The following is a 72,089-nucleotide window of genomic DNA, read 5'->3' as shown; positions in this document are numbered from 1 at the left end:
ATGCAGCAGAATCAAGCGACAGAGCAAGCCACCAAAGCAAACGCTCGTGACCGGATCAAAGACGACACAGAGTTGGTGTGCTTCAAATGTGGGATCAAAGGCCACCGTGCAAAATCATGTCGACAAAAGACATGGTGTAGTCGGTGCAAAATGGACACGCACAAAGACACCACTTGCAGACACAAGGAAAAACCGGACGGAGCGAGAAAAATTGCTGAAGATGGAGATCCTGACTTCGCATTCAAGGTGAGAGATGAACAGCCCGACACCAGGCGGCAGGATACACACAGCATCCGGGAACGAGGTCCGATGGTGGACACGGGAGCGACATCTCATATCATCACTGACGAGACCAAATTCAAAAGCTTCCAGGAGACGTTGAAACCAGAGAACCACAGCGTCGAGTTGGCAGATGGTACCCGGTGCAGTGGAGTCGCACTCAAAAGAGGAGATGCGGAGTGCTACCTGATTGACAATGGATGACATGATAGCTGATATCATGACAAAACCTGTAACAAGTTAAAATTGAAGAAGTTTGACAGTGTTATTTTTGGAATTTGAAATTTAAAAGTTCATTTGGTTGTTAAAAAGGCCATCAACATGAGAACAAGTGGGGGTGTTGAGAGAAATGGTGGAGGAAATGTTTTGTATTCATAAATGTGTCCTCAGTTGATGTGGAAATAATGTTCATATTGCTTGTTATTATTGACATATTATCTTTTCGCCACAAGATGGCAGGATGGGACTTAATTGTCTAAAGAGATAAATTTATTACTTCTTTATTCTTTCTGTAATGGAGTGGCCAGCACAGTCAACAGATCCCAAACCCATTGAGCTGTTGTGGGAGCAGGTTGACCGTATGGTACGCAACAAGTGCCCATCAAGCAAATCCAACTTGTGGGAGGTGCTTCTGGATGTGTGGAGTGAAGTTTCTCCAACAAATTAACAGCTAGGATGCCATAGGTCTGCAAAGCTGTAGCTTGTTGCTAAGCGAGCATTCTTTGATGAAAGCAAAGTTAGAAGGAGAAAATGAAAAAATAAATAAATAAAAATCCTTATTTCTAACCTTGTCATTGTCTTGACTATATTTTCTATTCATTTTGAAACTCATTTGAAAAATAAAAGTGTGACTTTTGAAGGAAAACACAAAATTGTCTGGGTGACCCCAAACTTTTGAACGGTAGTGTAAATGCTACAAATGTTTTAACATTTGACCCATGAAACAAATGTTGTTTTGGACCATGATGTCGTCACATGTGTTCTGGATAATAAAGAGCTCATTATATTCTTGGATGTACAACTGACTTCATTCAAACTCCACCTCACTGAGATCCATGGGCGTCACCAGACATTTTAGACTGGAGCACGTGCCCCATTATTGATCTGCAGTGCCTCAGTATGAAAGTTCTAAAGTGCGTACAACAGGAGAAAAAAAGTCTTAAATAGGATTATTATGTGAATTAGAATCATATTTTACGATTTGACTATGTACAACAATTTAGCAAAGCGCAGATGACGAGAAATTAGTCTTTTAATCTGCCTGTTAGCCACGCCTACCATTATAGAGCTCTAGCGTCCCCAAGAGAAGGATGACGTCGGCAAGAGAATGGTTTTTATCTGTTTTACTATTTCGCCCATTGAGGGGGAATTATTCAGAATGAGGAAAATACAACGAAGAGAGCCGCAAAATGTCATTGTTTCAGTCTCTCTACTCCAATATTTTTACAGCATATTTATCCAAGTATTTTTCCCCAATAGCTAAGTAAATGGCATGGTCATGATAAATAACAGTCTTGTGCTAAATGGAATATGAAATAATAAATATACATTTATTCAGTACGACATGGCAAAATTACTCCATAATGGTACAAACTGTCGACTTCACCTTTACTCTCGCACCTTCCAAATGATATTTTATGCCACCGTAGTAAGTCGGGCTTTTGTCATTTCCCTGCCCCGGCTTCGGAGAATGTAAACAAACCAAGAGGCGTGACAGCTAGCCGACATGCTAACATTGTTTCAGTCTCTCTACTCCAATATTTTTACAGGATATTCTTTTTATCCAAGTATTTTTCCCCAATAGCTAAGTAAATGGCATGGTCATGACAAATAACAGTCTTATGCTAAATGGAATATGAAATAATAAAAATGCCTTTATTCAAGATGACATGGCAAAATTACTCCATAATGGTCAAAATTGTCGACTTCACCTTTACTGTTGCACCTCCCGAATGATATTTTATGCCACCTAAATCGGGATTATGTCATTTCCCTTCGCCGGCTTCGGAGAACGTAAACAAACCAAGAGGCGTGACAGCTAGCCGACATGCTAACCCGAACCGAGTGATGTTTCAAAGTCTTTGAAGCGAAAAATCACACATAACCAGCCCGGAACATTTCACATGACGACTGGGTTGTCGATTGTCTTCGCCGATCGGCAAACCGCCCGGCTGAGAGAAATTTACAACTCGTTCCCCTGCTACTACTGACAGGAGAGCTCGCCGAGGAAGCAGCTGGACAATGACCGCCTAACAAACCGGCAGCGTGTAGCTTCCAAATGGTCAACACGAATATGGCAAAATAATGCTTTACTACACGGCGAAGTCGTAAACAACTAGATACTTATTGGAGGAGGGCGGCTGCAGTTGTTGAGCAGCTAACGGGCAGCTAATGTGTATGAGGAGAGCTTTTTACATGATCAAACGTAAGTAGTCCTTTATCTAAAGAAAGTTTGTAGTTTTAACTTTGTAATCGCCGCATTCGCAGCTATTTCTAACACAAAGTTGCAATTTCTGATCGGTCGGAAAATTTGACAGAACACCGGGCACATGAAGAGGGCTATAACCCGAGCATAGTGCTCTCCCGGCGGGGGGGATGTGCGACAAGCCGCACAAGGAGCATGTCAGCCACAAAATGCAAGCCACCTACATATTAAAATGATCCCAGTATTTGACATAATACAAAAGACAATGTTTACTCACTTCCTCGCAAGTCCCATGGTCCCACAGTAGTAGGGCTTGTTGTGGCCAATATCCACCGGTGAATTGGAACCTTTTGAAACCCTGAAAAAGCGCACATGCCTCTCCCTCATACAGCAAGATTTCTCTGCAGCCGTTTGGCTGGTGTGACGCAAAAAATAAACGTATTAATCCGCAAAATCAGCTGAACCCTTAGTCCTTCTCATACAACAGTACGGCTGTATAGTGAAGAGGACTCCTTCCTCCATTCGCGTCACAGCGCCCTCTTTCTCAACTCGAGATTGTTGACGGAAGTCACTCATTTTAATGGTGCGGGATTAAAAAAAAACTAAATAAATATAGTGCTCACTTCCACACACATCCAAGCGGTCCATTTCATTCAGGAGCATATAATACCGCGTTTATTTTGAAATAAACATGCTTTTTTGTGTCACAGGCACTTTAAGTCTACAAAGCATAATCAACACAATGTGTCTATTTAATATAGTCATTTTACTCTATTCACTCCACATGCACAATTTGCACATGGCTCCTTAATATGGTAATTTATGAATGTAACTTTGGCTGTGATGACACTTCCACGAAGCACCTTCAGTAGATATGCGCCGTTCATGTGTGTCGGGAGATCTGAGTTGGAAAATCGTTCTGATATTCTATTATCAAGTTGTAATGTGCTATTCTAACACTCCAATGATACATCACAAGTTGAGTGACAGTTTGGCGCTTTTTATAGACACTCAGTAATAGAGGGCCATGGTGGGTCCTGATCTTTGATCCAACTGATCCAGCACAGACAGTTTAACCAGTGAGGTTTCTGCTGGAGCAAGAAGCATCTTACTGTGATCAACTGATTGCGCTTGCAAGACACCAGATTGGTGAAAAGGTTTCCTCTTGATGGGTTGGAACAGAAAACTGAACTCACCTCTGTGGAAATGTTTGCCCCAAACCCCCGCCACATGTAATAGAGATTCATTTTTCGATTACTCCAACAACACATGAATGCAGACTCAATATTTCGGTGCAGGCCCGGATCTAGGTTTACCCACCAGAGTGGGCACTAAGAAATCTTGAAGGTGCACCCACAATGCAGGCATTTTTTTACCCTCTGCATTTCTCCGGGCTTGGGACCGGCGCAAGTAGGACACTGGCTTGTGTCCTGCTGAGGCTGCATTAATTTTTGTTTTTTTTTTGTTTTGTTTTTTTTTTCATTCATCTATCTACTTATTTTCGCAGTCGGCGTGATGTCACAATGACGTCATCTCGCATAGCAACGTGTTGCCATTTTGAGATGGGGGCACGCACAGGTAAACATCCGTAGACAAACATTGTCTAAAATTCATATATTTCAGCTGTGTTTTGTGTCTTTTTTTCATAAAAACGTCTTAAACGTGACTTATCACGACGAGTCACTGCCGACAGACGCGAGGAAGCGATACAACTTAAAATTAGCATGTATTGGCCTGCAAATCTGCCCATACAAAGTCGAAGCTGATAGCTGGATAAACAATCCAAAGGAATTGCCTGCAGTGGAGTTCGGAAACATCTACAACTACCTCATAAAGTTGACCTTTATCAATTACGTGGAATATGTACTGTGTGGAACAAAGAAAACTGGAAGTATATACGGAGTGATTATTTCTGCCGTAACCGGTAATTTGCCTCCAAGCGTTATTTAGCCGTGAACACGTCACGGGAAAATAACCAATTCCCACCAGGCAATTAATTATTATTATTAATTATTATTAAATTAGTTTTTGTTGATTTCTTAAGGTGTCTCCATTATTTTGTCCAATCCGTGTATGTAATGCACTTATATAAACACATAAGCAACCGCTTTTTAAATTACAAATTTGACGACTTTTCAAAGATCCGCTGGATCTTATCTATTAATTTTCTCGATTGATTGCTTTCAGCCATTTGCTTGTCCTATTCTTCTCAAGAGGAAGAATGAAGAACTTCAAATGCGGCTCCGAACTCTTCCTTGTGTTACAACCCGCAACACGCCAACAACATTCCGACAGACAAAAGTTCAACGCGTTTGCACTGCAATGCATGACATAGCAACTGCTTGTGACTTGTGTTTGCCCCCATTTCAATATGGCGACGCTTTGTTGTGGCTGGTGACGTCATTAATGCCCGGATGTCCGACTGCGAGAATGTGTCTGGAGGAGAGAGAGGAAGCGCCCGGATAACAAACAAGGTTGGAAAAACAGCTTGTTTTGGTGATTGCTTGTTCGGCATGGTTGCGGCCAACAGTAACCGTTAATCCTGCAATAAAAAAGTAGGTGAGACAAACTCTCCGTGCGTTCTCTATATCCAGTGCGACTCTACAATAGCTATTCCCGACATTTTGACTGGGTGGGCACGACTCACGTCTGAGTGGGCCGTGCCCACCCCGCCCCCCCATACATCCCGTTTCGGAGCGTGTACCAGTCATGCAGTCGACTGTTCAAATGACATCTTCTGACCTGCTTTACAGGTAAGTGCCCAAAAAAAAAAACTGCCTATCCTTGTTGTTTGTTTTTACCTCTGTTGATGTTTGTTTGGTCGCCTATTCCAATGAATTGTGAATATAAATGGTTCAACTTTATTCTTTAAAGGGTATTATAATACTAAGGAGCTTTGAGATATCAATAGAACTGTTATGTGGCAAGATAACAAATATTAATAAAGTTAACAAAAAAATAAATCAGATTCATGAGCAATTATCGAAAATAGATCGAAAATTACGAACATTTCCGAAAGTATTCCGGAAACAGCCGAATGGGGCGGAGACGTCACAACAAGGAAACAAAAGGTCGAGGCAGGTGCCGTCGTTGTTTATCGACAAGAGAGTTGCTTTCATGTTTTATCAAAAAATTGCTAAAATGGTTCAAACCTGTCATGCTATGTGGTGTACAAATAGCCATTTGACGCAATGTAGTACCCATGAGTTCCCGAACGCGAGAAAAAGAGCTGGACTACGCAGGCAATGAGTAAAGTTCGTCCGTGTTAAGAGGGCTAATTTTGCAGACCCAGCCTTCGGCACGGTATTGTGTGGTGCGCATTTTACACCTGAAAGCTATTCGAGCTATGGACAAATGAAATCAGGTTTTGCTAAGAAATTGCTGCTGAAAGCAGATGCGGTGCCCACCATACACGCGCAGCCACCTAAATGTCCCGAGATATCAAGAAAGAGGACGATGACTGGCTCTGATGAGACCACCCCACCACCCCAGGCTAACCAAACGAGCAGAGCAGCCAAGCTCGAAATGGCCAGAGTGAGTACTCTTTTATAATAAAAAACATATCACGCATTGAATATAGGACTGGACAGATGTATAAATTATCGCTCGTAAAATATATAGAACGAATCCTCTAATCCCATTCATATTTGTGTCTGCTGGCAGAGCGAAAACCTATGATAGCACAATATATGATAATTATTTTATTTTGCGGTCACGGTGTATCAGCTTCACAAAAAGAAATGCAAAACAAACCATTCGGTGTTTCCCACACGATCTGTTGGCAATGTTTCATCAGTGTGATTCCTCCCCTCAATGATCCTTCCATTAGGCTGCATTGGCATTCGTTTGGGGTCAAAATGATAACCCAAAACACCAAAGAAAGGTTCAAAACTCTCCTCGTCACGATTAGAAGTACGTTCGTTACGTCGGATTCGTCGCTACAACTAGAAACAAAATTGTCCGCCATCATCGCCGCCATTCAAAATTGTCCGCCATCATCATTCAGTACTACGCACTGAGCCGGTTGTTTCCTTGTTGTGACGTCACGCACACAATATGCTAGATTTCCGGGATCTCGGGCGCCGGTCGTTGTAGCTTGACAATCGATCCAAATTTATATCATTTTCTTGGTGTTGCGATGTGTGTAGTTACACGAAGTGGCATGATATGAATCCAAAAGGCATGCGTTTATGGATAAATGATGGAATATTAGTATTTCCGTGTTGTCATACCCTTTAAGTATCAGGCAATTAACTGTGGTAAACTACTTTGGTTGCGAATTAAAGTAGCATATTTGCTCCCGCCTTCTAGCTGACTAGCTATGAATACAATGGCCATTAAATGTGATTTCAGTGAGATGCTCTCACTCATGAGCTTTGCCTTCTACACGTTCTGGAGCGGCCAAGTTAAAGTCCAGACTTGAACCCAATTGAGATGTTATGTCATGACCTAAAGACAGCGATTCATGCCAGACATCCCAGGAATCTGACTGAACTACAGCAGTTTTGTAGAGAAGAATGGGTCAAGATTAGTCCTGATCAATGTGCCAGACTGATCTGCAGCTACAGGAAACGTCTGGTTGAAGTTATTGCTGCCAAAAGGCGGGCCACAAAATTTTAAATGTGATGGTTCACTTACTTATTTTTCCCCCCTTGTTACGTCCCAAGGACGGCTCGCGAAGGGCGTAACATAAAACAAGCCACACAAGTTTACAAGTGGACAAAAATTTATTCACAATAATCAAACTCGCAATGAATATATATGCGGAAGAAGCGCGGCCTCAGGGTAAGCCCAGGCCAAAACAACAAACAAAAGGAACTACACTTAAACCCCACCTGCTGGCTAAACCCTGATCGTAAAAAGGAAATAAAGAAAAGACAGTCACTAGCCTAGCTTCCTACTCTAAACAAAGCAGGAGAAAACGGGTGGAAGAGAAATGGCAGCTTACCCTTACTGCTTCAGTGCTCTTATTTACAGTGGTGAACAAAAACGATCCAATAACGAATAAATACAAAAGACCTCACCGAAAAAGCAGGAGTGTATCAAACTAGCGATCAAACGCACACGAGAGTGAATGGCCAGCAATCAGCTAGCGAGGAGGACCACGACACGAATGGTGTCAAATGCGACCTCCCAGAGCGTTGACAGCGGCAGGTTTATGAAGCTTGGCGCCTTTTCGTCGTGGCCAATCTGCAGCGGCGACATCGTCGGTCTGCCTGGCGTTGATCAGCTTACGTCACAGTGGGGAGGTGACAATCAGCTGACTGCAGTCTTCTCAAAACAAAACAACAGTTAAACGGCCACGTCATTGTTTGCATACTATCCTCATTAAAATATGAAAACCTATAAATGTTTGGGTGGTTTTAGTTAAATCAGACACTGTTTTTTCATCAGTTTGATTTTGACAAAGATCAGATGACATTTGATGGTGATTTTACGCAGAAATGTGAGAAATTTCAAAAGGTTCAAATACATTTTCATATCACTGTAGGTAACCCACCTAGGCAACATAAACCACTTTTAGGTCATAACCTACCAGTTGAGAAACACTGATTGCGTAACAGTTACAGTGATATATCCCCAATTATGTCCAGGCAAAGTAGAGCAGCAGAGTGCAGGAAGAGGTGAAGGAGATATGGAAGTTGATGAGCATGATGTCTGAAGAATAAAGAATGTCTTTTTATTTTGTATTTTTTACAGAAACGTGTATTTTGGTTTGATTATATCTAGTTTATAGCACTATTTCTGACGTTTTATGATAGATCAGTGCTAAAAAAAAAAAAAAAATCTCACTCACCAGTGCCCCGCTGTGCCACAGTATTTTATTAGGTCTACTGACGCCCCTGCTGAGATCATTCCTTTTTTTCCCTATAGCGTAAATCATCAACCGTGAAGGCAAATACATGACTTATAAAAAGTATAAATAGAACTAAAAGAACCAAACTGTAATCAAGTGTATTGTTTATCGCTGGCGGCTGTGTTGGATGTTTGACGTGGTCACATTCTGCCGTGTTGCCAGGCAACAATTTTGGGTCAGCGTGCTTCACCACACAATGAAAAGGAAAAGGCCAAATGATGCCAGGGACTTTTAAAGCATTAAATATTTCTATTCCTTAAGTCACTGACAACAATAGACGTCTAATCTATTTGGAATTTGAAGAGTGACAAAGACCGTAGGCTTTTTCAGCCATTGTTTGATCGCCGCCAACCCTCCCGTTCCAAATGGATTGGACGTCCATCGCTGTCAACGGCAGCCGGTGAGTTAACCTATATAGTAATGTAGTCGTGAGTAGATTGAAGCCACGATGTCGTCATCTCCTCCCTTGCTGTTGGATGGCAAAAAAAACAGTTGAAAAGTTGGCGCGTGGCCTCGAGACTTTGCGTCCACGCAAATATTACATAAAACCCTCACGCGCTATCCGTTTCCTAGGCAACTAAATTCTTTTTTTTATTTATTTTTTTTGACATTTCTCGCTTCTGACAGCTCGGCTCGACCGCTTTCCTCTGCCGACGGCCGCCTTCTGCTTTTTGGTGGAGGATGACAAACAAGATGGAGGAAACAGGGGTTTATAAAGTGGCTTCAATAGTGGTCCAAGTCCACACATTCATAAAATATAGTCATATTTCATGAACCATGCATAACCGTAACTGATACTAACCTAAATTCAGAAAAAAAGGTGTCATGCATTTGTGGTCCAAGTCCAAACATCTCTCAAATTCAGCACGAATCAAGATTAAAGGTCAATAATAGTATTCGCTTGTATTAGCAGTTAACAATCCAGTAAGTGTAGGGCAGAACTACTACACATACTGCAACATAAATAACAATCACCTATACAGGTAGTCCCCAGGTTACGACGTACATGACTTACGTGATTTCGACGCGTGTCTCATCAGCTGTTTTTTCTCCAGCCGTTTTTTTTTTTTTTTTTTTTTTAATTTGTTTTAAAGTTGCGTAACTGTGTCTCGTCCGCCACCTTTCAGCATTGATGGTAAGTAGGCCTGAAATATATTATTTGTCATTTAATTTGGTTATTTATTAGTTGTAATGAATCCAAATGGTTGATCTCTACAGTTATTGTATGAATATCTGGTATCTCATTATACTACAGTATACAGTGGTATGAAAAAGTATCTGAACCTTTTGGAATTTCTCACATTTCTGCATAAACTCACCATCAAATGTGATCTGATTTTTGTCAAAATCACACAGATGTAAAAACAGTGTCTGCTTTAACCCTTTAACACCTAGCGTGTCGGCAGCGACGCGTTTACGCATATCATCTTTGAAGCTTCGTCACGCTGTAATTACGTCACCCACGGGCCGCTGGTTGGTCTCATTTGAAAGTTGATGTCCACACCAGTTTTTATTTGAAGTCAATCGACCATGAAAAACGGGAGATAATGTCATTTGAATTTTATATTTTTATTGCACTTATAAATATGCATTAAAACGCTGCATGGACCATGTATCTATCTCCATATTTCCATCATTTCTTGTCCTTTTTCAAAACCGAAAGCAGCACAAAAGACTACATATCCCAAGAGCCGTTGTGATGTCAAGAAGGACGAACCGAATGTGATCATTTTTAATAAATTTCCAAGCGAGGCGCCAACTAATGAAAGGGAGGCGTGCGGAGCAAGCAACGGCCGGTTGGTTTAAGCGAGCGACTTTGAAACGTGCAGAATGAATCTAAAACTACATTTAGCGCAAGCTAATGCATTATTTCTTTAACTCAAGGAAGAAGATGAGCCGTATTTGTCGTTGTTTTCTTTGGATGAGTCGCCGTCTCGGCGAGTAGAAGTGACAGCAGAGCGCAAACGGCAAAAGAGTAGGGTGTGTGACGCGGCTCCGTGACCTGTTCAAGAAGAAGCTTTATTGAGTGCGCAAAAAGCTTTATTGGGTCACATGCCTGAAAAATTTGAATTGAACTGAACTGCTTGTCAATATTTTTTAAAATACTTATTTTCAATGTTTTTTTTTTTTTTTTTCTTCATTATAATCTTTTCAATTTTATGTAGATGTGTTTTTGAGAAGCTTGATTGCATGTACGTATATACTTTTGATAAGAGGATTGGTGCAACACCAAACTCCACAAAGAGATATCCTCCAAACCCTTTGTGTGTTAGATAAGATATATAATCTTTTTTCTCACTATTTTGCACTGTATATAACCTGTTTTGACCATAGTATGCGTAAAGGCCAAAAACGCCTATGACCATACCTGCTGTTTGTGTTGAATTGTCAAACATAAAACTATTCAATCTTATTTTTTGCTATTGAATGTTAACCTAATAAGTTGAATAAATATTATCAAGCTTCAAAACGGTTGGTCGAGCATGTTTGGTTGTCAATGGGACATCAACATTACAAATTTTGAAAAAAGATTTTGGGATTTTTTTGGTCTTTTTGGCTCCAAAATGTGGATTATAATTGGTCAGTGAAGAAAACAACAGTTTGGACATGAAGTTCGAGGTGTCCTGAAAAAAGGGACCCAACTTGGCCATTGTAAACATTTTTTTCTTTGAAATATAAAGGCAACATCAAATGCATGCAAATTCGGCCAAAATAGGCTTAGGTGTTAAAGGGTTAACTAAAACCACCCAAACATTTATAGGTTTTCATATTTTAATGAGGATAGCATGAAAAAAATGACAGAAGAGGGAAAAATAAGTACGTCAACCTAATGCCTAAGGAGACTTAAAGTGCGTACGACAGGAGATAAATAGTCTTAAATAGCATTATGATGTAAATTACAATCATATTTTGAAACGATTCGACTATATACAACAATTTTGTAATGCGCAGATGACGAGAAATTAGTCTTTTAATCTGCCTGTTAACCACGCCTACCATTATAGGGCTCTAGCGTCCCCAAGAGGAGGATGACGTCGACAGGAGAATGGTTTCATCTGTTTTACTATTCAGCTCATTGAGGGGGAATTATTCAGAACGAGGAAAATGCGACGAAGAGAGCCACAAAATGTCATTGTTTCAGTCTCTCTACTCCAATATTTTTACAGGATATTATTTTTATCCAAGTATTTTTCCCCAATAGCTAAGTAAATGGTATGGTCATGACAAATACCAGTCTTGTGCTAAATGGAATATGAAATAATAAAAATACATTTATTCAGTACGACATGGCAAACTGTCGATTTCACCTTTACTCTCGCACCTTCCGAACGATATTTTATGCCACCGTAGTTAGTTGGGCTTTTGTCATTTCCCTGCCCCGGCTTCGGAGAATGTAAACAAACCAAGAGGCGTGACAGCTAGCCGGCATGCTAACCCAAACCGAGTAATATTTCAACGTCTTCGAAGCGAAAAATCACACAAAACTAGCTTGGATCATTTCACACGGCGGCAGGGTTGTCGATTGTCTTCGCTGATCGGCAACCCACTCGGCGGCAAGCAAGTTAGAGCTCGTCGTTCCACTGCTGAGGGCAGAGGGCTCATTTGCGGGGAAGCAGCTGGACAATGACCGCCGGACAAACTGGCCGACGTCGGAGGGACGCATAGCTGCCACATGGTCAACGCGAATATGGCAAAATAATGCTTTACTACACGGCGAAGACGTAAACAGCGAGTCATAGGAGAACGGCTGCAGTTGTTGTGCAGCTAACGTGGCAGAATGTGTCTGAGCCTAGGAAAGCTTTTCTACATGCCCATCCATGATCAAACGTAAGTAAATAGTCCTTTATTCAAAGAAAGTTTGTAGCGTTTACTTTGTAATCGCTGTATTCGTGGCCCTTTTTAACACAAAGTTGCAATTTCTGATCGGGTGGAAAATTTGACAGAGCACTGGGCACACCAAGAGGGCAATAAGCCGAGTATATTGCTTTCCCGGCATGGGGATATGCGACAAGCCGCCGGTCGTCGGCCGAGTGGACAAGGAGCATGTCAGCCACAACATGCAAGCCACCTCTGTATTAAAATGATCCCAATATTTCACATAATACAAAACACGATGTTTAATCACTTCCTCGAAAGTCCAATGGTCCCACAGTAGTAGGGCTTGTTTTGGCCAATATCCGCCGGTGAAAGGAAACCTTTCGAAACCCCAAAAAGGCTCACACGTGTCTCCCTGGTGCAGCAACATTTTTCTGCAGCGTGATGCAAAAAATAAAAGAATTAATCCGCAAAATCAGCTGAATCCGCAGTCCATCTGTATGCTATAAAGCAATGCTGTATTGTTGAGATGCTAACCCGGGTGACGTCAAATTCGCATTCGTCCTAAACCCGAGAGTGGAGCCGGAAGTCACTCATTTTCATGGCACGGGATTCAAAAATTGAATATATAAAACGATCGCATCCACACACATCCAAGCAGCCCATTTCATTCAGGAACATAAAACACAGCGTGAAATATGAAATTAACATGCTTTTTGAAAACAAGCTATTGAAACCAATTTTCAGCAAACAATTTAAGTCATATGTGTGCCAAATCACTGATGAGTGGTTTAAAGCTGCCCTGCCCGCTATAAAACTCACACCTGGTAAGAATTCTCTTGATGATGTAAAAATATATTTCCCTTTATTCACAATAATCATATGTGGGAGCAGCCACATTGCTTTTCTTCCATATTCGCACAGGCTCCTTTGGTTTCTTACCAGTGTATGTAATGTGATCAGGTTGCTCATTCCAAGCAAATCTGGAGAGGGAGTTAACCTCCCCACTTTAAGGGGAAGAAAAAGGGTAGGCACAGGGAGGAGGCACACACGGCCGGTATGTTCTGTCTTTATGTCTGTCTGAGTCATGTCTGTCTTTAAATGTAATGTTTTAAATGTTTGTTCTTTTGTATTCCTGAATTCTGTGTCATCATCTCCTGTCCGTTATGAGAATTAAAGTACCTGTTAAAAAGGAAATATCAACTGTTTTCCTTCAATGAGAAGTATTGTCTGATGTGCATCATGTCTCGGTCAAAAGAGCTGACTGAAGACCTGCGATCAAGGATTGTTGATTTGTATAAGGCTAGGAAAGGATACAAAACCATCTCTAAAAGTCTGGATGTTCATCAATCGACAGTCAGAGAAGTTAGTCGATTTTTTTCTTTTATCCCAGACAATAGTAGGTGACTTAATTACCTGACATGTTTCGGCAAACATTTCCGCCTTCTTCAGAGGGTCACTGGTGTTTGGTGTGACGTGTCTTTATCAGCTGACAGATGAAAGCGTGACTCACCTGTAAGATTGACCTTTGCTGACCATTCACTCTTCCACCTATTGTCTGGGATAAAAGAAAAAATTCAATGAATCTATAAGTGTAAGCAAATTAAACTCAATACAACTAGTCAGAGAAGTTGTCTACAAATGGAGAGAGTTTGGCACTGTTGCTTCTCTCCCAAGGAGTGGCCGTTCACCAAAGACGCCAAGAGTTCAGTGCAGAATACTCAGAGAGGTAAAAAAGAACCCTAGAGTGTCTGCTAAAGACTTACAGAAATCACTGGCACAGTCCAATTTCTTTGGACACACATCAACTATATGTAAAACTGTGGCCAATAATGTTGTTCAGGGGAGGACCCCACGGAGGAAGCCGCTGCTGTCTAAAAAAAAACATTGTAGCTGGTCTAATGTTCACAAAAAGGCACTTGGACACTCCACAGAAGTTTTGGCAAAAATATTTTGTGGAGTGACGAAACGACAGTTGACTTGTTTGGGAGTAACACACAACGTCATGTGTGTGGGGAAAATGGAACAGCTCACCAACATCAACACCTCATCTCCACCGTGAAGCATGGTGGCGGGAGCATCCTGTTTTGATACCTCAGGTCCTGGACAACTTGCAATCATTAATGGAAGAATTATTTCAAAAATTTCTCGCAATGTTTTGCAGGAAAAACTGAGGCCATCTGTCAGACAGTTGAAGCTAAAAAGAGGATGGATGCTGCAACAAGACAATGATCCAAAACACAGAAGTAAATCAACTTCAGAATGGTTGGAACAAAATGCACGTTCTGAAGTGGCCAAGTCAAAGTCCAGACTTGAACCTAATTGAGATGTTGTGTCATGACCTAAATACAGCGATTCATGCCAGACATCCCAGGAATCTGACTGAACTACAGCAGTTTTGTAGTGCACAACGGGCCAAGATTAGTCCTGATTGATGTGCCAGACTGATCTGCAGCTACAGGAAGTGTCTGGTTGAAGTTACTGCTGCCAAAGGGTGGGCCAGCTAAATTTTAAATGTGATGGTTCACATACTCCTTTCCCCCCTTCTGTCATTGTTTGCATACTATCCTCATTAAAATATGAAAACCTATAAATGTTTGGGTGATTTTAGTTGAGGCAGACAATGTTTTTTCATCAGTGTGATTTTGACAAAGATCAGATCACACGTGATGGTGATTTTATGCAGAAATATGAGATATTCCAAAAGGTTCACTTTTTCATACCACTGAATATCATCATTACCAATGTTGAGATCAAAACTTGCCATCAATGGCATGCCTTTAGTAAAATAGATGAGTGTAGTTGGCCAGAATGCATTTCTTTTTTCATAATTTCATGAATTTATTTTTTATTAAGTCCACTTTCCTTTGTGGCACTCGGACCTGTTTGACGTCACACCAGCACTATTTTCTGTTATTTTCAAGCACTGCTTTTACCTTGGGAATCGGGGGTGAACGCCAGTTAACAGTTCAAGAAGGCAGAGAAACGGTAAACTGCATATATATATTTATGTATGCTAATATTTAGTCAGGAAAAAAATGTAATCCAATATTGTTGCGAGCTCAAACAACAGTATTGTTGTTATTAAGTTAAGTGCCTGTGACAGAAAAAAGCATGTTTATTTCATATTCCACATGGTATTTTATGCTCCTGAATGAAATGGACCGCTTGGATGTGTGTGCAATATATTTATTCAATTTTTTGAATCCCGCGCCATGAAAATGAGTGACTTCCGGCCAGAGTCTGGATTGCGGAAGCAGGCAAATGTGACGTCAGCGGAGTAATCATCTTCACAATACAGTCGTTACTATAGTATGCAGAAGGACTGCGGATTCAGCTGATTTTGCGGATTAATTCGTATATTTCTTGCGTCAAGCCAGCTCAATGTGCTGCAGGCTTTTGTTGCTACGCAAGGGAGAGTGGTGTGAGGCTTTTTGGAATTCCAAAAGATCCTTGTTCACCACGAAGAATGGGCAAAACAAGTCCGACAATCTAGAGACCATTGGACAGATGACGAAGTGAGTAAGCTACGTGTTTTATGTTATGTCAAATACTGGGATCATGGCAAACGTTTTAATAAGGAAGTGGCTTGCATTGTGTGGGTGACAATGCTACCTGTCCACCGAGAAGTACACTCGGCCAACGACCGGCGGCTTGTCGCACACCATGGTCGCTGGCCGATAAAGGCATGCTCGCCTATAGAGCGCTATCCACAGCTAGTGTCAAGATTTCGAGCCCCCTCGGCACTCTTCATGTGCCTGCCTAAAGAGTCTATAGAGTCTACCCACGTACCACGTGTTCGCGTAGGGTTCCGCCCACTTGTCCGTCAAAACATAGTGTTAACCTATTACGGCTACGTACATTTCTCCTATTTACGGCGTGTTTTTCTGCTCCTTAACATTAATAATCAAAATGGTGAAGGCGTGTGTGGCTGTTGGTTGCACTAACAGAGAAGATGGAAGGAGAGACTTGAAATTTTACCGTATTCCGAGGGATCCAAATAGAAGAGCGAAATGGACGGCTGCAATTCGACGTGAAAATTGGACACCAAAAAATCACCACAGACTATGTAGTAGTCATTTTATATCCGGTAAGATGCATTTAATATATATTTAGAGGGTTTTGGCCTGACAACCACAATTAAGATCATTGCTAGGCTAATCGCCGACAACATACGACGTAGTACGACATAGGGAAGTCACAAACATCTTGAATTTGAAACTATCTTCCACCATCGTTATTTTTTGAATAATATTTAGCTGGTACCAAGTTAAAGAAACTGGCCTCGTCTACGGGGCTGACAAATAACCACAATTAAGATCATTGCTAGGCTAATCGCCGACAACATACGACGTAGTACGACATAGTTTCAAATTCAAGATGTTTGTGACTTCCCTTTCTTCCACCATCGTTATTTTTTGAATAATATTTAGCTGGTACCAAGTGAGGGAAACTGGCCTCGTCTACGGGGCTGACAAATAACCACAATTAAGATCATTGCTAGGCTAATCGCCGACAACATACACGTATGTATGTAGTGCGTGCTATCGCTAAACCATATAAACATTAAAAGCCTTAACTCCATTGACAAACGACATGAAATACATTAGACTTGACAGTGGATGTTAGCAATAACAAAAGAATTCGAATTGAAAATTTCGTAACTCACCTTTCCAAGCACAAGATAGATTCCTGCCAAACGAGGACCTGTTTCACCCAACCAGCAACGAAGTATTTATAAGCGTCCAAGCTCTTGAAGTTTTTCGTGAGAATAGGCTGATTTTGTGTGGACAAGATCATTTTAAATATCAGCGTAGCAGATGTCAGGCAGACAGGGCGAAGACAGTGGGTCGAAAAACATCGATTTGGGCATCAAATATGGATCTGGCGACTGTATAGAACGAAGCTTTTCCTCATAACGCCTTTTATGCAACAGATCCAGTGAGTTTGCGGCATCAGAAAGCACCGGGTCTTCCATGAAATGCATTTTAAATTGCGCCATCAATTGAAAACAATGCAAATACAGAGTCAAAATGACGGACAAGTGGGCGGAACCCTACAGCGAACACGTGGTGCGTGGGTAGACTCTATACTCAGCTTGGGCTCTGGCAGTCACGCGCTCCTACGTCGGCTGTTTTGTCCACCGAGAATGCGTCATTTTTGGCGTTCATTCAAGTCTGCATCCTGGGCCACAAGCACTGCCTGCCTACCGGGCACCAACAAGGGAACGACAAGCCAAAAACAAGCCGGGGGCTGGCCGATCGGTGAAGACAATCACCCCTGCCACCATATGTGACCTGAGTCGGGGTAGTTTTGTGTGATTTTGTCGCTTTCAAAAGGTGAGGAAGAGACTTGGAAGAGCCGCTTGGTTCGGGTCAGCACGTCGCCTAGCTCTCACGCCTCCTGTTCTGTTTTTGCTCTTTCCTTCGTCTCCGAAGTCGGGGCAGGTAAATGACAAAAGCCGGACTAACTTTGGTGGCATGAAATACAGTTCGGGAGGTTTAAAAGGTCAGCAGTTTTGACCATTATGCAGTAATTTAGCCCTGCTGTACTGAATAAATGCATTTTTAATATTTCATATTCCATTTAGCACAAGACTGTTATTTGTCATGACCATACACTTTATTTAGCAATCGTGGAAAAATACTTATATACAAAGAATATCCTGTAAAAATATTCAGGGGGATAAAAACGATGTCCCTTTGCTGCTGATGTCGTAATTTCCCCATTCTGAATCTTCCTCCTCCATTGGGTTGAATTCTATATTAGCTGAACTCGTAACTCTGCTGACGTCATCACCCAGATGGCGGCGCCAGAGCACTATAATGACAGGAGTAGCTAAACGGCAGTCTCATTTCTCGTCATCTGCGCTTTGCCATATTGTTGTATATGGTCGAATCATCTAAATATATGATTTTAATTCACATGATGATGCTATTTAAGATTGTTTTTTATTTTAACCGCAATAGTGGTCCAAGTCCCAGACAGTTTTCAAATCAATGAGTAGCTCACAAAAGTTAATCATTCACCTGCATTTTAGTAACAGGCACAGAAATGAAAAAAGCGCAACGCAACAGTGTTGTAACTCCAAACATTATGAGAAATGATAGCGCCGGTCTCCCAGGGCACCTATGTTCTTAAATCTGGCACCTGAGTGACTTTGCCCTCACACATCTCCGAACCAATTTCGCACTCGGCGACAGCGCGTCAATGAGCCGTACGCAGCTGGCGCCGGCAAATGAGTCTTTAATGCTTCCCGTCAGCCGCACTTCAAATGCCTTGAAAGTCAGGCAGGGCGGAGAACCACCTTTGAACCTTTTCTTGTACAAATTATGACATATATATATATATATATATATATATATATATATATATATATATATATACATACATACATACACACACACACATATATATACAGTGCCTTGCAAAAGTATTCGGCCCCCTTGAATCTTGCAACCTTTCGCCACATTTCAGGCTTCAAACATAAAGATATGAAATTTAATTTTTTGGTCAAGAATCAACAACAAGTGGGACACAATTGTGAAGTGGAACAACATTTATTGGATAATTTAAACTTTTTTAACAAATAAAAAACTGAAAAGTGGGGCGTGCAATATTATTCGGCCCCTTTACTTTCAGTGCAGCAAACTCTCTCCAGAAGTTCAGTGAGGATCTCTGAATGATCCAATGTTGTCCTAAATGACCAATGATGATAAATAGAATCCACCTGTGTGTATTCAAGTCTCCGTATAAATGCACCTGCTCTGTGATAGTCTCAGGGTTCTGTTTAAAGTACAGAGAGCATTATGAAAACCAAGGAACACACCAGGCAGGTCCGAGATACTGTTGTGGAGAAGTTTAAAGCCGGATTTGGATACAAAAAGATTTCCCAAGCTTTAAACATCTCAAGGAGCATTGTGCAAGCCATCATATTGAAATGGAAGGAGCATCAGACCACTGCAAATCTACCAAGACCCGGCCGTCCTTCCAAACTTTCTTCTCAAACAAGGAGAAAACTGATCAGAGATGCAGCCAAGAGGCCCATGATCACTCTGGATGAACTGCAGAGATCTACAGCTGAGGTGGGAGAGTCTGTCCATAGGACAACAATCAGTCGTACACTGCAAAAATCTGGCCTTTATTGGAAGAGTGGCAAGAAGAAAGCAATTTCTCAAAGATATCCATAAAAAGTCTCGTTTAAAGTTTGCCACAAGCCACCTGGGAGACACACCAAACATGTGGAAGAAGGTGCTCTGGTCAGATGAAACCAAAATTGAACTTTTTGGCCACAATGCAAAACGATATGTTTGGCGTAAAAGCAACACAGCTCATCACCCTGAACACACCATCCCCACTGTCAAACATGGTAGTGGCAGCATCATGGTTTGGGCCTGCTTTTCTTCAGCAGGGACAGGGAAGATGGTTAAAATTGACGGGAAGATGGATGCAGCCAAATACAGGAACATTCTGGAAGAAAACCTGTTGGTATCTGCACAAGACCTGAGACTGGGACGGAGATTTATCTTCCAACAGGACAATGATCCAAAACATAAAGCCAAATCTACAATGGAATGGTTCAAAAATAAACGTATCCAAGTGTTAGAATGGCCAAGTCAAAGTCCAGACCTGATTCCAATCGAGAATCTGTGGAAAGAGCTGAAGACTGCTGTTCACAAACACTCTCCATCCAACCTCACTGAGCTCGAGCTGTTTAGCAAGGAAGAATGGGCAAGAATGTCAGTCTCTCGATGTGCAAAACTGATAGAAACATACCCCAAGCGACTTGCAGCTGTAATTGGAGCAAAAGGTGGCGCTACAAAGTATTAACGCAAGCGGGCCAAATAATATTGCACGCCCCACTTTTCAGTTTTTTATTTGTTAAAAAAGTTTAAATTATCCAATAAATTTTGTTCCACTTCACGATTGTGTCCCACTTGTTGTTGATTCTCGACAAAAAATTAAAATTTTATATCTTTATGTTTGAAGCCTGAAATGTGGCGAAAGGTTGCAAGGTTCAAGGGGGCCGAATACTTTTGCAAGGCACTGTATATATATATATATATATATATATATATATATATATATATATATGTATATATATATATATATATATATGTATGTATGTGTATATATATATATATATATGTGTGTGTGTATGTATGAGTATATATATATATATATATATATGTGTGTGTGTATGTATATATATATATATATATATATATATATACATATATATATCTATTATATACTTATATATTATATCATTGACTTTTAAGCCGTACAGAGCACTCATTTTATGAATTGGAGCGAATGAACGTTCGCCCCTCTGGTCAAAAGGGATTGGACATCTAGCACCGTCACTGGCACTGAAAGATGAGCATTCACCATAGGCGGAGTTTGAGCGTTAACCGGGAAGGCGGAACTTCGCGCGTTCATCTCTGATGTTAACCCTTTGTACTGACTCCATGTTCCAAAAGAAAAAGACTCGCCGAAAGCAGGTTGACAAAAACAAAAGGCAAAAACAGACGACGGAGGGACAATTCTGGATCCAAAACAAGGCTACATGTTTCCGAGCAGCAAAATCTGTCTTATCTCAGTGTCCAGTGTTTTTTAAGTCCGTGGGCCGGCCGAAGGTGTGACCGGGCGTTGCTTTGGGATCATCCCTCTCTGACTGGTTTCGGGCTGTTTAGGTTCGTGCGTGGATGGGATGTGGTTGCCACAGCGACCGACACTGGTCTCGACGTCACAAGCGCCCACTATCAACTTTGTTATCCAGGCTGGCTCTACTTGTTTTAGGACAAAGAGCGCTTTGTACTTGCAGAACTGATTTGCAAGTTTTGGTGTGTCAATCTTGCTCGTGACGCATATGTTGGGCTTCTATGATAAGATGTCGTTGTGTATCTATGCTGCTTTTCATTAAACTATGGTGTGCTATTTATTTTATATTAGGTGCAGTCCTACAGTAAATATGAGAAATGATACTATTTCCTGGTTAATTATATTACGTGTGTTCGAGTAATGCAAACACTTAGACGGTGCCGACGAGAAATGGTACCATTTTTCCTTTTCCCCCTCAGGAGCCACAATAAGGTGACGAACTTTACTGTGTCAAGGGCACTGAGTGAAGTCTGCCTAAACTATAGTTAGATGAATGTGTTAGACTAATGCAAACAATAATATGGTGTGTGCGAGAACGGTACAATTTCCCTTCACGGGGTAGTTTTGTGTGATTTTTCGTTTTCAAAAGGCGAAAAAGATTGGAACAGCCGATCGGCGGTCATTCTCCAGCTGCTTCCCCGGCAACGAGCGCCCCTGCCCGCAGCAGGGGAATGACGAGCAGAAACTGGCTGGCTGATCGGAGAAGACAATCAACCCTGCTGCCGTGTATGACATAAGTCGGGGTAGTTTTGTGTGATTCGTTTTTGAAAGGCGAGAATAAGACTTGGAAAAGCTGCTTGGTTCTGGTTAGCATGTCGGCTAGCTGTCACACCTCCTGTTTTGTTTACGCACTTTTCTCCGTCTCCGAAGCCTGGGCAGGGAAATGTCAAAAGCCGGACTAATTCCGGTGGCAAAATACCATTCGGGAGAGGAAGAAGTCGGCAGTTTTGACCACAATGCATTAATTTTGCCCTGTCATACTGAATAAATGCAATTTTTAATATTTCATATTCCATTTAGCACAAGACTGTCATGACCACACCATTTATTTCGCAATTAGGGAAAAATACTTAAATAAAAAGAATATCCTGTAAAAATATTGGAGAAGAGTGAGTGAAACAATCAGTTTTGACCATTATGCAGTAATTTAGACCTGTCGTACTGAATAAATTATAAATTAAATATCATTAAAATATATATAGATTAGATATCATTTCTAATATTTCATACTCCATTTAGCACAAGACTGTTATTTGTCATGACCATACAATTTATTTAGCAATCGTGGAAAAATACTTAGATACAAAGAATATCCTGTAAAAATGTTGTTGTAGATCGATTGAAACAATGAAATTTTTCTGCACTCTGAGGCATTTTCCTCGTTCTGAATCTTCCCCCTCAATGGGCTGAATTCTAAATCGGATGAAATCGTTACCCTGCCAAAGTCATCACCCAGCTGGGGACGCTAGAACGCTATAATGACAGGCGGGGCTAAACGGCAGATTAAAAGACTAATTTCTCGTCATCTGCGCTTTGCCAAATTGTTGTATATAGTCGAATCGTCTCAAAATATGATTCTAATTCACCTAAAAATGCTATTTTAGATTATTTATATGCTGTCACAGGCTGTTTATCCATTTCAATTTTATTAACATTGTACCAATGTATTTATAGTTAGTAGAAAATAATGTTAAAAAATACAATAATTATTCATCATTCAAAATACATCACCAAAAGTAGTGAGTAGCTCTATAAAAGGGTTAAAAGTGTCAACTTTTGAATATCTGTCCACTGACCCTGCAAGGGTTAAATGAAGGACGTTGTCACGCTCTTCTCAGCCTCATTGTAGTGACTTGGATTATTCCACAAGGGGAGTCTTTCTTTTCCCCCGGGTCTCCTGACGCCCCATGCTCATTACTATCCCGCCCTCACCTTTTCACCTCGTCGGAAACTGCGAGGTATTCACGGGTCACACGCGCATCTTCATCCTCGCTTCCTCCTTCCGCGTACTCGCCTCCTCCCTGCCTCCCACCCTCTCTCCATCGCTCCTATCTCTCTTCGCATCCTCTCTGGCTCGTTCTTTCGTCGCCGTATGGACGGACGCGGGCGCGCCGTCTCATCTCCCGGACGTAAAAGCAGGAAAATGCCGCGCGTTAAGGAGGGAACGAGGATGGGCGGCGGGCTTCTGTAGCGTCTTCCTCGCCAAGAAGCTTCTGGTCTCCGGGGGACACAACGGACACATCCAGGATGTCTACGTCGTCAAGTGGAGCCGCTGACGGGAGCCAGAGGAACTCTTGTAAGCAAACTTCCATTTTTTCGTGCGTGTGGAGGGACGTTCCTCAAAAGTAATAGAAGAAAGAAGGTGATGATAACCATAGAACAAGAAGCGGAACCTCCCGCTATGGCTACTTAACGCAGTATCAGCGGTACTGTATTGATATCACCCTAAGTAGGGGTGTAAATCAACATTTTTACTCGGAGCAAAAGATTCAATTCATGGGCCTTCGATCGATTGAACACTTTCAAGGACACTGGACAATATAATAGACAGCTATTCAAAGGTTCATATTGAAAGGTAAAATATCACAAAAACGAACGCCCAGATAATAAAGACATATACAATGAAATCTTCCAGATCCTAAACCTGCTTCGAAATTACACGTAGTCCCCGGTTTACGAACAAGTTCCGTTCCTGCCCTGGCAATGTAACCTGGATTTCCGCATAGGTCGGAATGAATGCTTTATATACTTTAAAACATCCTCTAAATAATTTTTAAAAAGTATCCAAAAACATGAGTTATAAGCAGTGTTGTTAATAACGGCGTTACAATATAACGGCGTTACTAACGGCGTTATTTTTTTCAGTAGTGGGTAATCTAATTAATTACTTTTCTCATCTTGGCAACGCCGTTACCGTTACTGAGGACGGAAAGGCATGCGTTACTATGCGTTACTATATTGGTCGAAAAGTCTGAGGGAGACGGACTCACCGAGACGACAGAGCAGAGCAGGAGTAGGGACGAGGCAAGAAAGTTGTGATGCCGAGCAAATGCGATGCTAGGTAGCTCCAATAATACATGTTGTAGCCGATAGCCTACAAACTACGCCCGCATGTTATGGTAGATATGGTAGACATGGTAGATATCACATGTACTGTACATAGATATAACTAGATGCAAAATGACAGACATGGCACTAAATGAGTTAGTAGACAGCCGCCATCTTAAAGCAGTAGACTTTTTAGGACGGCTCTGTTGTAGAGAACCTTCCTAGCGAACCTAAGTAACTTTTTATCTAAAATACTTCTAAATCGGCAAAATCTTGACTTGAATCTATCTTTAAATGATGAAACAGTTTTAAAACTTTCATATGTCGAAAGTAGAGAGAAGGGAACTAATGCAATAATGGGAGCAATTTTAACAACTTTTAACAGTTGATTCAGGGTAAAGGTAAATTAGGGTAAAGAATTGGGCTCGGGCCAATTGTACCAAAAACCTTCACAAAAAACTTCACATAGTGTGGCCAATGTTTTTTTTTTTTTTTTTGAGGAAAAAAAAAAGTAATTATCACCAATTACTTGGCCAAGTAACTAATTACTCTTACATTCAGGTAATTGAGTTACTAACGCAATTACTTTTTGGGAGAAGTAATTTGTAACTATAATTAATTACTTTTTTTCAGTAAGATTAACAACACTGGTTATAAGTCATCGTACTGTCTTTGTCAAGATGTCGGAGCTAAGTCCTAGCTAGACTGTGAGCTAAGCTCCAGAATGACGATGTCAGGCGTCCGAGTGGTTTGCTGACTTTATTCATCTGCTAATGACATCAACACTTGCAGAATTAACTATACCAAAATGAAATTTAATCAGTTATCTTCAATAAGAGCAATTCAAATTTGCGTTTACAAGTAGCTTCTGATACAGCAATAACAAATGATTAGCATGTATCAGTTAGCTTCCACACTTCATCAAAAACAATCACACAAACTCGACCCAAGTATTCGACCACAACTAAAAACACACAATAAAGAGTACAAATGGGTATATACCCTAATGATGCACCGATACCACTATCTATGGTGGGTAGGCGGGGGGTTGGGCAATCCGGGACTAAAATGGTGGTATCGGTATCGGGTTGTACCAACAAATAGGGCGCCGATACTATTCATCGGTACAGTATTATAACCAGTGTTTGGCACGTTACTTAAAAAAAGTAATTACAGTAGTTATAGTTACTCACTACTTCTTCCAAAAAGTAACTGAGTTAGTAACTGAATTACTGAACTGAATTATAGTAAAAGTAACTAGTTACCAGGGAAAGTAACTATTTCCGTTACATTAAAAAGAAGTTATATGTCAAAGAATTTGAAATTTTCTGAGCAGTATTCAAGTCAGTTGACTAGAGAAGAACAGACAGGTAGTTGTGTTATAGAACTTAATAATATTTATTGCACCTCACCAGCAACAGATTTGTCCTACACTTGAAGTGCAACAAAAATAAACAGATTTGAATTGCTTACCACAGATGTCGACAAAAGCTTTGCCCCGGGACATAAATTACATTTTACATGCACGTTCATTCCTTTAATTTCGACCAACTATAAATAGTGTTTATATCTCCACCTCGTAAAGGACAAATTTTCCTCTGAATGCTCTGCCATCATATCCCTCTGCATCTGTTTTGCGTGTGCGCTGTTCCGGAAAACACCGGCTCTGAAGTTTGTTAAAAAAAAAAAAAAAAAAACTTTATTAACAACAAATACACATATACAAACATAGGGCGAGACAATTCACATATAAACAACCGGCTCTGAAGTAGGTGCGCTATTAGGCTCGAGCATTTATGTCACAGAATGGGTGATCACGTGAGATTTGACAACAACGCAGCCATATTGGAAGCAGGTCTGGCTCGCGGGACATTACACTTTAACTCGCCAGTTCGATAAAGAGACAAACTCGTTACTAAGGTGAAGAACAGATATGTGATCAAACTTAAGGATGTGAACAATGTTGACCCTTACGACCAAGCCAATGGACAACAAATGGAGTAAAGATGTCGACGGGCTTCCACAGTTACGCGAAATGGACATTCTGCTGTATTTATTGTTTGGTGAATGTTACTAAACTCCTCAGCGATTCCGAAATTACAAATCGCTACAAAGCTACGAACAGTTTTGCTGCGGATGGGTGCAGAACCTGCACATTATGACCGTATCAAACGGCAACGCCATCGTTCTTGCAAAGGTAGGCTATGTGTGTTTACTATTTTCATTGCCATGAACCTGAACACGCCCCAAGTCTAGGATGACAAATAAACAGAGCAGAGTAAACTCGCAACAGCTGGTAGTTTCTTCAATTTATTCAAAGTAAGTAACGTACCGTTTTAGACCGTCAGTAACGGTAACGGCGCAAAAAATAATTAGTTAGATTACCCCGTGACTGAAAAAAATAATGCCGCTATGTAACCTCGTTATTTATAACAGCGTTATTCCCAACACTGATTATAACACTTTCTCCTGACGCTGATTACCCACTGTGTTGTGTGATCACACGTGATCACTTTGCATGCCAAGCAGCTATCGCTATAGACCTGCTCCAGACCAATGAGTGCTGGCCATTAGCCGCTCTTAACCAATGCTGGGGCAGCTTTTTCATATGTAGAAAAAACACTCTATGAAAGGAAAATGTCGGGGCTCTGGAAATATTTCAGCATAGAACATTGAGTATAGAGAAGTTCCAAAAAATCGATTATTACATGCATCGCGATTCAACACGTGACGATTGATTACGATTCATAAAGGTTAAAAAACGATTATTTTCCCTCATAACTTTATGGCAGCCGCTCGTAGCAGACCCAAATTCAAGACACGTCTGCCGCCCGGGCACCGTTAACGGGCGCATGCACATTATGATGGATGCTGCCAGTTACTGAGAGAGAGATTTACTCCTTTCTAAAAGACACAGGCAGGACAGAAGCACGGCCCTGCGCAAGTTATTTTTTAGAGCAAGAGGGGAAGAGAGATAGTTCGTTGCTCCTTGTCTTTAAGATGTGCAGCAGTAGTTTTAAGGCATTTCAATTAAAAAATGTCCTGAGTGTGTTGCTAAGACCCGTGTGCATCCATAAGAGGTGAGTACATGAACCCTCGTTTACGGTTTCGCCTTTATTGTTGTTGTTTTTTAGATGTTAATAGTCAGAGCGCTAAGCTAATTAGCTAATTCGCTAACATGTATTTCATATGCAGAACGGGTAAAACCATGATTAAGTACACTATGGGTACTATGGGTATGATTTTATGGGTACACCATGGTACTATAACAAGGGTCGTGATGCAGAAATCGCAGACATCAAGGAGTGGTTGAGATGTTCTTTTTCATATATTTACCCTTTTAAACATTTTTTTTTTTTTTCAAATTTTCTTTGTTTGGATTGGATATTTATCATCTAACATATTGGGGAAAATGCGACAGTAACAAAAACATACAATTAATCTATAGTTATGAGGTAGACATCCGTGACTTTTTTACAGACGTCATTTTGTTCATTGTGACGAAATTTGTTTAAAAGTTTAAAATATGCGAGTGAATGAATTTTTAAAGTTGTTTTTTTAAACCAAATATTAGACATCATTTAATGATTCTCAGCTAAATATGAAAGAAATTTTGAATAATAAATATAAATATTTACCTTTGTTTTATGGCTGGGTTAAAACAAAAGCGGTTGCGCGACGCCTGTAAACGGGGGTTCTCAGGGTAAAATGGACAAATTGAAAATAGTTTGGTGGCTTAATGCGCCATGAGTCTGCTATGGCAGCATATAGACATATTGTTCTATCGAACGCAACAGTTGTTTTGGCTTAAAATACAGCAGTGTCTTTTAAAGAGTAGAGCAAGAGCAGAAACTGCTTTTTCAGTCTTGACTGTGTTTTCCGCCATATACTGTATATAATTTCAAACGAAGTGGTATCGGTATGGTATCGGCCAATACTGCACAGCCAGGTATCGGTTGTGGGGCCAAAAAATTGTATTAGTGCAACACTAGTCGCCTGTGGATGCTTCACAAGCAACAAATGTGAGTGCAGGCTGTCACCTGGAAGTAGCAAGACTGTCGACACAAAATGCCAAACTATTGCATTGTCGGTAGATGCAAGAGTGTTGCAAATTAAGATTTAGCGATCTCTACGTTTAAACTTCCAAAAGAGGAAGCACTTCGTCGAGTCCGGGTGAGATTTGTTTCAAACCAGGAGCGATTTTCGAGAAAGTGGACCAGGGGCTGTCGTGTGCTCACGACATTTGAGTAGTGCTTCGAAAAGTGCAATGTGCTTCGGAATCCCTTGTGGTGCCATCCTACAAAATGGACAGGAATCAGGATTCCAATGGGTACTTCAGGTCCTCTGGTTTGGACTTCCAATGTTGAATAGCAGATGGGCTGTGGTGATGCTAGGCTAGCAGGCAGGTATGGTATCCCCATTCAAAATAGTGTTTAAGAAAAATAAGATTTTCCTATTAGAAATCCATGTCAAATGTGCCAAATGTTTGAAGATTCTTTCTAAAACTTGCAACAGTCATTAACTCATTCACTCCCAGCCATTTTTACCGGAGCAAGGCCCGTCGCTGCCGGCCGTTTTAGTGGATTTTGCAAGGCCCACTGAAAATTCTGTTCTATTGCTATATAAGCATGGAACCCACCAAAAGAAAGATTAGACTAAAAAGTTAGTATATCTTTTTCCAATCTTTAGAAATCAGCATTTGAAAATAGCTTAGTTTGAGCAATGTTCCAATTTCTGATGAAAAAACAGAGAAATTGAGCTTTTTGTATAAGCATATATTTCAAACATAACTTTGACTTTAACACAGCTATTTTTCGCTTTTGTGACATTCCAAACATCTGAATAATGTTTTCGTTCTACAAAATAACATAAACAACAAGACAAACAGAGCTTTTGATCGCAAAGCAACTATTTTTTTTTACGCATAACTAAACTATTGAACTGTTGAAATATTTGCTCACATAACAATGGGGAAGGCTCTCGGCTGCTCCCGGCTGAATGAGGTGGCTCCCAGTAATCTGATGAGTCCGGATCAAGATCGGTCTTACGTTTTTCATCATCTTCATTGTTGGATTCAACCTCAGGCTCAGGAGTAACGCAACGTAAGCTCCGCAGAACACGTGTGGCATCACCGTGTCTCATCAAGATAGATTATTTTGAATCCTTCTTTGACTATGATTTCATTTTCTTTTCAAAACACTCGTCCAGTGTCGTTTGCCTTTTTTTCCCCCTGATCCTTCTCCACCTTTTTCTCAAATTCTCACGCGTCTTCACAAGATCCCTCCAACTTCCGTTTCCTGACTATTTTTCTTCACTTTTTCCTAGCCCGAGATGAGTTCTTACAAAAGGCGCTACTGCCCTCCAGTGGCCAGTTTTATTGCTTTAAAATGAGTTTTGAGCATTGTGCATTGCAGTTTAGGTGCAACAGAACCTAGAGATGCCTCTTTAAAAAAAAAAAAAAAAAAAAAACATAAAAGACGTATCAATACGTTTTTGGGACACTGAAAAAATTAAAAATAGAACGTATTTATACGTTTTGGGGAGCAAATGAGTTAAAGTTGGTTGTTCCCGTGATCCGTTGTAAAAATGTTGCTGTATATATTTCAACATCAATATTTGTTTTGTAATTATCATGTACAGGGGTTGGACAAAATAATGGAAAGACCTAACATTTTGGCATCATAATCATACATAATTGTTAAAGAATGGCATAAGGAACATTCTAAGTCCTATATACCCATTTTGGGCATATAGCCATTCATTTTTTTGTCTGAACTGTTCACATTGCTCCTTTTACTACACAGATGGAAAGGCAGTATGGCTAGCAGCATTATCTGTACCTGCATGTGGTTGGCAGAGTCCTGCTGTTTCTTCGAGCAGGGTCTCTGTCTCCTTCTCCCCCTGCTGTGAGTCTGGGTTATCTTCATCATCCCTGGCAGTATTGTTTATGTCAACAATGACGACAACGAAAATATTCTGTCAACGAACAATTTTTTTCATGACCATGACGGGCCAAAAACGTGGTGAATGCCAGTTTTCGGCCGACGAGACGAACGTGCGACATCGTTTCTGTCATATGTTCACAATGCGTGACATTTTCAAATTGTACGTGGAGTACGTCAGCTTGCATCGTGTCACTCATGTGAGATGTGCTGTCCCTCTCCCTCCTCACCGGAGTTTAGGATGTGTCTCAAACTAGGCTGCGCTCCATCTTGCTTGTTTGGAAACACGGTAAGATTTGTTTTCTTATCTTGGCAAGCGAGAATATGCAATGTCATTTTAGCCTTCCAAGGTCTGTGCTGAGTGATCATCAGATGCTAAATATATTCCGAGCGTTAGCATAGGATTCATTTTAGCATTAGCTTCAGAATGGCGAGCGTCCTTTTAAAACACTGGCCAGGAATTTTTTTAAATTTAATTTAATTTTTTTTAACCTGTCCTGTTCAGCTGCTTGACACGGAGAATGTGAATCTGAGTGTCCTATTGGTCTGAACAGTTTTAATCTGTTACATGGGACTATGATATACTGTACTCCCATTGTGATGATTATTAATTGTGTTTTGTTTATTAGGAGAAAGCAGCGAGGAGGAAGGGATTATGGTAGTGTAGTAGTTATTTTTGAACGAATTGTTTGGAGGAACGAGACCGAACTATTCACCCTCTGCACTGATTCCTTCTTAAGGAAGTTGGGACTTCCCAGATAGAAAATTATAACTCAAGCAGACATGAGGCAGATGTACTACAAATTTGGCCAAATTTTGAAAAATGGATACATAATAGTGTTCCCAGTCTTTGAACAATGTGCTAATTTCAGTATGGATTCACTTGCCGGATCAGCAATCAGTTTGGGCCAGAACTGGACCAAAGTAACAGAAACCATGGGCCGAATATGGCATATATGTTACCTAATCTGGCCCAGATTTGTATCAAAACCATTTTCAGTATTAAATTTAAGGTCCATTTTGTTGGATGTATCATACTGTAATGTGTTTATATTGCGAATTAAATTTGTCTATTAAAAGCAATAATGACACTTCTTTTTCATGCATTTATTAATGCTAACATATGCACCTTAACATTACAACATTGTTTTACACAAAATATTTTAATTGGAACAAGCAACTCCAAATTAAAGATGGCCCATTTTTAGACAGTAAACAACATATTGTATTTGTTAAAGAGCATACGACATGAGAAAAAAAGTCTTAAATGGCATTATTATGTGAATTAGAATCATATTTTGAGACGATTCGACTATATACAACAATTTAGCAAAGCGCAGATGACGAGAAATTGGTCTTTTAATCTGCCGGTTAGCCACGCCTACCATTATAGGGCTTTAGCGTCCCCAACAGGTGGATGACGTCAGCGGTAGACTGGGCTCATCGGTTTTACTATTCAGCCCATTGAGGGGGAATTATTCAGAACGAAGAAAATGCGACGAAGAGAGCCGCAAAATGTCATTCTTTCAGTCTCTCTACTCCAATATTTTTACAGGATATTCTTTTTATCCAAGTATTTTTCCCCAATAGCTATATAAATGGCTTGAGAAGGACCAGTCAGCCCGTCGAGGGGGAACTATTCAAAACGAGGAAAACGCGACGAAGAGAGCTGCAAAATGTCATTGTTTCTGTCTCTTTACTTCAATATTTTTACAGGATATTCTTTTTATCCAAGTATTTTCCCCAATTGCTAAATAAATGGCATGGTCATGACAAATAACAGTCTTGAGCTAAATGGAATATGAAATCATAAAAATGCATTTATTCAGGACGACATGGCAAAATTACTCCATAATGGTCAAAACTGTCGACTTCACCTTTACTGTCGCACCTCCCGAACGACATTTTATGCCACCTAAATCGGACATATGTCATTTCCCTTCCCCGGCTTCGCAGAATGTAAACAAACCAAAAGGCGTGACAGCTAGCCGACATGCTAACCCGAACCAAGTGATGTTTCAAAGTCTTCCAAGCAGAAACTCTCACATAACTAGACTGGATTATTTGACATGACGACTGGGTTGTCGATTGTTTTCGTGGATCGGCAAACCGCCCGGCGGAGAACAATTTACAGTTCGTTCCCCGGAGGAGGGTGGCTGCAGTTGTTGTGCAGCTAACGTGCTGCTAATGTGCATGAGGAGAGCTTTTTACATGCCTATCAATGATCAACGGTAAGTAGTCCTTTATTTAAAGAAAGTTTGTAGAGTTTACTTTGTAATCGCTGTATTGGTATTTGACATAATACAGAACAAGATGTTTACTCACTTCCTCGTAAATCCAATGGTCCAACAGTAAATATCCACAGTGAATGAGAACCTTTTGAAACTCCAAAAAGGCGCATACGCCTCTCCCTCATACAGAATGATTTTTCTGCAGCCGTTTGGCTGGCGTGATGCGAAAAATAAACGTATTAATCCGCAAAATCAGCTGAATCCTTCGTCCTCATACACAACAGTACGCTGTATAGTGAAGAGGACGTCTTCTACCGTACACGTCACAGCGCCCTCCTCCTCAATGCAAGACCGAAGCCGGAAGTCACTCATTTTCATGGCGCGGGATTAAAAAAACTTAATAAATATAACGATCGCTTCCACACACATCCAAGCGGTCCATATCATTCAGGAGCATAAAATACTGCGTGTATTATGAAATAAACATGCTTTTTCGTGTCACATGCACTTTAAGGTTCTGGGGTAGCAGGGGACCCAAGCACAGAGTCGGGAGGCAAACTGGCAGTGGTAACAAGAGTTTATTGATGATGAGAGGGAGTGGCGGATAGTGTCCGAAGAATCCGGTGGGCAGTTTGGTGATAGAACAGGTGAAAGGCAGGCAAGCAGTACAGGATCTAGGGATAAAAACAAAAAGGAGATCAGTATCACCATTACAAGATTCATTCTTAGCTGAATGCTGGAGTCCCAAACTCACGCAGTTGAGTTGTTGATCTGGTGATGATGTGAGGCCAAGGACTGGTTTAAGTAAGCTGCTGACAATGATCACTGGCACTTGGTACCAGGCTCACCTATCTGTCCAATCCTGCAATCAAGGCAGTGACACACATACACACAGACACGGAGGAGGAGCAGGGCCTCAAGGGGCAGGGGCCCCAACAGTATTCCAACATTGAAACATTTTCAGCAATACAGAGTAGATGCTTTCTCCCTCCATATGTTGTTCTGCAATAAATTTTGAATGGCTTAACTTGCAGGAATGGCAGATCACTTGAATACACAGGCCATTTTATTTATGCCCGATTGAATAACTTGTTTAACAATCAAGCATTGACTTCAAAACGTGATTATGACTTTGAATAAAGCCCTTATAATAAAGATTTTCCGTCCATTGAGATGCTGTGTCCCGACTCCTGCGTGTTCTCCTGTTTAGTGTCATAGCGCAGATGCCTCCCTTCAGGGTGCGCGCTGTTGTGACATCACACGTCGACCGTTAAATTTCATGTTTTGAGCGCGTCCGTTCAGCAAGGTCCGCCAGCGAACAGTGGATAACCTATCATTCGGACTGTCAGATTGATGATCCCGGCCGCATCTGATGGACTGACGTTCAGCGGGCGTGATTGCAATGTGAATCTGCCGAGCTGACGCCAGATCTGGCGCACAGTCACCTGCTATCGGGGTAGCGGCAACACAGCCAATCTGGGGCCAGACTAGGGCTGCTATTCAACATTGGAAGTTGAGAAACCAACGTACCCTTCATAGAGTCCTGATTTCTGTCTATTTTCTAGGCTGGCACCGCAACGGATTTCGAAGCACATTGCACTTTTCAAAGTACTCCTCAAATGTCGCGAACACACGACAGCCCCTGGTGCAGGATCTTGAAAATCGTTCCGGGTTTACTCGCGTCATTTCTTTAACATATGTAGAAATGTCCTGACAATGACGCGGTTTGGACACTTTCACAGACTTGTCCCGTGTTCCCCATTGGTTCTTTCGATTTTATAAACCAGACATTTTTGGTCAGCATCGGCTGTCACAATGTTGGTCAAATCATGTTTTGTTCTGGAGGGAGCACTCCTGGTGTCGTAAATGCAGCCAATTCAAGCTCATCAAGACTGTATTTAAGCTCAGGTGATCCAAGAGAAGGGTATAAGGAAGAATCCCGCTGGCTTGGGAAGGAAGAATCCCGCTGGCTTTGTTTCGTTGTCTTATCAGCTCTCTGCCTACCGCTTAGGTTAGTATGTTATTGATCCCCGTCAACCTACTGTCACGGACCCTCCATTTTTTTCTACTTTGAAGTACAACCTTGTTTCCGCAGTAGCGGACCCTAACATTGGCAACAAAATAAACCACACATTTCCAAAAATGGACGATGGACTCTCTTCCTCGGTTCTACTGTCACGGACGCATTGTGTCATTACCCCTTTTCTGCGATCGCGTGTATTTTTGTATAATAAACCCTTGAACCCATCTTTCCGTTGTTTTCTGCTTTGAAGAACAACATTGCTTCCGCAATAGCGGACCCTAACATCGGCAACAAAATAAACCAAGCATTTCCAAAGATGGACAATAGACTCTCTTCTTCAGTTCTACTGTCACGGATGCATTGTGTTATTCTCCCTTTTCAGCGATCGCGTGTATTTTTGTATTTAATAATCCACTGAACGCATCCCTCCGTTGTTTTTTGCTTTGAAGTACAACTTTGTTTCTGCAGTAGCGGACACTAATAGCGGCAGCAAAATAAACCACACATTTCCAAAGATGGACGATGGACTTCCTTCCTTGGCTCTACGATCGCGTAGCAATTTAATTTCGTTATGTTTTCAGTTTAATTTAGCTATTTCCAGCTTGCTATGTTGGTAATTGCGATGTTTTTTTACCGCTTTTCGTCTCACTGCGAAGAGGGAGGAAGTGACGATTGGCCCGCCATGATATTTACATCATCAGCCAGAAATTGTTTTCACATACAACTGCTGCACGGTTAAATCCCTCGATATTCCCGGTGTTTCGGGGTGTGTGAAAGAGGCTTGAATATGATAAATAAATGCCTATAAAACCACTATGCCACTGTATTATTTCAAAACAGAATTATGGAAGATTTCATTGGATATTTTTAATATCTGAGCGTTAGTTTTGATGTGAAATTTCACCTTTTAAACTGATCAGACCATATGGACACGCAGATTCCTATTCTCCATGTCTAAGCAGTGGAACAGGACAGGTTAAAAAAATAAAGAACGCAAACTATGGACTTTCCTCGTCTAAATACAGCCTTAATATTGTTTTCGAGTAGCGCTTGGAACGAATTCAGCCATTTACATGTAAAACGTGATTCATTGTATGAAAAAAATTATGATGCTAAATCCACTTCGGAATGAATTCATTTCGTGTCTTGAGGTATCAGTGTACTGCATGGGTGTCCAAACCTGTCCTCAAGGGCCGCTGTGGGTCCTGGTTTTTATTCCTACCAATTGAGCAAAGACGCAAAAATGAAGGAAAAATACTTATGTACATTCATGGACGCACACAGATCAATGTTCCTTGCACATCTCAACTCGGCTCAAATGTGCGCCCGCGATCCTCATGCGTCCAAAAACACTAAGAGCATGTGACTCAAGACCAAAACAGGAAGTAACTATGAGTGGTTACCATGGAAATGAAAGCGTACTTCGGAAACGTTCCTATATTTTCTATTCAAAATGCTCTTCATACATGACTACAACCCCTAGCAAAAGTATGGAATCACCAGTCTCGGACGAGCACTCACACGGATATTTTATCATGTAGAACAAACTCAGATAAAAATCTTGAAAAAAATAATGAATTAGTTCAAAAGTGCAATTCTTTAGCATTCAGAAACACTAAAAGAAATGAATAAAAAACATTGTGGTGGTCAGTAAATCTTACTTTTACAGAGCAAGTGCAGGGAAATATATATGAAATCACTCCATTCTGAGGAAAAAAAATATTGAATCATGAGAAACAAAGAAATAACAATAATCACATATCTCATTGCTGTGGACCTTTTTTTTTTTCAATTTCCACCACAGGTTTTCAATAGGGTAGAGATCTGGGCTATTTGCAGGCCATGACATTGACTGGATGAGTCTTTCTCCAAGGAATTCTTTAACAGTTTTAGCTCTGTGGCATGATGCATTGTCATCTTGTAAAATGACAAACATATTTTTAATTGAAGGGATAAGAAAGCTGTCTAAAATTTCAATGAAAACTTATTATATAATAACTGTAATAAATGTAATGTAATAAATGTAAACATTTATTGAAGATTTAACCACAGCCATCTCCCCAGTGCCTTTGCCTGACATGCAGCCCCATATCATCAAGGACATAGGGAATTTTGATGTTTTCTTCAGGCAGTCATCTTTGTAAATCTCACTGCAACAGCACCAAACAAACGTTCCAGCATCATCACCTTTTCAAGGGTCAATAATCTGCATTGGACAAGGTGTCAAGAGTCAAGAATCAGCCATATTTTTTTCCTCAGAATGGAGTGATTCCATATATATTACCTTGCACTTGCTCTATAAAAGTAACATTACTGACCACCAGTTTTTTATCCATTTCTTTTAGTGTTTCTGAATGCTAAAGAGTTGCACTTTTGAACTAATTCATTATTTTTTCAAGCTTTTTATCTGAGTTTGTTCTACATGATAAAATTTGTGACTGAGTGCTTGTCCGAGACCTGGGATTCCATACTTTTTGCTAAGAGTTGTATCATATTCTTCATTCTACATACATTACGAGGCAAAAACAAAATCCTAACGCACAGACACTAAGGAAACTAATTTTAATCAGATTGCTGGTTTGGGAAAATGAACACGTTAGATTGCTACTTAGTAACGCGGTATTGACAACACTGGCTAATACAAGTAGCAATTCTGTCTACTCTTGCCGAGGGAGATTTAACACAAACAACTTAATTTGAAAAAAAAAAAAATTATGCCAGGTGACAGTAATTGTGTGTTGGCGGGCGTGTGGTGATGAGCGCTCCAATTTGTTGTTGCTGTAAAGAGTAACAACTATTGAGTGCATGTGGGATGCGGCGGCTTCGTAGTGGCCTTCAGCGACACACAAACTTGTGTGTGCTGAAAAGTGGGTGATTGATAACATGATGTGACTCATTTTGACTCATCTCTTTCTCTCTCTCTCTCACACACACACACACAAACTCGACACAAGATGATAGCGGAGGTGGGAGGGGGGTGCTGGCTTGATGGAATGGCCCTTTTATTGCTTCCATTATTCCCATCATCCCTCCCTCCTTCCTCTCTTCTCCTCCAGGCTTTCATCCCCCTTCCCCCCTCTGCCGCCGTTGTGTTATTTATTTACCCACAATGCCTTGCTCGGTCTCGCCAGGGTTGAGCCGTAATGATGTGATCGGGCGCCAGCCGTTACAAAAAGTGAGTTTTGTGCGGTTAGTTTATTCCTAGGTGGGAATGATTGGATGACAATTCTTCACTGCTGTTGACAATGATAGACGTCTAATCATCCTGAAATTAGTTTATGACTAGAAGACGTCCAATCCATTTGGAGTGGGAGGGTTGGCAGTCAAGTTAGGTCTGTCTTCTTCAATGTCCCGCTTTGCTTCCACTAGCTTTTGGGAATAGACCCTACTCACCTACGTCACAAAATGACGTGTCGCTGTATCCGGCCGCCATATTGTCCGTATTTTTTAGACCTATTCTCATTGTTTTCAATTGGTCGTGCAAGTTATAGAGCAATTCATGGAAGCCCCGGTGTTATCTGACGCCGTAAACTCATTGGATGCGTAGCATAAAAGGCGGAAAAGTTTCAGTTTATCCATTCGCCAGATCCATATTTGATGCCTAAATCGATGTTTTTGCCTGACCCTGATATTTACAACTATTTTGTCCACACAAAATCAGCCTATTCTCACGAAAGTTTGAAAAACTTTAAGAGCTTGGAGGCTGATAAATGCTACGTTGCTGGTTGGGTGAAACAGGTCCTCGTACACGAAAATTCGGCAGGAATCTTGTGCTCGGGAAGGTGAGTTACGAAATTTTCAATTCAAAATCTTTTGTTCTTGCTAACATCCACTGTCAAGTCTAATGTATTTCATGTCATTTGTCAATGGAGCTAGGGCTTTTAATGTTTATATGGTTTAGCGATAGCACTCTCACTACATACATATATAATATGTAATAAATATGAAGTGCGATAGCACTACTCCAGATTGTCCCTAGTTGAATTTATTTTTTGGCTTTTGACCTCAATAGTGAAATTGTAAATTAATTGTATGACAACTGTCTTATTATCCCCTTATAATTATATATTTTCAGGTAGTTCATTCACAACGTCTGAGTGTATGTTGTCGGCGATTAGCCTAGCAATGATCTTAATTGTGGTTGTCAGCCCCAAACCCTCTAAATATATATTGAATGCATCTTACCAGATATAAAATGACTACTACATAATCTGTGGTAGTCGTTTGGAGCCCAGTTTTCTCGTCGAATTGCAGCAGTCAATCTCGCTCTCCTCTCCGGGTCTCTCGGAATACGGTAAAACTTCAAGTCTCTCAGTCTATCTTCTCTGTTTTTGCAACCGACCGCCACACACGACTTCACCATTTTGATTATTAATGTTAACGAGCAGAAAAACACGCCATAATAGGAGGAATTTACGAAACTCTAATGCATTAACATGACGAGTATAGGGACAACATGGCGCGGGGGCGTGGCTGTGACGTCACGTTAGTAGGGTCTATAGTAGAAATGCATATGGCGGAAAACACAGACAAGGCTGAAAAAGCAGTTTCTGCTCTTGCACCCTCTTTAAAATAAACTGCTGTATTTTAAGCCAAAAAAACTGTTGTGTTTGGTAGAACAATACAGTATGTCTATATGCTGCCATGGCAGATTCATGGCTCAATAAGCCCCAAACTATTTTTAATTTGTCCGTTTTACCCTGGAAACCCCTATTTACAGACATCGCGCAACCGCTTTTGTATCAACCTAGCCATAAAAAGAAGGTAAGTAATCCTATTTATTATTCGAAATGTCTGTTATTTTTAGCTTTGAATCATTAATTGATGTCTAATATTTAGTTTAAAAAAAAAAACGACTTAAAAAAAATTATTCACTCGCATGTTTTAAACTTTTAAACAAATTACGTCACAATGAAAAAATTGGTGTCTGTAAAAAAGTCACGGATATCTACCTTATAACTATTGCTTAATTTTATTTTTTTTCATTACTGTTGAATTTTCCCCAATATTTTAGATGATAAAGAATCGATCCAAACAAAGAAAAAATGAAAAAATATGTTTAAAAGGGTAAATATATGAAAATGAAAATCTCGATTACTCCTTGATGTGATTTCTGCATCGTGACCCTTGTTACATTACCATGTTGTCACCCTAAATCCAGCTGCGACCATTCACAGCTGGGTCTTGACACTCGGTGATACATGCTACATGGAGTTTTTGGATCGAAAAGAGTTAAGTACGCGATAATATCTCGTTAAAATCATGGCGCCTTTATTCAGGCTCTCACGTGCTCTCACCTCCAGTTAGGGTTTTCCTGTTTCAATTGTTTTTTTCTTTTTTAATGCCCTACTGTTCAAATTTTTCTTCCCCCAGAAAATTGAGATTTTAAGCTTTCAAATTATGTATCACACACGCATATAGGACAGTTTTGAAATTTGGCCAAATTGGGGGTCTCAGAGTGGAACTTCAAGTACCCAGAGTGTTTGCCACCATATACTGACATCACACGAAAGGACGGTTCGTTCTAAAATTTTGGAATAAAGTGCGCACCGATCGGATTATCAATCGGCATCACTACTCTTCTCGTTTGGAGTAGAATCGTGATCGGAATGGGCTTAGAAAATTTCGAATGGGGTGTCATTGACTTCATGATTATATTGACGGGGTCACAATCAACATACATTGCGCCACGCCTTCAAGTAGGGGGCCATGCCACACTCAGCTTCGACACATGCAGCGATCCAACGCCGGATTTAGGTTGAAAAAGTAGGAAAGCTGTACCGCATTCAAACAGGAAGGATTGTCTCAGGGGTGATTTGTTCGAGGATTCAAGGTAACTGTTATATTTTTGGGACCATGCATGCATTTTGAAACGTGAAAAAAAAAATCAATGGGAGGAATGAACCGTGACGTTATTGGCATCATTCTTTGACATATTTATGTAAAATAAATGCTAACTGCCATTTTTTCCTCTTTTAACAAAGAATGGAGGCTGTTTTACGTTCATATTTATAAAGAATTCAGGGTTTTAAGCATTTATTCACAAGAGTTTTCACCGGAAAAGCTCTGTTTACATATGGCGACCGCTGGCTACATTCACGAAAAGACATCGTACGTCAACAAATGTATGTAATAAAATGCTAACTAATGCTAATTTTTTTTTTTTCATTATAAGCAGTAATCGAGACTGTTTAGCGTCCATATCTATAAAGAATTCAGGGACTTAAGCATTTATACACAATCATTTTCACCGGAAATGCTCAGTTTTCATAAGGCAATTGGTACATTTGCTTACTGACTAGCATCATAGTTCGCAATATTTACATAAAATAAATGATAACTGCACGTTTTTTTTTTTTTTTGCTTTTAACCAAGAATTGAGACCGTTTTATGTCCATATGTATAAAGAATTCAGGGATTTAAGCATTTATTCACAAGAATTTTCAACGGAAAAAGCTCTCTGTCTGTGATTCCACTCGGTCAGCTTTGACGGCCACGCCAACAATGCAGGCCCCCTATTAATCGGCCCTCTGCCCCGTCAATATATTATTAAGTCTATGGGGGTGTCTACATAAAGCCAGTGGCGTTGCTGGGGTCTCTTGGGCTCCAAGCAAAAAAAACAAAACAAAAAAAAAAACACTGGGCCCCCCCCCCCACTCCACCTATGCACACTGCAAACATTAGTTTTTTTGCACACCTAATTGCACAAAAAATAAGTAAACAATGTACAGTGGTACCTCTACATCAGAGGTTGCGCTAGACATTTTCGTTGTCTGTCATTTTGACTGACAGGGTCATAAAAATCCGGTCATAATCTATTTTTACCCGTCACTTAAATTTTTAAAATGATAATGATGACATATTCAATAGTATTTAGTTTTCATTCATTTTTAATTAATATTGTAACGCTTGCTTGGCGGCGAAAAATTAGACACGGAAGTCGTGGTATTTTTCTCCCTCTTTTTACTCTGCTTACCGCCAACAACACCAACAAAACAACAACTCCGCCCCCAAAGAAAAAGAGGCAACTATATAGACCCCAATCACCAACGTCACACAATGATCTTAATTGTGGTTGTCAGCCCAAAATCTTCTAAATATATATTAAGTGCATCTTACCAGATATAAAATGACTACTACATAGTCTGTGGTGATCGTTTGGTGCCCAGATTTCTTGTCGAATTACAGAAGTCCATCTCGCTATCCTCTTCGGGTCTCTCAGAATACGGTAGAACTTCAAGTCTCTCCGTCTATCTTCTCTGTTACTGCAACCAACCGCCACACACGCCTTCACCATTTTGATTATTAATGTTAACGAGCAGAAAAACACGCCGTAATAGGAGGCATGTACGTAGCGGTAATGTGTAAACACGAAGAGCTGACACACAATATGGCGGCTCCAGTCAGGGGGGCGGAGTTGTGACGTCATGTGATTGGGGTCTATACACAGGCGGCAATCTAGTCCACCAATTGGATGATGCGCTGGCACACCGGGTGCACCAATAATAACTTCGCGTTGATGTGTCAATCACGGTGCCGCCGCCAGACTCCGGTGATACTACAATATTCTGACAGAAAAGCCAACGACGTCATCCATTAAGAGAGACAATAGCTAATTAATATGCTCACTCGCCACCCTGTGGTCTGGGGTGTGAATTACAACCTGTCAAAATGACGGACTTCAGTTTTTTCCGTCACCGTTTTAAAAAACCGGTCAACGACGGAAAATATTCGGTTAACGCGACCCCTGCTCTACATATAAATTTAATTCATTCCAGGACCTGGTTTGTAAGTCGAAATAGTCGTATGTCGAGCGGAATTTTCCCATAATAATACAGGTAGTCCCCGGGTTACGATATACTTGACTTACTCCACTTTCCGACGCAGGAGTCTCGTCAGCTATTTTATTTTATCTCCCATAAACAGTACCTTAAAGACAGTGGCGCCACCAGGGGGTGGCCGTGGCCACTGTAAATAGGAAATTAATTAAAGCATTACTGTTCTTCTCGATGCTTTTTGGCTGACGCAATCCTTAAACGAGGGAGAAAGAAAAGGCGAGCGGTCGACGGTAGCGAACTCCGTGCTACTTTTTGTTGTTGTTGTTCAAACTCCTAAGAAGACTGCATTAAGGGTGCATTAACAAGTTTGGAGAAGAACATTTTAGCTCCTTGTGGATGTGAGCCCACGAGGTTTGTTTACATTTTCTTATCTACCTGTCAAGTTGTACGGTTTCGGCGTAATTTGTACAAGTGAGCACTGATTTTTAAATGTGTACGCCATACGTTCAAAATCTGTACGTTTATCGTGCATTACGTTTTTTTTTTCTCCGTTCGGATTTTGTCACCGTTTCGGGACCGAGACAATGTGCGTCCCCGTTACTACGTTGCTTGAATGACGCGAGAAAAGTCAGAGACACTGAGAGAGAAGAGTGTTTTGACGCTGTAGCAAACGCGATGCTAGGCTAGGTGGCTCTAATATTTCCTGACTGTACCCGACAGCCTACAATCTACCCTTAGATATCAAATGCTGATAGAACTACATGCAAAATGAGACGGCGGCGTTAATAAACAGCCGCAATTTTGAAGCAGTATACTTCTCAGAAAGGCTCTGTTGTAGTGAACCTTCCGAGCAAACTTAAGTAACTTTAATACTCCTAAATTGGCAAAATCTTGACTTGAATCGATCTTTACATGATGAAACCGTTTTAAAACTTAACAGGTCGAAAGTAGACAGAAGGGAACTAATGCAAAAACGGTAGCAATTTTAACAACTTTAACAGTTGATTCACAACATTAAACAATTTCCAAACATAGCAAAGGTTACTATGTTTGTTGTTTTTTTTTTGATGAAAAAAAAAAAAATACATGAAAGGTAACACCAGTTACTTTGCCAAGTAACTAATTACTCTTACCTTCAGGTAACTGAGTTACTAACGCAATTACTTTTTGGGACAAGTAATTTGTAACTAATTAATTACTTTTTTAAAGTAAGATTACCAACACTGGTCATATAGATGAAGTCTGCAGAATGAAAAGTGACGAAAGCTAAGATTTCATTCTGCCAATTTGTTGCCAAACACAATTTGCCTGCAACTATTGCTGATCACTTCTCAGAATTAGCAAAAGAAATGTTCCCTGACTCAAAGATTGCATCGGTAAGTTAATTTTATCACGTGACTTTTTTAAAATTTATAATTGGACACACTAACGAACTACCCTTAAGTCAACTTGAATTGCGAGCTGAAGTGCCATGAAGTGCAGCCATCAAGACATGATAGAAATCGCCAAAAGTGCTACATACAATTATAACAAAAATCACTGTTAAATTTTGGTAATCATGACATTGCTGATTGATTGTTCTTTGATTGCACCAGGTTATATGTTACAATATTATAAATAAATAAATCATATTATTTTTAAATTTGAGTTTTATTATTGTTTCATATTGCACGCTATATACAACGTTGTAAGATTAGTCACCAATTTGTAAGGGCATACGTCACTATTTGTATGATTGCCAACGGCCTTGGGTTGACAGGTATGATCTCTGTATTTTTTCTTAAGTGTATTTTTCGTTGTGTATGTGTTTGACCAGTTCTCACGGGTTGCCAAGGCTTGTCAAGAGTTGTCAAGAGCGATTTAAACCCTGATTTTTAATCAAACTTCGTGTCGTGCTCATTGCAACATCTGGAGGGAACTTCATAATGAAAACCTTAAATTATGGCTTTTAGTTTTGGTGTGCCACCCCAAGATTTTAAGTGGCCCCATCTGTGAAAAATTTCTGGAGGTGCCACTGCTTCAAGACCAAATGTGGAGTAATTTCATAACATACCAAATAGGGTCACAATTAAAGTAGTTAAACATTGTCCAACAAATAAACCATGAAAAAAAGAATTTATATGTTGTATATTTGATTAAATAATCGCATTTCTGAAGTTCGAGCCTGAAAGGGGACGAACCCGGAAGTGATACGTCACACCGGGAACAGCGATGGCAGCTCCATACATATGGCCGCCATACAAAGCCCTTCAAACAATGATTCAAACAGCGATATAAGTGATAGATCGAGCGCAAGGGAGGAAATCCAAGTTTTTGAAGAGTTGGAGGAAGAAGAGGAGGTTGGAATTTTATGTTGGACCTAACGTGTATTAGCCAGACGCTAATCAGGATGCAAACAATGTGCCTGGACTACCTGACATGGAATGGAGACAAGACCCATCGAGATTACAAGATTGGTAAGATATAGGCTGTTATTATTTTCATGATTTGAAGATGCAGGCATTTGCACATAATTTTATGTTTTTGTCCATCTGATGACATTGTTAAAAAAAAATAATAATCAGACTTCATGTTCATTTTGGCAGATCCGGCAGCTCTCGTGCATATAAAATAATAATATAAAAACGTTGGGGGGAAAGAAGGAGATGAGTCGTTGATGGCTTTCTCCACTTTATTGTAGCAACAATAAGAAAACAAAATAATAGCGGACTGCCGCCACATTCGACCGCAAAGTTTTGCTTCTCGCTCATCTCCCCCTCGCCTCCTACTACTCACAGCTCTCCAGTCCCAGCATCTCTTAAACGGATCGTGCATAGTGTCTTGTTATGAGCTTTTTGTTGACAAAGGTATCGAACACACGACGTGCTGACAACTTTGTTTCTTTATTAACACACGGAGCTAACAGTACGAACACAGCTTGGGGCTCTCGGCAGGCTGTGCGGAGCGATAGATATAGCCTGTGCCTCTCTATCACGCTTCCACATCACGTGGCCAAAACAAGAGTAACGTTGCGTGCACTTCAGGGTACTTCGAAAAACATTATATCAGAATATTACACGCAGTTACGACATTACAGTATAAAATAAAAATAATAATGGTGCACTGAGAAGCTGGACCAACAAATCACACTCCTGACATTTAAAAAAAAACAAAAAAAACTTGAAATTTGCAGCATCTTGGGAGCAAGCAGCCAGGTATTTCAACATGCCAAAAACGACTTGCATTTACTGTCTTTTTCAAAAAGAAGGAAGATGGTTCAAAACGAGTCAGAAAGCACATAGAAAAGAAAGAAAAAAAGGAAAGTCCCACAGCATGATGATTGGGCATTTGCGTTTTGTTTTCAGCACCATTTTCTGCATAATGTAATGTCCGTAACTGTGTGCGGGCCCATGAAGAGGCCATCGGACAGCAGAGTGGTGATGTAGCGGGAAGTGAGGAGAAGAGTGCGGCGTGAGAGCGAAGTTGGCGGTTGCATGTTGCAGCAGTCCGCTGTTATTTTTGTTATTTAACTGTTGCCACAATAAAGTGAAGGAAGCCATCATTCACTCCTCTCCTTTCTATTTCCCTATTCAGGTTATTACAATATGTTCTGGGACCTGTCCACATGCCGTCATCCCTGCACTTTACTTTGCGTTCTGGCACCTTATGATTTAGAAATTAAGCACTGTTCCACAACAGTTGGCAGCTCTGCTTTGACAAAGTCATCAGTCATCTATCCAAAAATCACACCTACTTTTTTGCAAATCCTTGATCATAAGCAGACTTAGTTGAGGAAGCAGGCATCTTCGAAGTCCTTGTAGCAGAGAACACGACTCGATGATGGCGTGAAATTCATTCACTTAGTGCGAACAAAAGATGTCCATTTACATTCCCTGCTATCCTTCAGCCACTCATACAGCTTTTCTTTAGATTGAAAACAATACATCGCCACACACCGCCGTGGCATCTTACCGAGAAGCAATGCAACAATACTGTGTGTATGGCGGACTTCCCTTGCAGTTCTCGGTGTGACGTCAATTCCGAAGATATCTGAAGATTGTCGAAGAAAAGCATTTTCGTTGTCAATGGCGTTGCTATGGGTTAAACAAAGAATCTGGAAGGGTTGCGTTTAAAAAAAAAAAAAAATCACGAAAATATGCTTATAATTGTTTAGCCATTGATATTATTCAAAAACATGGTTGGCCAACCTTACTTTACATTTGGCCTTTAATGTACAGTGTGTGCTTTAACTAAAACAGTCCAACATTGATCAAACATTTATAGGTTTTCATATTTTAATGAAGATAGCATGCAAACAATGACAGAAAGGGGAAAAATACGTAAGAGAACCCTCTGCCTGAAGAGACTTAAAGAGCAATTGAAACCATTTTTTACCAAAGAATTTAAGTCAGGTGTGTTCCCAATCACTGGTGAGTTGTTTAAGCTGCCCTGCCCACTATAAAACACACACCTGGAAAGAATTGTCTTGATGAGAAGCATTGTCTGATGTGAATCATGGCTCGGTCAAAAGAGCTGTCTGAAGACCTGCAATCATGGATTATTGTTTTGCATAAAGCCAGGAAAGGATACAAAGCCATTTCTAAAAGTCTGGATGTTCATCAATCGACAGTCAGAGAAGTTGCTGACAAATGGAAAGAGTTTGGCACTGTTGCTTCTCTCCCAAGGAGTGGCCGTCCACCAAAGATGACACCAAGAGTTCAGCGCAGAGGTAAAAAAAAATAATCCTTGAGTGTCTTCTAAAGACTTACAGAAATCCCTGGCACAGTCCAATATCTCTGTGCACACATCAACTATATGTAAAACTATGGCCAAGAATGGTGTTCATGGGAGGACTCCCCAGAGGAAGCTCATTTAATGTTTGCAGAAAGGCACTTGGAAACTCCACAAAAGTTTCGGCAAAATATTTTGAGGACTGAATAAACCAAATTTGAATTGTTTGGGAGTAACATACAATGTCATATGTGGAGAAAAAATGGAACAGCTCACCAACATCAACACCTCATCCCCCCTGTGAAGCATGGTGGAGGGAGCATCATAGAATAGAATATTAAATGTCATGGTTCACTTACCTTTTATTCCCTCTTCTGTCATTGTTTGCATACTATCCCCATTAAAATATGAAAACCTGTAAATGTTGGGGGTGGTTTTAGTTAAAGCATACACTGTTTTTTCATCTGTGTGATTTTGACAAAGATCAGATCACATTTGATGGTGATTTTATGCAGAAATGTGAGAATTTCCAAAAGGTTCAGATACTTTTTCCTACCACGGTATGTTCTTCTTCGTGTGTACATGCTACTATGCTTCCTGTGCCAAAAATAAAAGCATGTATTACAAAACAAAAATCAACAGTATAAAAATAAAACAACCCCCCCCCCCCCCCCCCCCCCAAAAAAAAAAAAAACAAAACGCTGGAGACAAAATGGCAGACGAGAAATCGGGTACGTTGTAACCCGGGGACTCCCTGTATAAAATAGGTAATAATAATAACTAGGCCTGCAAGCAGGACTGAACGGGTCCTCGCAATCTAGCGCAACTCGGACAGTGTGCAGGTCAGGGTGGTGGCAGATCGTCCTCTCTAATCATCTCATTAGAACCTAACATGCTCGAAAGTCGCCTCTTTACATTCACACACCTAAGAGATAAAAACCCCTATTGGAGAGAGTACTACAAAAAAGGAGCGAATAAAGGGTCGTCACGGCAACAGACAGAGACATGTGGACATGGGCCGTAAAATAAGTATTTCAAAAGGTCTTGAAACTACAATGACCAACCTGAAAAGAACTAGACATATATTAGAAAAATGAGTGACTTTCTATTGCCACTAGTTGGCGCTGTAGGGTTGATGCAAATGACCCCTACAGGACCCTTCAGAGTATGACTCAACAAGCACGAGATGTTTGGCGCAGATATGTTGTAGAAGTTATGACTGTTCAAAACTTGTGGTGAGATGAAATGGCTTCAGTCATTTTCACTTCTCCTGTTGGACTCTTCTGCTTCAACCAAAACTCAGTATTTTTCATCAGGCACCTGAACACATGTCTTATGGCTCCCCTGATGCAGGTTTCAGGTGAATATATTTTTTTCCTTGGAGGAGGAGCCTGTTTAGTAAAAAAAGGCATTTCCTGTTCCCACTAGGGGGCGCTAGGCCTAATGGGTAATGTTTCAATGGACTCGTGTTAAGGGTTGGATCCCGCACATACATGCCAGATATGAAAAATTCATTTGCCCTGAAAAAAAATAATAAATAAATAATATTAATAATCCTTTGCAAAACAATAGGGCCTTCGCACGCTTAGTGCTCGGGCCCTAATACAGTAATGTAACTAGGCTGTTTCTAATGTGGCTGTTGTGTTTTGCATGCTGTTGCTGAGCGTACCGTGTGACTGACGTGAGAGTGAGAGAGGTGTGGAAGAGATCGAAGTTTTTACTTTTCATTTTCTGTTTTTGTGGCCTTGAGCCACGTTGTCTAGCTAGTTCACTCACACGTACACCACACACATATTTTTTCGATCACTTCCTTCTTAAATTTCATGGTAAGCGTCACCTTTTTCCACTTTTCTCCACCTGCACTAACCTTCTTGGGACCTATGTTGATTTATCTCACAAGAAAATCCACAGTGCGGCCAGCATGTTGCCTGGTACACCAGACTCACCGCTGTTCCAGCTATTGAGCCTGGCCACCATTCACTCGGATACAATTTCCAGGGCGGAGCAAGCCACAGCAAACAGACAGCGGAGTGGACCAATCAGCTACGGGCAGACGAGACGTTAGTAAAATGGCGAGGGCAGGATGAGGGACTTGCGCGCGGAAGTAAACATACGAAGAGAGTGGAGTTTATTCGACATGGCTAGCGCGAGACAGACTGTTGCCAATGACTCGTGTCGATGTGTTTTTGGTAATTTAAAACTGATTTTACCGCGGATTGGAACATATTCTCAGCTCTCCCGTTCACCATCTGTGTTGTTGAAGAGACGGCTTTCGACGCGCAAGAGTGACGTTGCTCGTGAAGAACACGTCACGCAAATAAACGAATCTGATTTGTCGATTGATTTTGTACCTGCTCGAAAGGCCGTTAATGGGATGGTTCCCAGACTATTTCTCTCAGTGTTTGAAAAATACAGGGAGAATAGTCTGGCAGAGCCAGGCAAGCCAGCATGAGGGAAAAAGACGCTGTCATAAATCGTCGTATTTCAAGCATGTCGTCATATGTCGAGATAAATGGCGAGTCAAATTTTACGTCGGATGTCAACAGGATCATATGTCGAGGTACCATTGTATTATGCCACATCATTTAATATCATAAATGAATAAAGTAAAAAAAAAACACTTAAAATTACACCCTTAAATTGCACTAAAATACGAAATACGCAATCTCCAATACAGTGTCAAGTTGCTACGGCTAATGGGGAGGAGCCCCACAAGGGGGGGGGGGGGGGGGGGGGGTTGTGCAGTACTATCATTTCAGATGGCCATTTCTTGTTGTTTCTGTGGCGTACATTTTGGCAGCCCTTGGGGGCCCCTTTATTGGCTAGGGACCCCAAGCGACTGCCTGGCTTGCCTCTCTGTGAGTCCCGCCTCTGCATTTTTATTCTGATCAGGCATTTAATCCCAATAGAAATGTCCATGTAAATGTCCCCACTGAATGTCAATCGTTCCACATCCACAAAAATGCAGCCACGATGAATCGACAGTGACCGTTAATAGAATCTGTGATGAATCGACTATCATTTGTGGCGGATAGCTAATCCACTAGCGAGCCCTACTCCCGCCTTCCAAACAAGAACATTTTCTTCTCACGCTTCTCAACTGAGTTTTTGCTGCGGCAGATGGTTTCCGAAAGGAGGCGTCGTTCTTCAGCGGGATGCCGCCGCCATCCCCCGCGCTCTTTCCTGTGACAGCTCCATCGCGGCGTTTCCGTTTGTGGGTGCGTTAGCGTCCTTAAGCCTCCTTACATAAGAGCAAATAAGCCCCCCGAGGCGCCTCTTGTTAGAAGCGGGGTCATTGAACGCATCTTGGCTACAATAATTCACTCACCCGCATATTTGCAGTTGACAAATTCATCCGGTTGTTTTTTTTGTTTTTGTTTTTTTTTTGTCAAACACAGCGCCTTGTTTTATGTCTGCCATTGACGGCGATAGACGTCAAATCTATTTAGACAAATGAGAAATGAGAGAAATGAGTCATGTTGAATCCGAAGAGTAAATCCTGCGCTTGGGGACGCTGGCACTCGTCAGATCTTTGCCAGGCATAGAGGACAAATTGGCCGCCAGAGTCCCACCGCTCTTTTTCAAGGACGCTACAAAAGAAATTGTCTACATTTAACTTCACAGCAGAAGGATGATTTGCCGCCACGTGATTCGACGTCCTTCATCGTCAAAGGCACCGAAAGAGTTCATAAATACTATAGCCCTTTAACCCTTGATGTCTAGATTTACTGTATATTTTACAAATACAGGAGCGCTGCCAGGGATTTTAGGCCCCATGAAAAGATATCACTTTGGGCCCCACCACCTGTGCCGGGACACACACACACATTTAGAGTATCAACTATGTAATTTCCTGCATTATGGTGAATCTTTACACACTAATTTGTGCATTTTTTGCATTAATTTAAGATGAAAATATATTTATGTAAACATACAGTGTATAGAGCAATAATGAATAGAATGATATCATCTATAAGAAATGTACTGAAGGCAATCTTTTACAATCTAAATTAAAGTTGCACCGACCACTATCGGCAGGGGGCGCCGATCCGGCTCGAATTGATGGTATTGGTATGCACGTTCTGCTGCTGGTTGGATTGTGTTTTTGTTGCAGACCTGGTCATGGTGGGCGTGTCCGACGTCTCACCTGAATCCAATGCCGGCTCATCAACACGGCATTTAAGCGCTGGTGATCTCTGAGAAGGCTGCCGAGATATTATTCTTGCTGGTCGCCATTTGACATCCTTGCATTTCGAGTAACATGCTATTTTGGTAATTTCGCCCCCTCCGTGGGTTTTGGTCGCCTGTCACTTTAGTTTTGTATGCCTCTACCTTGTGCAGGTATGTGAGTGTATTTTAGTTGTTTTATTGGCTCTGCCTAGCACCTTGGTTTACCTTCGCGTTTGTATATTGATCCCCATCGACCTCCTGTCATGGACCCGTTTTGTTATTTCCCCTTTTTGCCGCGATCGCGTGTTTTTTGTCCATCCATCCATCCATTATCTTCCGCTTGTTCCGGGGTCGGGTCGCGGGGGCAGCAGCTTTAACAGGGAAGCCCAGACTTCCCTCTCCCCAGCCACTTCAACCAGCTCCTCCGGCGGTATCCCAAGGCGTTCCCAGGCCAGCCGAGAGACATAGTCTCTCCAGCGTGTCCTGGGTCGTCCCCGGGGCCTCCCGCCTGTGGGACATGCCCGGAACACCTCTCCAGGGAGGCGTCCGGGAGGCATCCGAACCAGATGCCCGAGCCACCTCAGCTGGCTCCTCTCTACGCGGAGGAGTAGCGGCTCGACGCCGAGTCCCTCCCGGATGACCGAGCTTCTCACCCTATCTCTAAGGGAGAGCCCGGACACCCTGCGGAGGAAACTCATTTCGGCCGCTTGTATCCGGGATCTTGTTCTTTCGGTCACGACCCAAAGCTCGTGACCATCGGTGAGGGTAGGAACGTAGATCGACTGATAAATCGAGAGCTTTGCCTTTTGGCTCAGCTCCTTCTTCACCACTACGGACCGGTGCAGAGTACGCATTACTGCAGACGCCGCACCGATTCGCCTGTCGATCTCCCGCTCCCTCCTACCGTCACTCGTGAACAAGACCCCAAGATACTTGAACTCCTCCACTTGGGGCAGGATCTCATCCCCGACCCGGAGAGGGCACTCCACCCTTTGCCGACTGAGGACCATGGTCTTGGATTTGGAGGTGCTGATCTTCATCCCAACCGCTTCACACTCAGCTGCGAACCGCTCCAGTGAGAGTTGGAGGTCACGGCTTGATGAAGCCAACAGCACTAAATCATCTGCAAAAAGCAGAGATTCAATGCTGAGGTCACCAAACCAGACCCCCTCAACGCTTCGGCTGCACCTAGAAATTCTGTCCATAAAAATTATGAACAAAATCGGTGACAAAGGGCAGCCTTGGCGGAGTCCAACCCTCACTGGGAACGAATTCGACTTACTGCCGGCAATGCGGACCAAACTCTGACACCGGTCGTACAGGGACCGAACAGCCCTTACCAAGGGGCTCGGTACCCCGTACTCCCAGAGCACCCCCCACAGGACTCCCCGAGGCACACGGTCGAACGCCTTCTCCAGATCCACAAAACACATGTAGACTGATCGGGCGAACTCCCATGCACCCTCGAGGACCCTGCCGAGGGTGTAGAGCTGGTCCACTGTTCCACGGCCGGGACGAAAACCACACTGATCCTCCTGAATCCGAGATTCGACTTCTCGGCGGACTCTCCTCTCCAGCACCCCTGAATAGACTTTACCAGGGAGGCTGAGGAGTGTGATCCCTCTATAATTGGAACACACCCTCCGGTCCCCCTTCTTAAAAAGGGGGACCACCACCCCGGTCTGCCAATCCAGAGGCACTGTCCCCGATGTCCACGCGATGTTGTAGAGACGTGTCAGCCACGACACCCCTACAACATCCAGAGCCTTCAGGAACTCCGGGCGGATCTCATCTACCCCCGGGGCCTTGCCACCGAGGAGCTTTCCAACCGCCTCAGTGACTTCAACCCCAGAGATCGAAGAGCCCACCACGGAGTCCCCAGACTCTGCTTCCTCAAAGGAAGGCGTGTCGGTGGAATTGGGGAGGGCCTCGAAGTATTCTCCCCACCGGCTCACGACGTCCCGAGTCGAGGTCAGCAGTACACCATCTTCACTATACACAGTGTTAATGGTGCACTGCTTTCCCCTCCTCAGGCGCCGGATGGTGGACCAGAATTTCCTCGAAGCCGTCCGGAAGTCGTTTTCCATGGCCTCGCCGAACTCCTCCCATGTCCGGGTTTTTGCCCCGGCGACCGCCGAAGCCGCAGTCCGCTTGGCCAGCCGGTACCTGTCAGCTGCCTCCGGAGTCCCACAGGCCAAAAAGGCCCGATAGGCCTCCTTCTTCAGCTTGACGGCATCCCTTACCGCTGGTGTCCACCAGCGGGTTCGGGGATTGCCGCCACGACAGGCACCAACCACCTTACGGCCACAGCTCCGATCGGCCGCCTCAACAATGGAGGTGCGGAACATGGCCCACTCGGACTCAATGTCCCCCACCTCCCCCGGGACAAGGGAAAAGTTCTGCCGGAGGTGGATGTTGAAACTCTTTCTGACAGGGGATTCTGCCAGACGTTCCCAGCAGACCCTCACAATACGTTTGGGCCTGCCAGGTCTGGCCAGCATCTTCCCCCGCCATCGGAGCCAACACACCACCAGGTGGCGATCAGTTGACAGCTCCGCCCCTCTCTTCACCCGAGTGACCAAAACATGCGGCCGCAAGTCCGATGACACGATTACGAAGTCGATCATCGAACTGAGGCCTAGGGTGTCCTGGTGCCAAGTGCACATATGGACACCCCTATGTTTGAACATGGTTTTCGTTATAGACAAACTGTGACGAGCACAGAAGTCCAATAACAGAACACCACTCGGGTTCTGATCGGAGGGGCCGTTCCTCCCAATCACGCCCCTCCAGGTCTCACTGTCATTGCCCACGTGAGCGTTGAAGTAGAACGAGGGAGTCCCCAGAGGGGGCGCTCTCTAGCACACCCTCCAAGGACTCCAAAAAGGGTGGGTATTCTGAACTGCTGCTCGGTGCATAAGCGCAAACAACAGTTAGAACCCGTCCCCCCACCCGAAGGCGGAGGGAGGCTACCCTCTCGTCCACCGGGGTAAACCCCAACATACAGGCGCCAAGCCGGGGGGCAATAAGTATGCCCACACCTGCCCGGCGCCTCTCACCATGGGCAACTCCAGAGTGGAAGAGAGTCCAACCCCTCTCGAGAGGATTGGTACCAGAACCCAAGCTGTGTGTGGTGGAGAGTCTGACTATATCTAGTCGGAAGTTCTCTGCCTCACACACCAGCTCAGGCTCCTTCCCTGCCAGGGAGGTGACATTCCATGTCCCAAGAGTTAGCTTCAGCAGCTGGGGGTCGGACCGCCAAGGCCTGCCGCCCAACTCCCTACGCACCCGACCCCTTTGGCCCCTCCCACAGGTGGTGAGCCCATGGGAAGGGGAACCCACGTTGCCTTTTCGGGCTGAGCCCGGCCGGGCCCCATGGGGACAGGCCCGGCCACCAGACGCTTGCCTTCGAGCCCCACCTCCAGGCCTGGCTCCAGAGGGGGGCCCCGGTAACCCGCGTCCGGGCAAGGGAAACTGGGGTTCATTAATGTTGCTCATCATAAGGGGTCTTTTTGAGCCATACTTTGTCTGGCCTCTCACCTAGGACCTGTTTGCCATGGGTGACCCTACCAGGGGCTTAAAGCCCCAGACAACATAGCTCCTAGGATCATTGAGACACGCAAACCCCTCCACCACGATAAGGTGATGACTCATGGGGGGCGTGTTTTTTGTTTTGCATTTAATAAACTCTTGTACGCGTCCTTCAGTCGTTTGTTGTCTGTTGTGAGGTCCAACCTTGTTTCCGCGTTCGCGGACCCTAACATGGTATCGACGAATACCAACATTTAAGGCGCCGATACCATCTACTGGCATCACTTGAACACAACTTTACTGTCCTTCCCAAGTTCCTAAATTCCCAAATCCCGATGCATTACGTCCCTATAATTTTGTCTTGTCTTTGCCTAACGAAATAAACATCTTTTCTTCTGGAATATGTGTGTTCACAACTATGCAAATTCTCAATCAGTTAGCAATTACGATCAGAAAGGTTGAGACTAGGGTTGTTCCGATCATGTTTTTTTGCTCCCGATCCGATCGTTTTAGTTTGAGTATCTGCCGATCCTGATATTTCCCGATCCGATTGCTTTTTTTTTTTTGCTCCCAATTCAATTCCAATGATTCCCGATAATTTTTCCCGATCATATACATTTTGGCAATGCATCAAGAAAAAAATGAATAAAACTCGGACGAATATATACATTCAACATACAGTACATACTGTAAGTACTGTATTTGTTTATTATGACAATAAATCCTCAATATGGCATTTACATTATTAACATTCTTTCTGTGAGAGGGATCCACGGATAGAAATACTTGTAATTCTTAAAGGATAAATATGACTATATATTGTGACTAAATATTGCCATCTAGTGTATTTGTTTAGCTTTCAGTAAACGATACTGCAGCCATTTAACTTCTGCCCAAATGCATGATGAAGAAATGTGGGGGTATACTCACTTTTGCGATACACTGTAAGACTTTGAGACGTCACTCGGTGCGGGTTAGCATGTCGGCTAGCTGTTACGCCTCTTGGTTTGTTTACATTGTCCGAAGCCGGTACAGGGAAATGACAAAAGCCTAACTACGGTGGCATAAAATACCGATCGGGAGGTGAGACAATAAAGGTGAAGTCAACAGTTTTGACCATTATGGAGTAATTTTGCCATGTCGTACTGAATAAATGCATTTTTATTATTTCATATTATTTTCATATCATTTAGCACAAGACTTATTTGTCATGACCATACCATTTATTTAGCAATTGGGGAAAAATACTTGTATATAAAGAATATCCTGTAAAAATGTTAGAGTAGAGAGACTGAAACAGTGACATTTTGCGTCTCTCTTCATCGCATTTTCCTCGTTCTGAATAATTCCCCCTCAATGAGCTGAATTCTAAATCAGATGAAACCATGACCCTGCCAACGTCACCCTCCTGTTGGGGACGCCAGAGCCCTGTAATAGTAGGCGTGGCTAAACGGCGGATTAAAAGACTCATTTCTCGTCATCTGCGGTTTGCCAAATTGTCTCAAAATATGATTCTAATTCACAATAATGCTATTTAAGACTATTTTTATCCTGTCGTAGGCACTTTAGCCTAATGTCAAAAATACTGAACTTTTTTTGCCTTTGATCATAGAGCTACAAACCTGTCAATCATTGTTAACTTTAAGTGCCACATGCAAGCTGTACTGGTGACCAAGAAAAACAGTTTGGTCACACTGCTCAGCAAAAAGGAAGGTGAGAGACTGACGCTGTACAAGCATGAAGCAGAAAAACATAAATATATTTTTTCAATTAAAAACCCGATCCTATTCACCCGATTCCGGTCCTCTGAAAAATAGCGCGATCCACCCGATTTCCGATCACGTGATTGGATCGGGACATCTCTAGTACCTTCAGGCATCATGGGTTTAAGAACACAAATGGCATAGCAACGTGTGTAGAAACATTATAGCAGTTATTAAACATGATTTCTTTATTCTCGACGGAGGAGGACTCAAATTTGAGGATCTGAGAGGAGTGGCGCTAACCTCTGGCCGCTCCCGTGCGTCAATTGGAATGGCTTTAAAAATATCTTCTCAACGGCGCGCACCTTCTGACACCAACGAGCTCGCTCTTTCTAATCCCTCTTTGCGCCTTTTTCATCCTCGTCATCGTCAGCTCAGCCACTTGCCGCGCCGCTCCCGGGGGTTCTATTTTTAGCTTTTGCTCATTTTTAGCCTGCGGGCTCTTCTTTTATAGAGCCCTTGTCGGATCAGACGGCGAAAAGACTCACATTCTCATAAAAATGTCAAGACCATATGAAATGCTATTGTGTCACAGCAACATTGTTGGTGATAGATGTCCAATCGTCCTTCTGTCAATGAGTTTGTCACTTGTAGACATCCGATCCATTTGAAGTGGGTGGGTGGCAGCGAATGTTAATTTGCTAGCTTAAAAGAGAGAAAAATATACACTAAATACCGGATAAAACAAAATATAAAATCTTTGAGTCACATCATAACAATTCATGCAACCATAAATTTTGAACAATTTCAATTTCATTAGAAAACTATACTTCTATACATACAGCCGACAAACAGACTTTGTCTCAGCCCATCGCAGTATCTAATCGTTGCGTCTTGGTGTTTTGCAGTGGAGGCGGAACTCCGACCGGCCGGCGAAGATGGCGGGCGGCCCAAGCCCAAGGACAGAAACAAGCCGGCGGAGGACGCCTTCCAGCAGGACGTGGAGCACTACCTCACCACGGGCTACCTCCACATCGCCGAAAGGAGAGGTGACACTCGGGCCCCGTCTGTCAGAAACTACAGTGGTGCAACTCCATTTTTAGACAAAATTCTCATGTCACCTTCCATTTCATAGTTTAGAGTGCTATAAAATTCATCTAAATTCTATGAAATGAGACCAGCTAACCTGTTGGCTACCATTGACAGCGCTAGACCATTTTGACCAGCGCCTGGTCCAATGGACCTATCGGAAAACCACGCCCCAAATCACAAGTCGGTCAACCAGCCGGAGAGTTTCTTAGGAATACCATGTCATCATCAGTGTTGTTAATAATGGTGTATGAGTATAACGGTGATATAGTATAACTAGGGGTGTAACGGTACACAAAAATCTTGGTTTGGTACGTACCTCGTTTTTGAGGTCACGGTTCGGTTCATTTTCGGTACAGAAAAAAAACAAAATGCAAAATATAAATTTGCTGGTTGTTTATGACATACTTTTGTGCTTTCAATAATAGGAATATTAGTCTATACAAAGCTAGAATTCTGCTCAAAAAGTAGCGGGTATTTAAAGGTAATCCAACAACAATTTGCCTATCAGACTCCGCGTATTGGTCAGCTTTCTTTCTGAAAGAAAGAAGAAAAGAGAAGTCCTGTGTGAAGAGAAAAGCAATCCTGATGACAAAGATTTTAACATGTATTTTACAAATGAAATGAAACTTTTTTTTCTTTTCTTTTGAACGGTTTTGAAAAGCTTTATTGGTGGATTTTCTCAAGTTAAAGCGCCACACAGATATTAATAAATTTAACTGTGTAAGCAGGATGTGTGTATTATTCTTATTATTTAATTACAATTGCTCATTTCAATTTATTTTATTTATTATTTATTTTATTATGTGTTTATATTTTACAAATGTGATGTAGTTTTTATTTATATTGTATATTTTATGTTATATAACTTTAGTTCCTATGTGATTAGTTCCTACTTGTTTTGTTGTGGAAGGACAGTTTTGTATAGAACACGGGGCCGTGTTGGTTATTATTATAGCAGAGAAGACAGCAGTATATCAACAAAGACAAGTTAACTGTGCCCCGATCTAACACTCAAGAGATCTGATGGACTCAAAAAGTAGGTTACGATTGCATATTAGTTTGAAAATCGACCGGATCCACCGTATTATTACACGAGTGACTTCCGGCCTGATCCTAGCTAGTAGTACTGACGCAGGAGGGCCGCGTCTTGCGTCAAATAATAAACTCTGCCGTTCTTTTCGCGTGTGTCGCGTTGAGCCGCTTCTGGGACGCATCTAACACGCGGCCGCACTGCGACTGGTGTGCATTGGCTGATTGACTCTTACGCCAGCGTTTCACTGCGTTCTCGCGGCGGCCACGTTGTCGCGCCGTTTAGGTGTCTGGACTGTCCTACCGTGTTGGTCCTCATTATAGTAGAGAAGACGGAGTAAATATAATCTACACAAAGAAACTGTAACCCGATCGACTCACAGCCTCGAAAAGTAACGGTTATATTACGTCAGAAACCCGTTCGGTACGCGTCCGTTCCGAACCAACTATCACGTACCGAAACGTTTCAATACTATTACATGTACCGTTACACCCTTAAGTATAACGGCGTTATTTTTATCAGTAGTGCGTCATCTAATTAATTACTTAATTACACTAGTCTACCGTGGCACACCGGCTGAAAAACACGGACATAAACAACTGAATGTCAAGACAGTCACCCAAGGACAATAATGCTTGCTCAAAGGTAAGTTAAAAATATTGGTAGCATGTAGTAAAAACGTAGACTGAACCATTAAAGGGAGCCTCGCACTTAATGACTTCTAGGCTCTAATAAGTCACAATTGTTCTCTTTCACTAAAATATCTTATTAGAAACACAAATGCCATCGATTTAAAAACCTATAATATTTAGTACATGTTTTGACCTACGGAGGGCGCCAAGGCTGCTGCCCAAATTGGTGGGAGGGCCCGGGAATGATCCAAGACACGCTGGAAAGACCATGTCTCTCAGCTGACCTGGGAATATCTTGGGATCCCGTAGGAGGATCTGGTTGAAGTGGCTGGGGAGAGGGAAGTCTGGGCTTCCCTGCTAAAGCTGATGCCCCCGCGACCCGACCCCGGATTAAGCGGCAGACGATGGATGGATGGATGGATGGATGGATGGATGGATGGAAGTGCACCATGGATGGATGGAAGTGCACCATGTTTTACGCGCGCAATACACGCTGGGGGTGATGACACGGTTGGGCTGGACTGGGAGAATAGCTGTGCTAGCTAGCAAGCAAAGCTAATATGACGACGAGCATGATTTTGTCACATTCTGCTGCTGGTCAGATTGTTTTGTTACAGAGCTATGGATCGAGTTCCCAACGTCGTACCTGCATCCAATTCCAGATCAACAGCAGTGTCTTTAAACTGATCCTAGGCGGCTTGCCGAGATAGTGACTTTGCTGCCAATTGATAGTTTGCACTCTTGACCCCTTCGTTGCGAGTTGCGTCTTTGTTTTGGTTTTTCCATTCGTCTGCCTCTAACCGGGGTTTTCCCTCGTTTTTTTTTTTTTTTTTAAATTGACCCAAACCTGTCACGGACCCTTTTTGTTTCTCCCTTTTCGCGATCGCGTTTTTTTTTTTGTGGGTTCAAAAAAACATTTTACCCAATCCCTCTTGTTGTTGGCTTGCTTCTGCATTTGGGGACTGTAATACTTTCAGGTTTTACCACACAGAGGTAGACAACGCAGGTGGGCTGCGATTGCTTTGTAAGGTGATAGATTTTGTGTTGGTTCCCTCCTAGTGTGTCCCTGTGATTGCCCATTGATTTCACCTGTTGTTCCTGCTCCTAGGGTATCCTCCAACTTGCATCTTCCTGTGTCCCACCCACCTGTTCCTCATGTCAGATAAACCTGTATATTAACTCCAAGTTACTGTTCACTCCTTGTTGCGTCCTTGTCCATGTGCACGTCAGCGTCTGTTCTCAGCAGTTTTCTCCGTCCAAGCCCTTGTGTTCCTCGAAGTAAGTTTTTGATACCAAGCCTTTTGTTAGTGACCTGAGTTGTGTTTGCTTCTGTGTTTTTTTTTAATCTCCTGTTTTATTCACCTCTCTCTTTTCCTGCAATTGGGTCCACACCACCTGCCAACCCGCGTACTTGACATAAGGAAAATCATGACTCTGACATCTCGCAGAAGGATAGTCCTGTGGTCTATGTGCTCATCTATGTCTATGCACTCGCTTGCTCCATCCGCTCTCCCGATTGGTTCTTTTGCCCTTCCCTCCTAGAACTGTTAGTTTTTGTTAGGAATGACGTTCGGATAGGCTTTAGGATATGGTAGGACTTTGTTAGGATGTGTTAGGAAATGTAAAGACTTCGTTGGCAGGCCAATCGGCGCAAGGTGCATCTGGGGACAAGGCATAACAGCAGATGTTGCACGGGAAACTCTGGTTCTAATCCCGCTGTAGACCTTCATTTAATTAGTAAATGGTGTTATACTTGTATAGCGCTTTTCTACCTCTCAAGGTACTCAAAGCGTTTTACACTACATTGCCGTCTACCTACTGGTGACACAGCACCAGGAGCAATGCGGGGTTCAGTATCTTAATCAAGGATACTTAGGCAAGTTCATCAGGGTGGAGAATCGAACCCACAGCCTCAGGGTTGGGGGACAACTACTCCACCACTGAGCCACGCCATCCTCATTTAATTGCTTTTGCTGCTCGTTTTGTGAAAAATCGAGAGTGCTGTCCTGCCCATCATTTTTTCCGCTTGGGTTCAAATCGGAAGGGCATAACCGACGACATGTTTATGTAGCTAAAGAGTGACACTGTGGAAGCCCAGCAGCACTGCCCAGTGACCTCACCGCCCAGAGTGCATTGCGTCGTCAGTAATAATGGCGACCTACTAGTTAAACTAATTTTACAAATTTTGTCAAAACGAAAGCATTAAGAGAGGTTTTAATATCAAATTATTATAACTCATACTAACATTTATCTTTTAAGAATTACATGTGTTTCTATCCGTGGTACCCTTTAATGTTACCATAGTTTGCTAACATTTAACTGCCTTCTTTTTTACTAGCCTGTCACTACACAAATAGAATAAAATATAACTAATCTAAGCCGTCAAGACCCCAGCACTGAAAGTCCAAAGTAAACTCCACAAACTTTCTATCAAAAAAGGAAGATGTACTTATGTTTAGTCACAGACGCACACGAAGGAAAGTTCTCACGCACACACCTAGCATTTGGCTGCGGTCAACTCGAATGCACGCCGCTCTCTCAACGTTGAACATTTATTCACATCGTATTCATGTTGCGCATGTATGTTTATGATGTAAGTTGTTTATTTAGCACCTTTGGATAATATTGACAATCAAACTTGAATGTAAAAGACCACTTATTCATCGCCACAAAAGCTTCGGAAGACAAATCTGACAGAACACATGACATAACGTTACTAAGTAGCTAACGCAAATTCATAGAAATTTGAACTCCCGCCATCATCCATAAATCGTTCGTTCACTCACTGTCACTGAGAGAATTTGACAGAGCCTTGGGTTAACCAAGTTTTACAATGGGGGCGGGGCTTTGCGATAGGTCATTTGAATTAGACGTCTCACACTGTCAATGGCAGCCACCCCAATGCAAATGTATTTGATGTTAATCGCTGTCAATGGCAGTGAATGAATTAAATCATTAAGTCCACCGTTGTTAAACGTAAAGTAAAAGTATTTTCTTCTTTTCAACTCGTTCACTTCCACTGACAATAAGTCAAATCCCATTTTAACCGCGATGGCTGGAATCGTGTTTCATTGTTAATTTGACAGTCCAAACTGGATTGGACATCAATCACTGTCAATGTCAGCCATTGAGTCAATTAGAAAATTAAAAGGTAATGAAAATGTTAGCCCACTGTAGTTCATAGAGAGTGAAACAACCTAACCCTTCCCCCATGGTCTTCTTCTTCTTCTACTTTGTTGTGCTGTTCCTCCCACATGGCCCTGCGCCGCTCTCCTCACTTCCTTGAGGTACGGTAGCCAATAGCGTCTTGTCTCATTGCGCCGCACCAGCCAATCAGCTCCCGGGTCTCCCTTCTTCACCTTGACCACGGAGTTACCCTGACTTACGAGTACATTGCTTAGTCTTTTTTTTTTTTTTACCTATTGTGGGTTTTCCCATAGAAATTGGAGAGTTAAGAGCAAATTGGCCTCGTGAGCAGAGGTGGGTAGAGTAGCCAAATTGACTCTAGTAAAAGTAGCGTGACTTCAAAATAACATTACTCAAGTAAAAGTAAAATTAATCATCCAAAGAATGTACATGAGTAAAAAAAAGTATTTGTTTAAAAAAATACTAAAGTAATGAGTAACAATGTGACTAACTGCTTACAATTTCAAGATTGAACCTATCACATGAGCATATTAGGCAAAAAAAAAAAAAATTGACAAAAATCATCGAATTCAGCTTAGAAAATTACCTGTCCAATGAGAATGAGTACCCTCTAGTGGCCAAAAAACATATTTCATACCGTGAAATTAAAATAATCATATCTCCCGTTTTCTGTGGTCTATCTGTGCCAAATAAAAAATACGAGAGACCTTGCAATCTGTGCTTTCGAGTAATGTTGACTATATGTCAAATAGTTTCATATATTTTATTGACCGTAATCATAGGTCCTTCGCCTGCAAGCTTGCGTGTGTGGTCATATGACTGTATTGTTACGTCTGATTGGTATAATGGAGTCATTTGGTTATTGTTGTGACATCTAATTGGTGAAACTGGTAGAGTCTCAGTGCTGTCAAAATAAAGTAAAATCTTTTTCTTTTTTTTTTTCTTTTTTTTTTTATTAAAAAAAACCCTGTCGTGTTCAGCTGCTTAGACACAGAGAATAGGAATCTGAGTGTTTTTATGGCAGTGGTGGATGAAGTACTTACTTTTTTTTTTTTTTTTTAACCTAAGTAAAAGTACAGATACAGGTGCAAAAAAATATTTAAGTGAAAAAATTGACTCATGTAAAAGTACAAAAGTATTTGCTTTAAAGTTTACAAGTAAAAACTAAAACTATTTTCTCCTGATGCAAAAATGTAATAGACGTATATATACAGTGCCTTGCAAAAGTATTCGACCCCCTTGAACCTTGCAACCTTTCGCAACATTTCAGGCTTCAAAACATAAAGATATAAAATTTTAATTTTTTGTCAAGAATCAACAACAAGTGGGACACAATCGTGAAGTGGAACAAAATTTATTGGATAATTTAAACTTTTTTAACAAATAAAAAACTGAAAAGTGGGGCGTGCAATATTATTCGGCCCCCTTGCGTTAATACTTTGTAGCGCCACCTTTTGCTCAAATTACAGCTGCAAGTCGCTTGGGGTATGTTTCTACCAGTTTTGCACATCGAGAGACTGACATTCTTGCCCATTCTTCCTTGCAAAACAGCTCGAGCTCAGTGAGGTTGGATGGAGAGTGTTTGTGAACAGCAGTCTTCAGCTCTTTCCACAGATTCTCGATTGGATTCAGGTCTGGACTTTGACTTGGCCATTCTAACACCTGGATACGTTTATTTTTGAACCATTCCATTGTAGATTTGGCTTTATGTTTTGGATCATTGTCCTGTTGGAAGATAAATCTCCGTCCCAGTCTCAGGTCTTGTGCAGATACTAACAGGTTTTCTTCCAGAATGTTCCTGTATTTGGCTGCATCCATCTTCCCGTCAATTTTAACCATCTTCCCTGTCCCTGCTGAAGAAAAGCAGGCCCAAACCATGATGCTGCCACCACCATGTTTGACAGTGGGGATGGTGTGTTCAGGGTGATGAGCTGTGTTGCTTTTACGCCAAACATATTGTTTTGCATTGTGGCCAAAAAGTTCAATTTTGGTTTCATCTGACCAGAGCACCTTCTTCCGCATGTTTGGTGTGTCTCCCAGGTGGCTTGTGGCAAACTTTAAACGAGACTTTTTATGGATATCTTTGAGAAATGGCTTTCTTCTTGCCACTCTTCCATAAAGGCCAGATTTGTGCAGTGTACGACTGATTGTTGTCCTATGGACAGACTCTCCCACCTCAGCTGTAGATCTCTGCAGTTCATCCAGAGTGATCATGGGCCTCTTGGCTGCATCTCTGATCAGTTTTCTCCTTGTTTGAGAAGAAAGTTTGGAAGGATGGCCGGGTCTTGGTAGATTTGTAGTGGTCTGATGCTCCTTCCATTTCAATATGATGGCTTGCACAGTGCTCCTTGAGATGTTTAAAGCTTGGGAAATCTTTTTGTATCCAAATCCGGCTTTAAACTTCTCCACAACAGTATCTCGGACCTGCCTGGTGTGTTCCTTGGTTTTCATAATGCTTTCTGCACTTTAAACAGAACCCTGAGACTATCACAGAGCAGGTGCATTTATACGGAGACTTGATTACACACAGTTGGATTCTGTTTATCATCATCGGTCATTTAGGACAACATTGGATCATTCAGAGATCCTCACTGAACTTCTGGAGTGAGTTTGCTGCACTGAAAGTAAAGGGGCCCCACTTTTCAGTTTTTTATTTGTTAAAAAAGTTTAAATTATCCAATAAATGTTGTTCCACTTCACGATTGTGTCCCACTTGTTGTTGATTCTTGACAAAAAAATAAAATTTCATATCTTTATGTTTGAAGCCTGAAATGTGGCGAAAGGTTGCAAGATTCAAGGGGGCCGAATACTTTTGCAAGGCACTGTATGTGTGTATATATATATATATATATATATATATATATATATATATATATATATATATATAGAGAGAGAGAGAGAGAGAGAGAGAGAGAGAGAGAGAGAGAGAGAGATATACAGTATATATACACACATGCAGAGATCTGAGACAATATTAAAATAAACAACCAGAAAATTCATTGACTGCTCAGTTTTATTTAAAAATGTGCAGAATGGAAAAAATGACTGCACTGTAAGCAGAAGCTTAAAAGCTCAAAAACTCCAAAATTTAGCTTAATGGTGGATTGCAAGCAACTATCGGGTGCATAACGCCACCTACTGTACAAGAACGTGGTGGTTTTTTATTGGTCAATATCTTGTTCACCTGCCTAATCTTGCTTGTACTTGCGTTGCTGCCTCTAGTGCTCAGTTATGGCCAGGGTTTGAAATAACGCCGTTATAAATAACGTCGTTACATAACGGCGTTATTTTTGTCAGTAACGGGGTAATCTAACTAATTATTTTTTCCGCCATTACAATGCCGTAACCGTTACTGACAGTCAAAAGTGTTGCGTTACTTACTTTGAATGAATTGAAGAAACTACCAGCCGTAGCGAGTCTACTCTGCTCTGTTTATTTGTCATCCAAGACTTGGGGTGCGTTCAGGTTCACGGCAATGAAAATAGTAAACACACATAGCCTACCTTTGCAAGAACGATGGAGTTGCCATTTGATACGGTCATAATGTGCAGGTCCTGCACCCATCCGCAGCAAAACTGTTCGTAGCTTTGTAGCGATTTGTAATTTCGGAATCGCTGATGAGTTCAGTAACATACACCAAACAATAAATACAGCAGAATGTCCATTTCGTGTAATTGTGGAAGTCCGTCGACATCTTTACTCCATTTGTCTTCGACTTGCTCGTAAGGGTCAACATTGTTCACATCCTTAAGTTTGATCACATATCTGTTCATTGCCTTAGTAACGAGTTTGTCTCTTTATCGAACTGGCAAGTTTAATGTCCTGCGAGCCAGACCTGCTTCCAATATGGCTGCGTTGTTGTCAAATCTCACGTGATCCCCCATTCTGTGACGTAAACGCTCGAGCCTAATCGCGCACGTACTTCAGAGCCAGTGTTTTCACACACAAACCGGAACAGCGCGTGCGGCAAACACACACACACCAAACAGATGAAGAGGGATATGATGGCAGAGCATTCAGAGGAAATTTTGTCCTTTACGAGGTGTAGATATAAACACTATTTCAAGTTGGTCGAAATTAAAGGAAAGAACGTGCATGTAAGTGTAATTTATGTCCCGGGGCAAAGCTTTTGTCGACATCTGTGGGAAGCAATTCAAATCTGTTTATTTTTGTTGCACGTCAAGTGTAGGATAAATCTGTTGCTGGTGAGGTGCAATAAATATTACAAGGTTCTATAACACAACTACCTGTCTGTTCTTCTCTATTCAACTGACTCGAATACTGCTCAGAAAATTTCAAATTCTTTGACATACAACAACTTCTTTTTAAAGTAATGGAAATAGTTACTTTCCCTGGTAACTAGTTATTTTACTATAGAGTAATTCAGTTACTAACTCAGTTACTTTTTGGAAAAAGTAGTAACTATAACTAATTACTTTTTTAAAGTAACGTGCCAAGCACTGGTTATGGTATAGTTGCACGGGGTTACTGATTGAGGCATGAAAACAAAGCTATCAATTCACAATGAAAAAAAAAAGAAAACAAACAAAAGTAACGTGTAACGCAGGCGACTATTTAAAAGGTAGTGGAGTAAAAAGTACAGATAACTGCTGTAAAATCTAGTAACATAAAAGTAAAAAGTACCACTTCATTTTTGTATTCAAGTACAGTACAGATACACGAAAATGTACTTAAGAACAGAAACAAAGTACTTTTACTTTGTTGCATTCCACCACTGCCTTATGATCTGAACAGTTTTAATGTATCACATGGGAATTTGATATACTCCCATTATGATTGTTCATGATGTTTTATTCATTAGCCTAAAGTAGCAGAGTAGTAGCAGCACATTTTCTCTACACATCTACTCAAGTAAAAGTAAAAAGTGTGTGACTTTACTCTGGAAGTAAATTTTTCCAAAAACTTACTCAAATAATGTAACGAAGTAAACGTAACAACTTACTACCCACCTCTGCTGGTAAGTCAAGGTAGCCCTATATCACAAAACAAGCCTGAAAGTGTGTGACGCATGCAGCCTAAATTGAAAGTTGTTTGCTTTGCTCCATGCCGCCCCCCGCTGGGCGGCCGCTGAACGCGACTCTCTTAACGACGGCTTTTGCGGGTGCGGCGGCAGGGCCAACAGGCAGCATGTCGTCCATGGAGGTTAACGTGGACCTGCTGGAGCAGATGGACCTGATGGACATGTCGGACCACGAGGCGCTCGACGTCTTCCTGCACTCTGGCGGCGAAGACAACAGCGCCGCCTCGCCCGTCGCAGGTCCTCTCACGTTTCTTCAAATTCATGTTAAATAGATTAAATGTTATACAAATATATATACAGGTAGTCCCCGGGTTACGTCATACCCGATTTATGTGAATACGACTTTAAGACTCCTGAATCTCCTTATTTTTTTATGAGCTTTTTATCGTTGAAAATTCTTGTGAGTAAATGCTTAAATCCCAGAATTCTTTATAGATATGGATGTAAAACAGTCTCGATTCTTGGTTAAAAGCAAAAAAAAATCTGTACAGTTAGCATTAATTTTATGTAAATATGTTGAAGTACAATTCTAGTCTGTTAGTGAATGTACAGTGCCCTCCATAATTATTGGCACCCCTGAAAAAGATGTGTTTTTTAGCTTCTAATATTTTTTTAATCAAATAATATGGGACCTTAATGGAAAAAAAGAGAAAAATCCAACCTTCAATACAAGTGCATTCATTCAGTGGGGAAAAAAATCCCACATAAAGAAATAATTATTTGACATCAAATAATGTGTGTCACAATTATTAGCACCCCTGGTGTTAATACTTTGTACAACCCCTTTTTGCCAACAAAACAAGGTCTGGCATTTCTGTGTAGATTTGGCCATATGTTTAGAGTTATTGTCTTGCTGAAAGACCCAGTGACGACCCAGCGTCAGCTTTCGGGCAGAGGGCAACAGATTTTGATTTAAAATGTCCTGGTATTTCAAAGCATTCATGATGCCATGCACCCTAACAAGGTTCCCAGGGCCTTTGGAAGTGAAACAGCCCCACAGCATCACTGACCCACCCCCATACTTCACAGTGGGTATGAGGTGCTTTTCAGCATGCGCATCTTTCGTGGCACGCCAGACCAACTTAAAGTGTTTGTTGCCAAAAAGCTCAATCTTGGTCTCGCACAAAAATACACATGGTCCCAGGCTTCAAACATATGGCCAAATCTACACAGAAATGGTTCACCAGACACCATTACAACCATGACACCAAGTTCACCAGTTGTTCAATAAAAAATGTTTTTCTTTATCAAAGGGTAATAACTTGTGATTGTTATACGTTACACAATGTTACAGAAAATAATACAATTTTGTTCCTGTCTTGTAATCATTTTATTTGTGTGGCTTGGGTCTAAACTAAATGAAAAATGCCTCTAAAAAGGTACAGGTTTGGTTTTGCTAAAATTAGAGGCTATTTTCAAAATTTGAGTTAAGCAGGAAATAATTGTTAAATGTAATTTCTTTGTGTTTCAGGTCAAACAGTCTATAAAATAAGGAATATGTACACACACACACACACAGTATATATATATATATATATATATATATATATAGATAAAAATGATCGCGTTAACGGGCGGTAATTATTTTTTAAAATTAATCACGTTAAAATATTTAACGCAATTAACGCACATGCCCCGCTCAGACAGATTTAAATGACAGTACCGTGACATGCCAACATGTTAATTGTGTTTTGTGGAGTTTTGCCGCCCTGTGCTGGCGCTTGGGTGCGACTGATTTTATAGGCTTCAGCACCCATGAGCATTGTGTAAGTAATTATTGACGTCAACAATGGCGGGCTACTAGTTTATTTTTTGATTGAAAATTTTACAAATTTTATTAAAACGAAAACATTAAGAGGGGTTTTAATATAAAATTTCTATAACTTGTACAAGCATTTATCTTTTAAGAACTACAAGTCTTTCTATCCATGGATCGCTTTAACAGAATGTTAATAATGTTAATGCCATCTTGTTGATTTATTGTTATAATAAACAAATACCGTTCTTATGTACCGTATGTTGAATGTATATATCCATCTTGTGTCTTATCTTTCCATTCCAACAATAATTTACAGAAAAATATGGCATATTTTATAGATGGTTTGAATCGCGATTAATTGCGATTAATTACGATTAATTAATTTTTAAGCTGTAATTAACTCGATTAAAAGTTTTAATTGTTTGACAGCCCTAAGATATATATATATATATATATATATATATATATATATATATATATATATATATATATATATATATATATATATATATATATATATATATATATATATATATATATATGTATACATACAGTATAAGCATTACAGCAGTAAAGAAAAGTGGAAAATAGAATTTAAAAGTCGTGACCTCAAACTTTTTGGGAAACAAAAGTGTTTTCATATGTCAATGCGACGAAACAAACTAGGATGTGCAAAATAGAACGAGCAAAATATGTTATACATGGTGTTATCTTTAATATATTACCACAGGTAGGCGAATCAAGTAAATCTAGACATTCTCTGGAAAAATAGTATTCTTGTTGTGAAAAAAGAAAAGCCTAATCATCTTGCATTTCGATGTAAAAGTCTATTCTCGTGCCAATGCTAACACAAACATGAAACTTTAACTCCACATGGGAAAGTTCCCTTCTGCGTAACAGTTTACATCGTTTTCAGTTGTCGCCTTAACACTCCAAATGTAAAACGAGCATTTAGATATATGTTATAATGCAATGACATAATCAAACTAGCACTTAGATAAGCGATTTCATCCATTTTCCCATAAATGTCGCAATTACCGCTGTCAGTTCCATTGAAAACCACCACAGCGCTGCTTGTGCTTGGAACTACCCACACCCTACAGCTGGGGTGCTCAAGTCCAGTCTTCAAGAGCCCCTTTCCAGCTTGTTTTCCATTTCTCCCTCCTCCAACACACCTGACTCAAATAATCAGGATCATTATCAGGCTCCTGCAGAGCTGATCATTTGATTCAGGTGTGTTCAAGGAAGGAGACATGGAAAACAAGCTGGATAGGGGCTCTCGAGGACCGTACTTGGGCACCTCTGTGCTACAGGAACCACGTGACCACCTGCGGCGACATCAAAGAGTGTCGCGACTCTCTTTATACTGCTCTGGTCGTAACCCGAAAACTACCTGTATTAACCTATTAGTAATATTTGTATGTATTAGTATTAAATGAGTGCCCTTACGCTAAAAAATGTGAAACCTTGTTTTTCGTTTAGGACCAGAGTCATTGAGCAGCGAGATCAGCCTTCAGGTTCCCACTCAGGCAGAGTTGCGCCACAAGTTGTCGTCTTTGTCATCGGCATGCGCCCGCGACGAAGACGAAGAAGAGGAGGACGATGAGGAGGAAGGTTCCGGGAGGACCACCAGGAGGCGGAGGAGGAAGAGGGCGCCTCCGCCGTCGTCCGCACCAGACGTTTGAGGACGACGGCCGCCACGTGACCTCTACCTTAAACAGTAACGTTCTTCCCCCCTAAACATTTTCTTCCTCTTGTGGCGCTCAGGTCCCCATCTTGTGGTATTATTTGGATTCCCAAAAAGGAAAAAAAGAGGCACGTGACGGCGATCGCCAAATGTGAAATGTGACCTACTGCCGAGCAAATGCTTACGTTCCCTTAATGGTTTTTGTTCCCCTTTGGCGAGGTTTTCTTCGGACGTGCGACTTGATCCGTGGCTTCCATCTTGCGTACACGACCACAAAGTTAAGCGTGTTCCCAGACGAGCCACTTTGAGCTTGATGTATTTACATCCATAACTGCCAATGTGTAGCGTCTCTTTGTTCTTGTTGTTATCCTGCTGACAAGACTTGTTCGGGCGCGGCGCATTCAAGGACCTTTCAATTTCTTCATAGTTAATAAAAGACCGTGCGTGCTTGTTCAATGGGTACTGAATATATCCAAGTATACACTTTTACAGCGCCTTTCAGGTCTTATAAATACAATGACTTATATACAAATACATCATGTACAACAGAAAAACATGGCTCCAAATTGTGTCTTATCATTTTAAATGTGTAGATTTACACCAGGGTTGGTTGGCAAAGTTGGTGCTGTTAAACTACAGGGTGGGGCAGAGCAACTTGCTAATTTAAATTGGGCGCCCTGAAGTAATGGTTGCTCTGCGGATGGTAGGGATGGACTCATTTGAGAGGGTGGGGCTTAAAGTTTGGTTCTTAACATGCATTGTTTATTTTGTGTGGTATTTTTTAGGAACCCAAGTGAGCATCATGGAGTGGACAAAGTTGGAACGGGCTTTCGCTGGTGAGGCATTTTTTTTCAAGCGGTCGCAACTTGCATTTCATAGACATTTCAATATTGCCCCCCGTGGTCGTGTTCCTGGCCGGCAGTCGGGTTTTTTCATGGGTAAACAACTTCAGGGAAACGGGTGATGCAAAGAAAAAGAAACCTGGCCTCCCACGAACTGCAAGGTCACCCCAAAACATTGACGTGGTGAGACAATCCGTTTTGAGATCTCTCCGACGGTCTGCCCGCAAACACGCATCTGCTCTTGGGTTGTCTGCTTGTTCTGTGAGACGAATCCTCCATGAAGAATTGAAATTTCATCCCTACAAATTAGCTACGGTGATGGAACTTAATCTACGTGATTTTATTGCTCGCTTGAAAAAAAATGCCTCAACAGCGAAAGGGCGTTCCAACTTCGTCCACTCCGTGATGCTCACTGGAGTTCCTAAATAATTAAAACAAAATAATGCACGTCAAGAACCAAACTTTAAGCCCCACCCTTTAAAATAAGTCCATCCCTACGATTCTCAGAGCAACCATCGCTTCAGGGCGCCAAATTTAAACATGCAAGTTGCTCTGCCCCACCCTGTAGAAAATATAATTTCTGGAGAAATTGCAATGGTACCATTGCGGTAATGGTTGGAATTTCGGGCCACTTCCTTCTGATTGAGGCGTTTCAAACTTCCTGTAGATATCAGGTCTCTTC

At 41.6% G+C, this 72,089-nt stretch overlaps 1 protein-coding gene across 2 annotated transcripts; it reads left to right on the top strand.

The window, feature by feature from the left end:
* Nucleotides 1-22,966: 22,966 nt before the first annotated feature.
* LOC130910637 (dysbindin-like) lies at nucleotides 22,967-71,185 on the top strand. Of its 2 annotated transcripts, none has more exons than XM_057828099.1 (4): nucleotides 22,967-23,337; nucleotides 57,086-57,226; nucleotides 67,213-67,356; nucleotides 70,361-71,185. In XM_057828099.1, the coding sequence occupies exons 1-4, from the start codon at nucleotides 23,289-23,291 to the stop codon at nucleotides 70,561-70,563; spliced, it is 537 nt and encodes a 178-aa protein (XP_057684082.1). In that variant the 5' UTR covers nucleotides 22,967-23,288; the 3' UTR covers nucleotides 70,564-71,185. The 2 variants fall into 2 exon arrangements, with proteins under 2 accessions (XP_057684082.1, XP_057684084.1); XM_057828101.1 differs by having other exon boundaries at nucleotides 22,993-23,337; nucleotides 67,222-67,356.
* The last annotated feature ends 904 nt before the right edge of the window (nucleotides 71,186-72,089 follow it).

This window comes from Corythoichthys intestinalis, chromosome 22 (genome assembly GCF_030265065.1).
Source record: "Corythoichthys intestinalis isolate RoL2023-P3 chromosome 22, ASM3026506v1, whole genome shotgun sequence".
Taxonomy (NCBI): Eukaryota; Metazoa; Chordata; class Actinopteri; order Syngnathiformes; family Syngnathidae; genus Corythoichthys; species Corythoichthys intestinalis.
The sequence above is the reverse complement of the archived record's forward strand: the minus strand, read 5'-3'. Positions and strand labels throughout refer to the sequence as shown.

Coding starts and splice junctions, on each gene's coding strand:
- LOC130910637 (XM_057828099.1), top strand. CDS start 23,289: ATGTCTACGTCGTCAAGTGGAGCCGCTGACGGGAGCCAGAGGAACTCT. Junction 23,338..57,085: donor CGGGAGCCAGAGGAACTCTT/GTAAGCAAACTT, acceptor GGTGTTTTGCAG/TGGAGGCGGAACTCCGACCG. Junction 67,357..70,360: donor CGCCGCCTCGCCCGTCGCAG/GTCCTCTCACGT, acceptor TTTTTCGTTTAG/GACCAGAGTCATTGAGCAGC.